This window comes from Myxine glutinosa, chromosome 13 (genome assembly GCF_964187855.1).
Source record: "Myxine glutinosa chromosome 13, kmMyxGlut1.1, whole genome shotgun sequence".
Lineage (NCBI taxonomy): Eukaryota > Metazoa > Chordata > Myxini > Myxiniformes > Myxinidae > Myxine > Myxine glutinosa.
Window position 1 is genome coordinate 86,691,321 of NC_136273.1, and position 72,089 is coordinate 86,763,409.

Genomic DNA, 72,089 nt, shown 5'->3' on the forward strand with positions numbered 1-72,089 from the left:
ACCTGAACCACCTCGGCAATCGTCAACCCTTTCCCCCTCCCCCCGCGTCCTTGGCGGGAACAGCCTCAGGCCTCCGTGCACAGTTCGCTCGCGGGAAACGCAGGCCTCGGTCCGTAGTCCGTGCGCGGGAAACCACAGTTCGCTCCTCCTTACGATCATCAAAACTTCCAATGTCCCTTGTGCGAGAGCGCTATGAACTGAGAGATTATCGATTTCGTTTATCGTTTTTTCGATATCGTTTCGAAATCGTTTCGTTATCGATATCGTTTTTTCGATTTCGATATCGTTTATGTATGAGAGCTTATCGGCGACCATTCACTTCCTGATCCACAAGCCAAGAGAGAAAATGTCAGCCTCCAACTCCTTTGTATTCAAGGCTCTGACGTCACCTGACGCCGCCCATGCCTGCACCTATCAGCCAGTCCCTCTCTTCGTTGCTCGACAAATCTCACCAATCACTGCTCTCTGGGGCGTGGCCCCCCGGACCTGCCTGCTTAATGTTCTCACACGTCGGTCGTCGGTGGTATCATCGTTGGTATCATCAAAAACAAGGGAAAAAGAAAAATCACTGAAAATCACGCGGTCTTCCTTTTCCGGTTTTGCCGGTGAGGTTGTGTGTTATTTTACAGTGTGAGTGTCTACGGTGTGTTTCTAGTTCGATCCCGGTGTAAATCGTGCATACCTGCGTATAATCGTCGGTTGGTTCCTGCCGCGTTTTTCAGGCCTGGTATCCAGGCCTCGAGGCTTTGTCTCCTCTCGGCGGTCATTTGTGGTCCATTTGCTTTCGTTTTCTCAGTTTTTTTCAATCTTTTTTTCACCCCATACTTTCCCGAATATCTTACCCTTTGTTTGAAGTCTTAATCCAAAAACGAAACAAAAAAAAACAAACGAATTTCCTTCTCTCCCCATGTTCGTTCGTTCTTTGACCACATGTTTTGCCCCACCTGTTTTGTTTTTTTCTCTCCTTCCTTCATAACTCAATCCTCTCCAGCTGACACCTTTCCAATTCCAGTTCTCACCATACTTCTTCAACTTTATCCTTCTTCCTCTGATCCACTTTCACCGAACCTTCAAAAAAACATATTAACGAAGAATTTTAAAAGTGGGCCTTTCCTCCCGTACTAACACATTTGCTTATACACCTCCCTGTTCCTTCGTTCTCTGCTCTCCTGGCTGTCAATCTCCTATTCTTCTATTCCTGCTTCTAAACCTGTGCTGGAATCAGTAACCCCCCTTAGGAATCCTCCATGCCCTTATTTAGGGAATTTCCCCAGATAGTTTTCATGGTTTAGTTGAAAAATGTTTAAACTTTCCACTGAAGTGTTGTATTTTGTTGTATATTATAATTTATAACACACTTTTCTTCTTCTTAATAAAAAAGGTTGTTTTCGATTTACTCAGCAAATCTCTTCATTTCAAATAAAAATTCCATCTCTTACAACTCTTCCTTCCTACATTCCCTAAACTCACCTGCATTCCACCCCTCCCCCAATGTTTTCAAACGGATCTCTGACTTAAAAATCACAAGAAACTCATTTCGCAATAAATGCTTGTTTTCCATTAATCGTCCAACACTTTCTAAAATCCAAACTCATCCATCCCCTCCTAATCTCCCCCATCCCTTTCAAATCTCCCCCCTTGCCCCTCTCTCCTAAACTCCCCCCTCATCCCTCCCCTCCTCAACTCCCCCTTGCCGATCCCATCCTAAACTCCCCCCTGCCCTCCCAAACTCCCTCCTCACCCCTCCATTTCAAAACTCCCCCTCCCCTTCAAATCGCCCCACCCTCTTTTTTTTCCAATTCTCCCCTCTCACCCCACCTCCTCAAAGCGTCCTCCCCGCTTCCTCTACCTTCCAACTCTTACCTCCATCTCCTCCAACTTTCTTCCTAACTCTGCCCACCCCCTCAAACAACACCTCACCGTCCCTCATTCAATCACCATCAAACCTTTTGTCCTCCTCCCCCTTCCCCTTCTCCTAGGTCTTCTGAAATCTCTGACACAATATCAACAGCTCTCCCCACCTCTCCCTCCTCTTCCTCATCTTACCCTCCCCTCCCCTGTCCTATATCCGATGCTCCCCCTTCCTTAACGGTATGGACCTCAAACATCCGGGGCCCTCGCTCAAACGTGATTGATCTCTCCGTACAGGTTGCTCCTGACAAACCAGACCTAATTTGCTTAACAGAAACGTTCCTCCTTCATGATGTCTCTGATTCCTTAGTATCTCTCCCAGGTTACTCCCTCATCCGGTATGATAGACCTGAGCCTCGTCATGGAGGTGGCGTTGCTATCTTTATCAAAAACTCTCTTCTTCACTCTCCCTGCACTGCCCTCTATCCACCTCACCCCCAGGAGTACCTCTGGCTATGGCTTCCCCTTCGCTCCCACCTTTTGTTCATATGTCTGTTGTACCGTCCACCAAACAGTGATGACTCCATCTACATCTTGCTTTCTGATAACATGGACCAACTTCTATCTACTCATCCCAACTCTCTCTTCCTCATATGTGGTGATTTCAATTGTCACCATGCCAGCTGGCTGCGTGTGGGTACCCCTCTCACCAGCCATGGCACCTTAGCAAAGGACTTTTGTGACTCATTGGGACGAACACAATCTGTCAATTTCGGATCTCAGGCAACGGAGCATCTTCTCTTCTAGACTTGGTTATGACCAACTTCCCTGCAAATGTCACCTGCTCTTCTTCTGCTCCAATTGGTTCATCTGACCATATGCTTGTTAAAGTGGACATCTCTCTGGCCATTCTCAGAGAGCCTCCTCAGCCTCGACGAGTCTGGCATTTCACTCAGGCCAACTGGCACGGTCTTCAAGCAGCCATCAATCATCTGGACTGGTCTCCCATCTCTACTGCCTCTGACATCAACTCATCCTGGGAATTCTTCCAAACTAAACTGCTCTCTCTCATGCACAGATTTATCCCATCCCGTCTTCAGTTGTCATACCCTTCCTCCCGTCCATGGTACACGGAATCTTGTGGTGAGGCTGTTGCTCAGAAACAACTTGCTTTCGTCTCCTGGAAAGCAAATCCAACGGAAGGAAATCTCATTTCCTTTCACAAAGCCCGAAACAAGTGTGTGTCCACCCTCAGGAGAGCCGGGAAACAATATCTCTCCATTCTCAAGACCGAACTCTCTTATCTGTCTCCCTCTTCCAAATCCTGGTGGCATCTGGTCAAATCCGTTTTTGGTATTTGTTCCCCCTCCATCCCCTCCCTCACCTCAAGCGGCTACACGACTGACTCCGCACGTGAAAAAGCTGATTGCCTCAACTCTGTGTTTGCCTCTAAATCTTGTGTCCCAAACCCATCCCTCTCTGTACCCACCGTACCCAGTCGTACCCAGCTGCTCCTGGACTCTGGGTCCTTTCCTCCTGACAAGGTGGAAAAGTTTCTGTCAACCCTCGACTCTGATTCTGCAACAGGACCTGACGGCATCAGCCCACGGGTCCTAAAATCCTGTTCTTCCGCTCTTTCACTCCCTCTCTCTGTTCTCTTCACCCTCTCTTTTGCTCAAGGTCATCTGCCATCTGCTTGGAAATCAGCCAACATCACCACTTTGCACAAAAAAGGTGCAAAAACAGATCCTAGCAACGACAGACCAATCAGTCTTCTCCCAATTATCAGCAAAGTCATGGAATCCATCATTGTTTCAGATATGAAATCTTTCCTCTTCTCCAATGGCTTGATCTCTGATCATCAATTTGGTTTCAGACCGGGTCACTCTACTCTGGACATGCTGCTTCTGCTTTCTCAACAATGGATGGAGGTCCTCAATGCCAAACAGGAAATTAGAGCCGTCTCCCTTGACATATCACGTGCCTTCGATACGGTCTGGCATCCCGCTCTGCTCACCAAACTCTCCTCCTTTGGTATCCATGGAAATCTCCATGCATGGCTGGCGGACTTCTTCTCTAGTCGGTCAACATGTGGCCCTGAATGGGTTTCTCTCATCTCCTCTTCCTGTTCAGGCTGGAGTTCCCCAAGGCAGTGTTCTGGGCCCTGTGCTTTTTCTGGTCTTCATCAATGATCTCTCTGACTCTCTTGAAAATCCTCTCTATCTCTTTGCTGATGACTCTACTCTCTGTCGCTCCATTCCTCATCCCTCAGATCGGTAGTCTGCAGCCTCCTCACTCTCTGCAGACCTGGACAAAATCACAGACTGGGCAAACAAGTGGAACATGTCTTTCAATCCTGACAAATCTCACACTCTTACGATGTCTCTCCGAAAAGACCGACTGGACAACCCTCCCATCCACTTTCTGAATAATCCTCTCCAAGAAGTTCTGTCACTCAAGCTTTTGGGTCTCACTATCTGCCATGATCTTTCCTGGGAAAACCACATTTCAAATCTGGCCTCCAAAGCCAGTCGCCGACTGGGCATCCTCCGTCGTGCGAAGTCCTTCCTTGGCACACCTGAGCTCCTCACCACATACAAGGCTTTCATCCGCAGCTCAATGGAATACTGCTCTCTGGGCTGGTGCTCCTGCCTCACACCTAGCTCGTCTTCACGCTGTTGAAACCAAAGCGTTCAGAATCATTGGAATCTCCCACGATGAAGCGAACTCCAAGGGCCTTTCACTCACTCCCCGCAGGCAGGTTAGTGGTCTTTCCGTCTTCTACCGACTCCTCTCTGGCCTTGCCCCCCCAGCTCTCTCTGGACTCTGTCCCCCAAATATTCCTACAGGTCGCACAAGATCTGCCTGCAACCCTCTTATGGTTAAACTGCCAAAATCACGACTCTCTGCTCACCTTCACTCCTTCATTCCTCTTTTCTCCCGCCTCTGGAACAAACTCCCTCACTCCCTTCAATCCCACTCCACCCTCCAGGTCTTCAAAACAGCTGTTCACCACCATCTCCTATCTTCTCCCATCCAAAACCTTGATCTTCTCTACCCACGCTAATTCCACCCCAAATCCACTTTTTTGAAATACCAACTTCTGTCCTGGAAGTCCTTGGTGTCCTTGTGTTTTATACTTCTCCCACCCCCACCCCTTCCCACGCCTCCTCCCCCCGAGCCCGCTCCCTCCCACACATCTCCCTGCTCTCAAATGTTGTGTTTGTGTGCTTCCCCTGCTCTCCCCATCTTGTCTTCCGCTCCCTCTTTTTATATATTTTTGTTTGTCTGGTTGATTTGTTTGTGAAATAAATGTTAGCTCTTTCACGAGCCTCGATTCAGTGTACAAAAAACAAAAAACAACAAAAAAAAATTGTCGTTATCTTTTTCCAGGTCCCTTATGCAGTCGGCAGTAGGAGAGTCAATTGGGAGCTTTGTATCGTCTGCCAAACAACAACAAGCGAGGCACTAAAGTGTCCTGGCGGGCTCGCTGCATCTCCCGAGTCGGTGGCCGAAACATATACCAGCTTTCTGAAGAATGTTGACGAGTTCAGGCAGATCGGATATATGCCAGTTTCATTGACATTCGCTGAAAGTGACACACAACTTCTCATGGAAAAATGTGCTAGTTGGCACAAGACTTGCAAACTAAAGTTCAATAACACAAAGTTGGATCGGGCAAAGAAAAAACGTCGTGCTGATGCTCCATCAACGAGTACAACACCATCTATGAGACCGAGGCGCATGTGCTTTGATGCGAATCGTTGTTTATTCTGCCAGGATGGCACGAATAGTGATCTGATCCGTTTCTGTACTATGGAGGCAGATGACAAAATTCGACTGATGGCAACAGAACTTGAAGATGAAACTCTGCTCACTCGCCTTGCTGGTGGAGACCTCATTGCCATTGAGGCCAAGTATCATAAAGCTTGCCTCACCAAGCTGTACACACGCTTCAGGGCTTGCCAACGAAAGAAATCATCTGATGATAAAGTGGAGGAAAATCCAGTGACATCCCGAGTGTTCGTTGAACTCATAGAATATATTGACAATGAAACCCATGGTGGGAAGACTTCAATTGCATTGACAGAGCTCCACGAACTCGCAGATGTTCGCAGATTACAGCAATTTGGCTTCGGTGCTTCCGTTCACAAAACGCGCCTCAAGGAAAGGATCTTGGAGCACTTTCCTGAATGCAAGCCCGAGTTTGATGGTAGGAACATAGTTCTTCTGTTTGACAACTGTTATGTGCTCCTCCCCGACCCCCTGGTCACGGGGTACCTCCGAGCCCCGAAAGGAGCCACGGCAGAAAAATGTGTTATCCTGTGTCAAAAATCAATGGTGAAACCACACCAATTGCAAATAATACAAACACCAATAATACAAACAAATGTTGTATTAAAAATCACACAAGAATAACAGTACAACAATAATAGCAATCAAACATACAATCAATATATCTCCTATGATGGTACCATCAGCTAGTTACAAGGTAACTCACTGTGCTCCAAGTGAGTGGAAAAAGAACATTCCCCAATGTCTCTATATTCCGTCTTCAAGCTCCAAGTTGATCCACTCCAGCGATCGCCAGAGCAATGTCGAATCGAAACCAGAATCTCGTTCCGCTGACAGGCACAGTCGCGCCGCCCAAAACGGCACAAAGGCGCACGCGGCCAAAGCGGAGAAAAGGGTCACGCGGCGAGAGCGCCACAAAGGCGCACTCAAGGTATGAACTTTCACGGTTCGCAGTCGGCGAGCCGCAAAGTAATCGTCAAAAGCCTCGGTGCACACACACACCACAGATACGTCTGAAAGCGGTGGAAACGGCTGACGAAGCAAGGAAAGTTTGCTCGACGCGCGAGTCAAAATGGCCGACGCCTCGTTCTCGAGTTGCAATGACCCGGCGATGATTCCTCGGAATCCAACGCCAAAACCGACACGCAGGATGATCAGTCACAGCGATAACAACTTTATCGCAGGAATCCTTTTTCCCAGGAAACCCAAAGTACGTGACTCTTGCTCGACAACGTTCGTTGCAGACCGCAAAGCAACCAGCTTCTTGTCCAACTTTTTCGCTCCGCCCCTTTTCTCTCCTTCCGCTTCGTCGTCGTCCGGTTCCGGTTTCATCTAAAACATTAACCTTTTTACCTTTTGACAACAATAACCGTCATTTCCCTCAAACCACAGTAATAATAATACATGGAACCAGAAATGTTTCAAGTGGATGAAAACCACAACAACGGAAGTGATGAATCCGTAACACTTCCCCCCCTCAAGAAAGAAAGTTTGAACATAGTGAAAACTTTCTTTGTCGGCAAAACTCTCCCAACAAACAAAAGTAAACTCACCCCCAAATCATCAATTCCCATAAGCAACAATAATCAATATTTCCCAAAAGTAAAGCAGCAAAACTTCAAACAACCTACAGATTTTTCCAAAGTTAGCTCACTCTGGACAAAGCATCAGCAACGACATTGTCCCTGCCCTTTACATTCTCAATTTCCAAGTTGAACTCCTGCAAAGCCAAACTCCATCTCATCAACCTCTAATTTTCTTTTTCTTTTCTTTTTTGAATGAAGGTTGAGGGGGTGTGATCAAAAATCCAAAGTCAAGCAAATCTATAGCACTTTTTTAGGGAGGCTGAGCTGAGATCCAGGTTTCATGGTGGTTGGGTGGTGAGGCCTGGAAGCAGGGGCGCCGTAAGGGGGGGAAAAGTTAGGATGATTCCAAGGGCCCTGCACTGACAGGGGCCCTAAAAATTAAGAGAACATTCGGTAAAAATGTGTGCACGTGCTTCATAGGGGCCCATTGTCATATCTTTTCATGGGGCCCAAAATCCCTGGCGGCGCCCCTGCCTGGAAGTATTCACTACATGGACGCCTTTAGGAACGTGGAGTTCACGGTTAATCCGTGAAGGAAAGTTCACTACATGGACGCCTTTAGGAACGTGGAGTTCACGGTTAATCCATGTAGGAATCTTGGCTCGGCTGCTCCGCAGCATTCAGTGCTTCAACTCTTCCTAACTTTCATAATAATCACGGTTGGAACGCTTGTCGCTGTAGTCACGCGAATAGCGGTCTCCTTCTCGGCCACTACCCTGATAATCATCCCTTTGGGAGCTGCCGTAACTCTGGGAGCCTACATAGTAATATCGACTGCGGCCACCACCAAAATTACTACTCCCACCCGGGGAGCCATAGCCACCCCTGAAACTACCTCCACGTTTTCCTCCTCTGTAGCCCCCTCGACGCCTATGGCCTGCCTTCTCTACTGTTATGGTCCGACCATCCAAATCCTTGCCATTCAAATCCTTTTCTGCATCTTTGGCGTCCTTTGTGTTTTCAAACGTGACAAAGCCAAACCCTCTTGACTTTTGTGTCTCCCTGTCCTTTATCAGCCGCACTTCCAAGAGCGGTCCATATTTGCCAAAGACAGAGTCCAGAACATCTTCCCTTGTTTTGAAGTTCAGTCCACCTACAAAGAGCTTGCCAACATTGCCTCCATTCATGACTCGTGTGTGCTGACACTCAGTTTTTGGGTACCTGACAAGACATGCCTGTGCAAAGCGTGACGTCAGTACCTTCCTCTTCTCTTCAGAGCACTTCCTACCCATAGCACGAGTCGCGCTACAGGATGGAAAGATACCCGGAATCTCCTGCTCTAACTGTGCGGTGTTATTTTCCATACTAGGCTTTTTAACAAACATCGGGTTACCAGAAACTTGACCACCGGCCAAATCATTCCCGATAACAAAAAATACTCCCTCTACAGGAAGAGTGGCTTGTAAACCTACGATGACCGGTCCTGACACCAAATCAGACTGCAAATGGATGACATGAAGTGGAGCTTTAACATAGCCACCAACCCCCTGTAAACGAACACTAACACCAGTTGCCGTCTTCTCTGACAATGGCAAAATGCCTTCAAGCATCAAAGATTGATGTGCTCCTGTGTCCCTCAATACCCTAACCGGTCTCTGGTTAGTCAAGTCTCCATCCAGTGACACAAACCTCTCTGAAATAAAAGGTTTGTAACCCTCTTGAACAAGGTCGTTCTGAGATGCCGGAATTTTGGCATGGGAACCTTCACAAGACTCTGTCCCCCAAGGACGTTTTCTCACATTTGCCAATGCATTCGGAGTTGTACTATGTACTAGTCTGACTCCGCTCCTGATTTTTCCTTTCCAGGGCATAGCATTGGGACACCAAATGTCCAGGTTTCTTGCAAAAAGCGCAAGTAGGCCCGGAGGAAAAACTCGTGGTCTGCCTCGAGCCCCCCGGAAGATAAGTCTGTCTTGGAACTGTGGACTTCTGATCCCTAAGAGTCGCGGTATCAGATCTGTCCTCATAGTCATCTCTCGGCCGCCCCCATGAATCTTCGTTCTCCGCACCGGATGTACCATAACTCCTCTGGCGAACTCTACGCGGGAAGTTAGGTTTGTGGAACCCCATCCTGTGTGTCAAGGCATAGTCATCTGCCAAGGTGGCTCCCTCATACAACTCTGGTACCTTCTTTTCCTCCAGATGTACTTTAATGTCCTCGTGGACACACTGTTTGAATTCCTCCACCAAGATCAATTGTCGCAACAGTTTGAAGTCTTTCCCAACCCCTTTCGAATCACACCACCGATCAAACATGGTTTCCTTCATTCTGGCAAACTCCACATGGGTCTCACTCTCCCTCTTCCTGGCATTCCGGAATTTTTGCCGGTAAGCTTCAGGGACCAATTCATAGGCTTTGAGAATGGTTTTCTTCACTATCTCATAATCTGCACATTGGTCAATCGGTAAAGCCGAAAATATATCTTGAGCTTTACCCACCAGAACACTTTGCACTAACATAGTCCAGGACTCCCCAGGCCATTTTAGCATTTCAGCCACTTTCTCAAAGTGTAAAAAAAACTTGGCTACCTCCTTTTCATTGAAGGGTGGAACCAGCCTCACATGCTGACCAACATCCCAAGTGTTCTGACTAGTTGTCGAACTAGCCGGCATGGATGCTACCTCTCCCCGTTCTTCCATTATTTGCAGCTCCTTGAGTTTAAGTTCCCTCTGACACTCCATGTCACATTCCTTTAACTCCCTTTTGGCTCTTCTTTCCTCTGCTCTTTCCTTTTCTCTTCTTTCTTCGAGTTCCCTTTCAACTCTCCTTTCCTCTGCTCTTCTTTCCTCGAGTTCTCGTTCCTGTTCTGCTCTTCTCTCCTCGAGTTCTCTTGCAGCTCTCCTTTCCTCTGCTTTTTCCTCTGCTCTTCTCTCCTCGAGTTCTCTTGCAGCTCTCCTTTCCTCTGCTTTTTCCTCTGCTCTTCTCTCCTCGAGTTCTCGTTCCTGTCCTGCTCTTTCCTTTTCTGCCTCCCTTTCCTCTGCTTTTAACCTTTCCTGGCTCTGCAGTTGCATTTCCAGTTTCCGGAGCTCCACATTTTCTTTTTCTTCGGGTAACCAATCCAAGGCTACCTCTGTCCATGTGCCCTGTCCCACCAGAGATTCTATCACCAATGTCTGCATCTCTGCTTTCTTCATATTAACTCGGACCTCCAAGTTAAAATGTCTGGCCAATATCAAGAGTTCCGATTTTTTTAACGCTTGGAACTGTGCCTCATTAGGGGACGCCACAAACTTTTCTGCGTCAAACACCATGGTGACTATCCGTTAACACCTGTTAACCTTCACACAAAAATTTTTCAAAATTTTTTTTGAAAAATTTGGGAATGCTAGAAAAATTCCAAATTTGGGAATTTTGGGAATGCTATGGAATTCTATCCCAGACGAATGTTATTAGGGAATTTAATCCCGGACGAAGACCCAATTTCGAGCCCCCGAGTCAATTGGACGAGCCCCCAATTTCTGTTACGTGCTCCTCCCCGACCCCCTGGTCACGGTGTACCTCCGAGCCCCGAAAGGAGCCACGGCAGAAAAATGTGTTATCCTGTGTCAAAAATCAATGGTGAAACCACACCAATTGCAAATAATACAAACACCAATAATACAAACAAATGTTGTATTAAAAATCACACAAGAATAACTACAACAATAATAGCAATCAAACGTACAATCAATATATCTCCTATGATGGTACCATCAGCTAGTACAAGGTAACTCACTGTGCTCCAAGTGAGTGGAAAAAGAACATTCCCCAATGTCTCTATATTCCATCTTCAAGCTCCAAGTTGATCCCCTCCAGCGATCGTCAGAGCAATGTCAAATCGAAACCAGAATCTCGTTCCGCTGACAGGCACTGTTACGCCGCCCAAAACGGCACAAAGCGGAGAAAAGGGTCATGCGGCTAGAGCGGCACAAAGGCGCATTCAAGGTATGAACTTTCACGGTTCGCAGTCGGCGAGCTGCAAAGTAATCGTCAAAAGCCTCGGTGCACACACACACCACAGATACGTCTGAAAGCGGTGGAAACGGCTGACGAAGCAAGGAAAGTTTGCTCGATGCGGGAAGCGCGCGAGTCAAAATAGCCGACGCCTCGTTCTCGAGTCGCAACGACCCGGCGATGATTCCTCGGAATCCAACGCGAAACCTGACACGCAGGATGATCAGTCACAGCGATAACAACTTTATCGCAGGAATCCTTTTTCCCAGGAAACCCAAAGTACGTGACTCCTGCTCGACAACGTTCGTTGCAGACCGCAAAGCAACCAGCTTCTTGTCCGACTTTTTCGCTCCGCCCCTTTTCTCTCCTTCCGTTTCGCCGTCGTCCAGTTCCGGTTTCATCTAAAACATTAACCTTTTTACCTTTTGACAACAATAACCGTCATTTCCCTCAAACCACAGTAATAATAATACATGGAACCAGAAATGTTTCAAGTGGATGAAAACCACAACAACGGAAGTGATGAATCCGTAACACAACACACAGAGGATTATGGTCAGAGAGACGTTGAAGCAGTCGGCCGACTTAGATGCAATGACGTGCACTTACTTATGTAAGTGTGAATGTGCTAAGTAGATTATTGACTGGTGAGTAAGGACGTTCTTTTATCGAGTAATGTTACCTCTCACTGAAAATAGTGCGACTTTGCTACTTGTTCGGTGTTTGGGCATACTGCCTACTGTTGAGGAATATTCTTCGTTCTGGAAGATTCAGAACAGTGAAACTTGGGAATTGATTTGAGAATATGTGTTCACGGGCTTTAAGCATTAAGTGACCATTATTTTTGTGATCGGTGTACATTTGTCTGTGTCTGAACAGAGCATAGCTCAGTGGTTTCTTATCTGATATTCATTCATATCAAGGTCTAGTTGTGTCTTTTCACGAATAGGTGTGCATATGGTGCGGTAATACTCACACTCCCCACCTCAGCCTGTTATGGGCTGAGGCGCGCCCGAAAAACTTGCTTTTTTTAAGGTTTTTCGGCTTTTAGGTACATCTTCTCAGAGATCATCAGTCGAATCGTATGGATGTTTGGTATTTCGATTGACCAATAACCCGTGTATAGCCCTACGGAGCTCAATTGTTTAATTTTGCTTCTGTTAAAAACGCAAAAAAATGCTAAAATTAGACATTTCTATGAAAGTTGAATGGTCTGAACATGTTTTGCAATAATGGTTTTAATGGTGAGATGTCACACTGGCGTGAAAAGAATCGATTCTACGCCTCAAAATTAGTATAAATCCTTGTTTGGTCCTTTTGGTTTGTCAGCAGGTAAATTAGCCTCACGATGGACGCCATATTGTATTTTAAGTCCAAGATGACCTCCACCATGCACTGAAGGGTCATAAAGTTGAATTTCTTCACCCAGAATTCATATTATTTCATGTTTCATTTGTGCAGTTTTTGTTTATTACTTCCAAAGTTATGAAACAGTTCAAGTTGTCGTTGAGGGACCTAATTAGCATAAATTATGCAAATTAAGTCCTCCAAGGTTATTTTCTAGCGTGGCTCCGAGTTCAATTTTTTTTGTTAACACCTTGGCTACCTCCATGCCAAATCTGGTGCTTTCTGCCAGAAGTGCACGGTACACTTGAATATCCTGAGTAACTGACCACACTATATCAATATGCTCTCAAATGTTGTACTCATGTGCTTCCCCTTCTCTCCCCATCTCGTCTCCCGCTCCCTTTATTTTGTCTTATGTGTCTGTTTGTTTGTTTTTGTCATTAATGTTAGCTCTTACACGAGCCTCGATCTTGTATACAAATATATATATATATATATATATATATATATATATATATACATACATATATATATAAAAAAGAAAAAAGGAAGTAATGCTTACGTATGACATATGATCCCATCAAGTGTGAACATGGAAAACAAAGCATTGCGACCGGATATAGTACTGAGGTACAAAAAGGAAAAGACAGCATTGATTAATTATTGAGATATCAGTACCCAGCGATTTTGGCCTAAAAAACGCAGAAATCAAGAAAATGACCAAATACCAGGAGCTCAAGAATGAGATCAAGAGATCCTGGAAGCCGAAGAGCATCGAAATTGTACCAGTGGTGATTGGAGCAACAGGGATGAAAAAAGAACCTTAACAGAGATCTTAAAAACCATCCCCGGGAATAATACGACAAATGAACTGCAGTTGGAAGCAATCCGAGGCTTGGTGAACAGGAGGAGAACCAAATTGTCCACATCATGGAGAGACTATAAAAAAGGTTTTGACAGCGTCCCACATTCATGGATGATAAAGTTCATGCAAACCACATCATCCAATTCACGAGCACACTCACACTCTCGCTCCCTCACAACTCGAGCATACACACTCCCTCTTCCCACCCCCACACCTCGAGCACACACACTCACTCTCCCCACCCCCACACCTCGAGCACACACACTCACTCTTCCCACCCCCACACCTCGAGCACACACACACACACACACTCACTCTTCCCACCCCAACACCTCGAGCACACACACTCAATCTCCCCACCCCCACACCTCGACCACACTCACACTCGTTCTCCCCACCCCAACACCTCTGGCACACTCACACTCCCCACCTCGAGCATACTCACACTCACTCTCCCCACCCCAACATCTCGAGCACACACACTCAATCTCCCCACTCCCACACCTCGACCACACTCACACTCGTTCTCCCCACCCCAACACCTCTGGCACCCTCACACTCCCCACCTCGAGCATACTCACACTCACTCTCCCCACCCCAACATCTCGAGCACACACACTCAATCTCCCCACTCCCACACCTCGACCACACTCACACTCGTTCTCCCCACCCCAACACCTCTGGCACACACACTCCCCACCTCGAGCATACTCACACTCACTCTCCCCACCCCAACATCTCGAGCACACACACTCAATCTCCCCACTCCCACACCTAGAGCACACTCACACTCGTTCTCCCCACCCCAACATCTCGAGCACACTCACACTCTCCACCACCACACGATATATTCAGATTGACGTTTCACAACACCGACATCTTACGTTACAATGAACGTCATAACATAAGATGATGGATGATACCTCGACGGGATACAACGTGCACACAACAACAACGCCCACGGACTGTCCGCCTCACCCTCACTATCCAATGACATTCCCATCGACCTGACTCTCTCATCTCTCCCTATACATCTCTATCCCAAGAAAAACTTGCTGTTTACGGGATTTTCATCCCCACCCCTCGCTAAACCTTTCCCGCTTCTCCCCCAAATCCTCACGAATTTCGCGAAGAAGATTCCCGAGCGTGTTTTATAATGGTCACGGTGGGAAGTTGTGCGCATGCGTAAAGCGACCGCGCGGCGTCGTTCGCTGCGGACCTTGAAGGAAGGAAGGCATGTCTGACGGATAATCCTTGAAGGGCCCGGAGTAAACAGAGCGACGAGGCCCAGGGCCCGGCCCGGCGGCAATGGGCAGCTTTTGGCTGCTACTACCTCTGTTACTGCTGCTGGAGGTGCCAGGTGAGCGAATCACGCCGTCCCTACCTTGAAGCCTTAAACGTTAAAGCGCGAAACATATGTTTGAGGTTTATTTATTCTTCCGAGTTCAGGTTGATGTTTATTTATCCTTCCGAGTTCAGGTTGCTGTGGTGTATTTCAAACAATTATTCGTGCAGTTATAACTTTTATTATCATTATTTAAATGATGTAGGCCAGTGAAACAAGGGATTTAACTGTATTGTGTAATCTATATATATATAAAACACAGTGTGTGTGTGTGTGTGTGTGTGTGTGTGTGTGTGTGTGTGTGTGTGTGTGTGTGTGTGTGTGTGTGTGTGTGTGTGTGTGTGTCTGTGTAATGTTACCGATAGACTCCTAAACGGAGAGGCTTACGTGCTTGATATTTGACATAGACATGGCCATTGAGCGTGGGACGAACATGGCCGAACTCAAAATATTTGACGATCCATATTTTTTTTCATATTTACCTCAGCGCATTTCAGCGAAGTACCCGCTAATCTCAGCCGGTTCCAGAGCAGCTCCCTGATTCGCTCAGAGCGATCACGTGATGTTCCATTCCCGCCGCCAGACTGATTCGCTCAGAGCGATCACGTGATGTTCCATTCCCGCCGCCAGACTGATTCGCTCAGAGCGATCACGTGATGTTCCATCCCGTCACACGTCACTTCACCTTTTATGCGATCGTGTTTTGTATAGATTTTGTGCGATATGAATCAAAGACGTCTTTGAAACAGCTGTGAAACGTCTTTCCACAACACTTCCGTAACCGATTGGAGCAGTTTCTTGCCGCACAAAACGAGATCCACGAAGCGAGTTGGTCGAATCGTGCTGACCAAGATGGCGACACGGCGGCTTCACTTTTCACGGAGTATGAGCGTTCTATATATTTTCAATTCAGTGCGCCCGTGATTTGTGGCATAGACATGACCGTTGGGCCTTCACGGTGTAATTTGTGCGAGGCTTTTGTCCGAGTGAGTTTGAGTCGAGAGGGCGAATGTACGGGTTGGGAATGTACGGGTCTCCCTTCCCCCGCCCGGCAACGCCGGTACTGGAGGACGTCACAGGATCGGTGAGTCTCCAAAACCCGCTTCGTGCTGTTGCGAATATGCAGGACTATGTCCGATTGTTGTGCTGCTCTCCGACCATGAGAACTGCAACGTCGTTGTTGACTGGCCATCCCCTTCCCTCCCCCTTCCCCCTCCCCCCTCCATCCCCCCTTCCCTTCCCCCTCCACCCTACCCCCTCCACCCTACCCCTCCCCTTCTCCCCTCCCCCTCCCCCTCCCCTTCTAGCCTCCCCCTCCATTTTCCCCCTCCCCCTCCATTTTCCCCCTCCCCCTCCCTTTCCCCCTCCCCCTCCCTTTTCCCCTCCCCCTCCCTTTCCCCCTCCCCCTCCCTTTTCCCCTCCCCCTCCCCCTCCCTTTTCCCCTCCCCCTCCCCTCCCTTTTCCCCTCCCCCTCCCCTCCCTTTTCCCCCTCCCCCTCCCTTTCCCCCCTCCCCCTCCCCCTCCTTTTCCCCCTCCCCCTCCCCCTCCATTTTCCCCTCCCCCGTCCCCTCCCCCTCCCCCGTCCCCTCCCCCTCCCCCCTCCCTTCCCCCTCCACCCTACCCCCTCCACCCTACCCCCTCCCCTTCTCCCCTCCCCCTCCCTTTTCCCCCTCCCCCTCCCTTTTCCCCCTCCCCCTCCCTTTTCCCCCTCCCTTTTCCCCCTCCCTTTTCCCCCTCCCCCTCCCTTTTCCCCCTCCCTTTTCCCCCTCCCCTCCCCCACCCTTCTCCCCCTCCCCTCCCCCACCCTTCTCCCCCTCCCCTCCCCCACCCTTCTCCCCTCCCCCCTCTTCTCCCCTCCCCCCCCGTTCCCCTCCCCTCCCCCACCCAGCAATGCCGGGTACTTCTGCCGGGTCCCCCCTTCCCCCCTCCCCCTCCCCCTCCCCCTCCCCCTCCCCCTTCCCCTCCCCCTTCCCCTCCCCCCTCCCACCCCTCCCCCTTCCCCTCCCCCTTCCCCTCCCCCTTCCCCCCTCCCACCCCTCCCCTCCCCCTTCCCCTCACCCTCCCCCTCCCACCTCTCCCCCTCCCCCCTCCCACCCCTCCCCCTCCCCCCTCCCACCCCTCCCACTCCTCCCCCTCCCCCCTCCCACCCCTCTCCTCCCCCTCCCCCTCCCCCTCCCCCTCCCCCTCCCCCTCCCACCCCTCCCCTCCCCCTCCCATCCCTCCCCTCCCCCTCCCATCCCTCACCCTCCCCCTCCCATCCCTCACCCTCCATCCCTCACCCTCCCCATCCCCCCTCTTCCCTCTCCCCTCCCCCTCCCTCTCCCCCCTCTCCCCTCCCCCTCCCTCTCCCCTCCCCCTCCCTCTCCCCCCTCTCCCCTCCCCCTCCCTCTCCCCCCTCCTCCCCCTCCCCCTCCCCCCTCCTCCCCCTCCTCCCCCTCCTCCCCTCCCCCTTCCCCCTCCCCCCTTCCCCCCTTCCCCCCTCCCCCTTCCCCCCTTCCCCCCTCCCCCTTCCCCCCTTCCCCCCTCCCCCCTTCCCCCTCCCCTCCCCCTTCCCCCCTTCAGCCCCCCTCCCCTCCCCTCTCCCCTCCCCTCACCCCTCCCCTCCCCCCTCCCCTCCCCCCTCCCCAACCACCCCTCCCCCCTCCCCAACCCCCCCTCCCCCCTCCCCAACCCCCCCTCCCCTCCCCCCTCCCCAACCCCCCCTCCCACCCCTTCCCCCTCTCCCACCCCTCCGCCTCTCCCACCCCCTCCCCCTCCCCCTCTCCCACCCCCTCCCCCTCCCCCTCTCCCACCCCTCCCATCCCTCACCCTCCCCATCCCCCCCTCTTCTCCCCTCTCCCCCTCCCCCTCTTCTCCCCTCCCCCTCCCCCTCTTCTCCCCTCCCCCTCCCCCTCTTCTCCCCTCCCCCCGTTCCCCTCCCCTCCCCTCCCCCCCATTCCCCTCCCCTCCCCTCCCCCCCATTCCCCTCCCCTCCCCTCCCCCCGTTCCCCTCCCCTCCCCTCCCCCCCGTTCCCCTCCCCTCCCCTCCCCCCCATTCCCCTCCCCTCCCCCCCGTTCCCCTCCCCTCCCCTCCCCCCCGTTCCCCTCCCCTCCCCTCCCCCCCGTTCCCCTCCCCTCCCCTCCCCCCCGTTCCCCTCCCCTCCCCTCCCCCCCGTTCCCCTCCCCTCCCCTCCCCCCGTTCCCCTCCCCTCCCCTCCCCCCCCGTTCCCCTCCCCTCCCCCCCGTTCCCCTCCCCTCCCCTCCCCCCCGTTCCCCTCCCCTCCCCTCCCCCCCGTTCCCCTCCCCTCCCCTGTCCTCCCCTCCCCTCCCCTCTCCTCCCCTCCCCTCCCCTCCCCTCCCCTCTCCTCCCCTCCCCTCCCCTCCCTCCCCTCCCCTCCCCTCCCCTCCCCTCCCCTCCCCTCCCCTCCCCTCCCCTCCCCTCCCCTCCCCTCTCCTCCCCTCTCCTCCCCTCCCCTCCCCTCTCCTCCCCTCTCCTCCCCTCCCCTCCCCTCCCCTCCCCTCCCCTCCCCTCCCCTCCCCCGCCCGGCAATGCCGGTACTTCTGCTAGTCATTAATATACTAATACTATCGCTATTGTGTTAGTATTACTATTAGTATTATGATGGTTTACGGTTGTGTTAATACATTACACCATTTTGGCATTTACCCGCGTCTATTGTGGTGACTGGTGGGGTGAATATTGTGGTGGTGCGGTGTATATAGACCGTCGGTGGTGGTGCGGTGCATATCTACCCTCGGTGGTGGTGCGGTGGATATCTACCCTTGGTGGTGGTGCGGTGTATATAGACCCTCGGTGGTGGTGCGGTGTATAATGTATATAGACCCTCGGTGGTGGTGCAGTGTATATAGACCCTCGGTGGTTGTGCAGTGTATATAGACCCTCGGTGGTGGTGCAGTGTATATAGGCCCTCGGTGGTGGTGCGGTGTATATGGACCGTCGGTGGTGGTGCAGTGTATATAGACCCTCGGTGGTGGTGCAGTGTATATAGACCCTCGGTGGTGGTGCGGTGCATATCTACCCTCGGTGGTGGTGCGGTGCATATCTACCCTTGGTGGTGGTGCGGTGTATATAGACCCTCGGTGGTTGTGCGGTGTATAATGTATATAGACCCTCGGTGGTGGTGCAGTGTATATAGACCCTCGGTGGTTGTGCAGTGTATATAGACCCTCGGTGGTGGTGCGGTGTATAATGTATATAGACCCTCGGTGGTGGTGCAGTGTATATAGATGCTCGGTGGTTGTGCAGTGTATATAGACCCTCGGTGGTGGTGCAGTGTATATAGGCCCTCGGTGGTGGTGCGGTGTATATGGACCGTCGGTGGTGGTGCAGTGTATATAGACCCTCGGTGGTGGTGCGGTGTATATAGATGCTCGGTGGTTGTGCAGTGTATATAGACCCTCGGTGGTGGTGCGTTGTATATAGACCGTCGGTGGTGGTGCAGTGTATATAGACCGTCGGTGGTGGTGCAGTGTATATAGACCCTCGGTGGTTGTGCAGTGTATATAGACCCTCGGTGGTGGTGCGGTGTATAATGTATATAGACCCTCGGTGGTGGTGCAGTGTATATAGATGCTCGGTGGTTGTGCAGTGTATATAGACCCTCGGTGGTGGTGCAGTGTATATAGGCCCTCGGTGGTGGTGCGGTGTATATGGACCGTCGGTGGTGGTGCAGTGTATATAGACCCTCGGTGGTGGTGCAGTGTATATAGATGCTCGGTGGTTGTGCAGTGTATATAGACCCTCGGTGGTGGTGCGTTGTATATAGACCGTCGGTGGTGGTGCAGTGTATATAGACCGTCGGTGGTGGTGCAGTGTATATAGACCGTCGGTGGTGGTGCGGTGTATATAGACCCTCGGTGGTGGTGCGGTGTATATAGACCGTCGGTGGTGGTGCAGTGTATATAGACCGTCGGTGGTGGTGCGGTGTATATAGACCGTCGGTGGTGGTGCAGTGTATATAGACCGTCGGTGGTGGTGCGGTGTATATAGACCCTCGGTGGTGGTGCGGTGTATATGGACCGTCGGTGGTGGTCCGGTGTATATGGACCGTCGGTGGTGGTGCAGTGTATATGGACCGTCTGTGGTGGTGCAGTGTATATGGACCGTCTGTGGTGGTGCGGTGTATATGGACTGTTGGTGGTGGTGCGGTGTATATAGACCGTCGGTGGTGGTACGGTGTATATAGTCGGTGGTGGTGCAGTGCATAGCTACCCTCGGTGGTGGTGCGGTGTATATAGACCGTCGGTGGTGGTGCAGTGTATATAGACCGTCGGTGGTGGTGCAGTGTATATAGACCATCAGTGGTGGTGCGGTGTATATAGTCAGTGGTGCTGCAGTGTATATAGACCGTCGGTGGTGGTGCAGTGTATAGCTACCCTCGGTGGTGGTGTGGTGTATATAGACCGTCGGTGGTGGTGCGGTGTATATAGACCGTCGGTGGTGGTGCGATGTGTATAGACCGTCAGTGGCTCATTGCATAAATGGTCCTTGCTGATGTGATGCATACATCGTTGGTGGTGGTGGTGGTGGTGGTGGTGGTGGTGGAGTTGCAGTGCTTGGAACGTCCGTGGTGGTGCCGTGCATTTGCTGGTGGTTATGGCGGTGGTGGTGTGGTGCAAAGACTTTTTCTGGTGGTTGGCCATGTGTGTGCGGTATGTAGTTTATAGAAAACCAGGGTCAGTAGGAGCTGAACACCAATGAGTATTTCCTCGAAACACTGTTTCATGGTTTCAAGTTTGTGTTGGTTATTATATTCACCACAACTACTTTTCTACTACCATTTGTGAAACAAAGCCAATTAATCCCCCGTGGGATCTGACAGGAACGTTTTGGGCCAAATTGTTCACGAACCGGCTGTCTCTGTTCGGCTGAAGGGGATTTGGGCAGGAATTTGTAATTTGTTCATGGTGCTGGCAAAGAGGAGAAGGTGAAAGGATTTTGGAGTTTGCTGATGGAGCTGATTTGTTGATTTGTAATACTCAGTTCCAGAAAGAGGATAATAAGCTTGTTACATACACGTCAGGTGGGTCGACGACAACCGTTAACTACCTGATGGTGCGTAGGCGAGACAGGTTAGGGGGCACCTCCGGGACACAAAGGTGATCCCGGGGGAGGAGGCTGTTTCACAGCACCACTTGGTTGTCTGCGACATAAGGGTGAAAGGTGCGAGGAGAGTTCGGCGGTGAAGTACCAACCGAGAATGAAGGTGTGGAGGTTGAAAGAGGTGACAGTAAGGGAGGCATTAAAAGAGAGGCTGAGTAGGGTAAAGGATAATGTGGTTGAGCTTGAAAGTGGTTGGATGTCAATGAAAGATAGTCTGTTGGGAGCCGTTGGTGAGGTATGTGGATGGACAAAAGGACCACCGAGGCACTCGGAAACATGGTGGTGGGATGATGAAGTTGGAAAGAGGATTGACGAGAAGAGGAAGAAGTTCAAGGAGTGGCAGAAGGCGAAGGGTACGGGAGCAGAAACAGCAGAGCATGAAAGTTATATGGCAGCCAGGAAGGCTGAAAAGAAAGAGGTAGCAAAGGCGCAGGAGGCATGGAGGAAAATGTTCGGAGAACGCTTGGATTCGGAAGAGGGTCAGAGAGCGGTATTCAGGATTGCAAAGCAGATAGCGAAAGAGAGGTGTGATGTGATGGCGGTGAGTTGCTTGAAGGATGAAGTGGGACAAATCGTTGTGGACCCAGATGGAATTAAAGGAAGATGGAAAAGATATATGGAAATGCTGTTGAATACAGAGAATGAATGGGATGGCAACATAGAGAGTAACCCAGTTTTAGGACCGGCAGAGAAGATAACTGAGAAGGAAGTTGAGGAAGCGATAAAAGCAATGAAGAGTAGAAAAGCGGGAGGGCTGACGGGAGTTGTGGGAGATATGTTGAAGGCAGCAGGAAGTTGGGGTGTGAAGAGAATGACAGAGAGCTGTAATCTGGTGGTGAAAGAAGGCCGCATTCCAGTGGATTGGGAACTGAGTACCCTCGTCCCTCTATACAAGGGGAAAGGTGACCCTCTGGAGTGTGGCTCGTACCGAGCGATAAAGTTATTGGAGCATGGAATGAAGGTATTGGAAAGGGTGTTGGAGAGGAGGATAAGGAAGAAGGTGAAGATCGACGAAATGCAGTTTGGATTTATGACAGGAAGAGGAACGGCAGACGCGCTCTTTATTGTGAGGCAGTTGCAGGAGAATTACATGGAGAAGAGGAAGAAGTTGTTTCTTGGGCTTGTTGATCTGGAGAAAGCATTCGATAGGGTTCTACGCGAAGTATTGACATGGGCATTGAGGAAGTTAGGAGTGGAGGAATGGTTGATCAGAGTAGTGATGGCAATGTACAAAAGAGCGCGCACAGCTGCAAGGACTAAGGACGGGAACAGTGGTGAGTTTGAGGTGAAGGTGGGAGTGCATCAGGGGTCGCTACTAAGTCCACTACTATTTGTAGCTGTGATGGAGGTGCTGGCTCAGAACGTAAAGTAGAGTTTACCGTGGGAGTTGTTGTATGCAGATGATCTGGTGTTGATTACAGAAAGTATGGATGGACTGAAGGAAAAGATGAACAAGTGGAAGGAATGTATGGAGACAAAAGGTCTGAAGGTGAATATCGGAAAGACGAAGGTGATGGCAAGTGGTAAAGCATGTGGTGAGGTGGAAAGAACTGGGAAGTGGCCCTGTGCTGTGTGCAGGAAGGGTGTCGGAGTGAACTCCATTCAATGTACAATGTGTGTTGAGTGGGTTCATCAAAAATGTAGTGGTCTGAGAGGGTCATTAACCAGTGTGGCAGCTACATTCAAATGTAAGGTGTGCACAGAGGGAGCTGCAGATGGAGGAAATGTTGAGTTGGATCTTGGAGATGGCGTGAAGCTGGAAGGTGTGAAAACATTTTGCTACCTCGGAGACATGCTGAATGGAGAAGGTGGATCAGACTCGGTAACGGTTGCTCGAGTGAGATGTGCATGGAAGAAGTTTCGGGAACTGAGTGGCATGCTGATGAGGAGGGGAGTGTCGTTGAAGCTGAAGGGAAAGGTGTATGCTGCATGTGTGAGAAGTGTTATGATTTATGGGAGCGAGACATGGGTAATGAACGTAGAGCAGCAACGAAGGCTGGAAAGGGTGGAAATGCGAATGGTTCGGTGGATGTGCAGAGTATCGTTGAGAGAGAGGAAGACAAATGATGAATTGCGAAAGATGATGGGAACCTGTGATAGAGCCTGTGATATATGTTGTGAAGAGGAACAGGTTGAGATGGTTTGGTCGTGTTGAGGAAGGATGAAAGTGACTGGTTGAGAAGAGTGATGGAAATGAATGTAGAAGGAAGTAGAGGATGGGGAAGACCGATAAAGCCTTGGCTAAAGATGGTGGAAGAAGAAATGCGGGCAAGGGGGTTAACCAGGTGAGATGCAGAAAATAGGGCAAAATGGAGAAGATGGTCATGGGGACCGCAAGGCTAACCCCCGCTCTAGCAGGGAAAATGGCCTTAAAATGCATGTTGTGTTTGTTGTTCATGGTGCTGGCAATAACTCGCCCACTTTTCGTGAAGGGCACCTTGGGGTCTTTTTTTATCCACCAACTAATGCTGGCAGATGTGGAGGAACATCCATCTAAAAAACCGCACACACGTTGATGAATCACCCGACCTGTGAAACACCGGGATGACAGTTTATATTTGGGCCAGATTCGAAACCAGGCTCGGGAATCCTTTCATTTGGGAAGCGTAAAGGTGAACTCAGCAGCGTTGGCATGAACAAAAAACATGGATCAACGGCAGTGAGTCAGAGGCTTTGGGTGTGCCGGTGAGTCGGATTGGGAGAGAGAGAGGGCTGCTGATGGCAACACCCACGACTTTTACTCCACTTGCAATCTCATTGTACTTTACTTCAAATGTATTCTCATTGTTCTCAACTGTCATGCCCTATTAGTGCCGCTTCACGATGGACGATGAACAGGATTAATAATTGCTCCGAAGGATGTTTGTGGTCGTACGAGGTGCAGCACAGAGCAGCAAATGTTAATGCAACGAGGTTCTTATAAATGTGGAATTGAGCTTTTTCTGATTGCAGACTAACTTGCTGAAACGGTGCATTTCCAGGTGAGGGTTTGAGGTGCCCGGGTGCCTTGTCGTGCGCTGCGATGGGGCGTGAGCCCTGCCGGTCTGACTCCCACCACTGTGGCTCCTGCCTGCCACACCACTACTGGCGGCTGGATGGAAGTTGCATTGTATGGAATGATCGTGACCATTATCCTGATCGTGGTAAAGACGGACAAAGCAATGGCTACGATCACCATAGTACTAAGAGTGGTGGTCGAAGTAAATCTCTTGAAAGAAACAACAACTGGGAATCGAGTGACAAGGGCCGCCGGTACGATTACCATGCAAATTCCGCAAGCAGAAGCCATAGTTTTCATGGTGACGAAGCGAGAACTTATGATTCTGGCGATGTAAGAGGGGACAAAAAGCAATATGACTCTAATGCCAATAGAGAACATGATGGATATGGTTACCATGGGGGCAGTCAACAAAGACACAGAGGTCGTGCAGGCCAAGATTACTATGATGGGAGTAAAAGTCAAGGAGGAATTCGTGAAAATTACCGTAAGGAGGAAATGACTGACGGTCGAAGATATGGTAATTATGGTACTCGTACTGGTTCATATGGTCTTAGAATAGGGACTGGTTCTGAACGTGGAACAGAAAAATCACATGGTGAGAGGGAAAGAGGGTATAGAGGAAATGCTAGAAGCGGGATATTTGAGGACAGGGTGGGATTGCAGAGGAGTGATAGTTCCACCAGAAGAATGAGCTCTTGGAGGGATGAAGCTGCAGAGCGTGAAAGGGATTCGTCTACTCGAAGCTCGATCTTCAAAGTTGAGCCAAGGACAGCGCAAAGAGACTACGGTGAGCAATGGATGTTTACTCAAACGTTGTGAATAGTCTTTACCTGATTATTGGCCCCGCCCGTTCCCAAAGGGACCGGAGAGACCGATGTAATTGGTCTGCGTGTCAGTGAGTGCGACTCCGTCCGCATGTAGATCTACTTCATCATTTATTGCCAGATCTACCGTAACTTATATACCCCGGTGAGCCTTTGAATTGTTGAAGGTTTTGTTTCCCGCTCTTTTATTCCCCATCCTGTTGCTGCACTTTATTTTCTCTTTTTTTTTCTTTCTTTTTTTTTGACCCTTTGAGTATCGGATTTTTTTTTTTGATAAAAATACCCCCGGTACGGGATTAATTTGGCATTTTGGTATGGGAATGCAACCACGTACTGCCGATCTATTTATAGGTATAGTCGATGATGTGTAGTAACATCATCTGTACACAAAACGTTTTCGCAGGTTGCGGCACTGGACGTCATCCGTACTCAAAGGGTTAACCATAATCCCTTTATGCCTGGTGTTGGCTTAGCGGTTAGGGTGCTGGCTTGGGATCCCAGGATCCTGGGTTTGAATCCTGGTCGATCGCTGAATTGATGCCAGGGGGGGTTGACTCAGCCTGTCATCCTTCCAAGGTCTGCAAATCGAGTACCAGCTTGCTGGTAATTCCTTGTGTGTCGCAAGAGGCGACTAACAGGGTTGGCGGCAGGAAGGGCATCCGGCTGTAAAATATTGCTTCAAAAAGGGGACCACGGTGCCCAAAAAAGGCCAACCCCTGCTCTGCAGGGAAAAATGGCCTCTAAAGGTGGTTTATCCATAATCCCTTTTACCGTCCCCTTTTGTTTTGTTAACGGCGAAAACGTCAATCATCCTCCTTGCTTCCCACAGCGATTAGCATACCTCGATCAACGTCCTCTTCATTTCTTCCAGTGTTCTACCTGTTCATTGATGCAGATGGACACTAACCTTCACTGCCAAATCTAGTTATTCATTCTACATTTATCCTAAATTACCATTATGCCTTGCCCTCTAATCCCACCTATAGATGTCCAAGCCATGCTTTCAAACCTTCCTGATAACCTGCTGAAGTTTCTCCATGAGGCAATTGAGGAACAGAGAGGCCCTTCTGAAGAATTGCCGATTCGAGGTATGACCAGGCCTCATTTCCTGGTGTGACGACCTCTCCCCACACTTTTCATATCACGACACCAACCAAGATTCCATGATTAAATAATTCACGATTTCTTCAGCACGATCTTTTTACGTATCTTAAAAGGAAACTAACCTCAAATACCCAACTCATCCACCAGGTTGTGTCCGAATCCGTCCACAACTTTGAAATATCGTGGTATTTATTGTTTTTTGGCCCTATCTCTCATTGGTGAAGAATCATGTACTTGTCATACACCCGACCTGTCCACCAAGTTTCATCCGATTCAGTGCACAACTTTATGAGATATCCTGTTCACAGACAGGCGGGTGAAAACATAACATCCGCCGATCTTATTTGGCGGATGTAATCAATAATTAAAGAGCTATTTGAGTTTTGTGTTTTTTTTTCTTCTATTATTACCTCTGCCACCAAAGGTGGTTGGAGGTTATGTTTTCACCCCTGTCTGTCTGTCTGTTTGTTTGTTAGTCTGTGAACACGATATCTCAAAAGGTCGACGTATTCAGGCTAAATTTGACAGAGATGTACCGTATGTGACACGGACGAAATGATTCGATTTTGGTTCAGGTCCGAATCCAGATCCGGCCTATCAGTGGGATAGAAAACATTAACTGTTCAGCCTGGTGGAGGAAGGAATGCTCTCTACCAATGCTGTTCTAGTTTGATATGTACAACTGAAAAGGTCTAGTTCGTGAGTACTGCCCATGAAATAAACTCCATGAGCAGGGCGCTCTGGTTGTGACATCATCGAAAGAAACAATTTGGTAAACAACCCGACGTGTGCTATTCGATATAGATTTGAATATAGAATTCGACACGTGCTATTCGATATGACCAGGCCACTCATAAAAAATGGCAAATTTGACGTTGTATTCTTGGACAAAGATTTTCCAAATTTTGAGGATGATTTTTTGATTTTGATTGAGATTTGAGATTGATTGAGATTGAGATTTGAATTGAGATTGAGATTGAGATTTGAATTGAGATTTGAGATTTGAGATTGAGATTTGATTGAGATTTTGATTTTGAGATTTGATTTTTGAGGATGAAAATTTTGAGGAATTTTGAGGATGAGGATTCCAATGTTGATTGTAGGTATTGGGGCAATACTACAATACACCTATGAACCTGAAATATAAGTGGGGGGAAATGATGATCCTGCCTTGCACAACGAGTGGGAAGACCTGTAAGCAAGACTCGACAACAGTGACTGATAAATACATTTACATGACCATATTTACCTCCACCACCAACAGTGGGCGGACGTTATGTTTTCACCCATGTCTGTTGGTCTATCTTAGAACAGGATATCTCAGAAAGTTGTGAATGGATTATGACAAATGTAGGTGGATGAGTTGGTTAGATGACAAGAATAAGCCGTTACATTTTTAATTTTTATTATTCAGCTCTTATTTATATTTATTTTAGCTCTTATAAATGTAAATTTTAGCTCTTACACAAGCCTCGATCTTGTATCCAAAAAAGGGGGAAAAAAAAGAAAAAAAAAGCCGATTTAGATTTTGATTCAGGTCCGGATCCAGATCCGCCCTATCAGTCAGATACAAAACGTGAGCTGTTCAGCCTGGCGGAGGTTTGCGCTCTACCGAGTGCCGTTCTACTTTCCTTGTGTATCGTCTATCCTTGTGTAACCTTAACTATATTGTAATTTTATGTTGGTTTTCTCCCTTTCCTTTTGTAGTTCAAAAGGATCAACTTGACAAGGAAAAAATGTCAAATACCGAAGCACCTTCCATGGCATCTACTATTTTGAATAACCCCACAACAATATCACAGCCACGTAAGAAATGTCTTGTTATAAATTATTTATTTTGCAAAAGGACAGTTCTCTCTTTTCACATATTTACGCTTGGAAACTTGGCTTTGTATTTTCTTTTGTTTTGCTGTCTTGATTTTCATTCTCCACGTCGTCCACCCCCTGCGCCGTCCTCAGCTGACCCCGGCTCCTGCGCTGCCCTAAGCCCCCTCCCCCCCGTGCTAACTTTGACTGCCCTGTCCCCCACATTGCCCTGAAGCGCCCCCCTCCTGCACTGCCTTCAGCTCCCCCCCACCCCCCATGCTGCACCCAGCCACACCCTCCCCTGTGCTGACCTTGGCCACACCTCCCCTTCCCCTCCCCCTCACCCCGCATTGCCCACGCCTCCTCCCTGCACTGCCTTCAGCTGCTTCCTGCTTTGATCATCTTATCTAAGATTATGTGGTAATCTATGTTGTTTCTTTGCCGTTGAATGAAATAGACCAACCTTCGGGTTCCAGCAGAAAGGTTTTGGCTCCTGAACTTGTCCACCTGCACACGGATTCGGATGGAATGATCATTGGTATGTTTGCTTCGTAAATGCGCAGGTGTCACCTGTTTCTATTAACATAGTGTCTCTCAATTTTGCCTATTGTAAAAGCATTATTTTTGTTGCACTTGTATTTATTACCTCGGCCACCAACGGTGGACTGAGGTTATGTTTTCACCCCTGTCTGTTTTTTGTCTGTTTGTGAGCAGGATATTTCAAAAAGTTATGGATTCAGAAAAATTTTTGTGGACAGGTTGGATGTGCGACGAGGACTAATTGAGTAGATTTTGCTGCAGATCCAAATCCAGATACTATAATTTTTAAGTGATTCTTCACCATTGAGCGATAGGGCAAAAACGATACGTAGCCCGATATCTCCAAAAGTTGTGGATGGATTCGGACGAAATTTTGTGGAGATGTTGGTTATGTGACAAGGACGAATTGATTAGATTTTGGTGAAGAACTGGATCCGTCCGGATCATGTGATTAAAAAAAAAAGAAGAAGTGATTCTTCACCAATGAAGGGGTGGGGCCAAAAACGATATATAGCACGATATATTCAAAAAGTTGTGGACGAATTTTGACAAACCTTCGTGGATGAGTTGGGTAGGTGACGGGATCAAGCGGATTCGATTTTGGTTCAGGTTCGGATGCAGATCCGGCTTATCGGTGGGTTAAAAAACGTAAATTGTTCAGCCTGGCAGAGATGTGCGCTCTACTTAAATGCCATTGTAATTTACTACTGGCTTTGCAGTCTATTCCACGTTATACATTTGTGTCATTCCATGTACATGTTGTTTGTTTAAGTGTTTTTTTTTTTTAATGTGTATTTTTCTTTTGGGTTCTTGTAATTAATCCCTTTTATACGGATATTAAAAGGTGAAATGAGACCCTCCTATGGCGAAAAGTATCCATCTTAAGGTGATATTGTAAAGTGATAACATGTTCCTAATTTTGAATAAATTATTATTGTTTTTCAGTTTCAATTATTTAGGACAATAAAACGTCATCCTCACGATTCTTTAACTTTATGTTTCCTTGTGAAAGTAACTTGTCTCTGTTCTCTCCTTTTCTGCTTGTCCTTTCCAAGTTGTCGTGACTTTCCTCATTGTGGCCGCAACAGTTGGATCACTGTTGGCAACGTTCATCTGGTGCCAGTAAGTCGTGCGAGCCTGTACAACCTGCAATGATTGACTGGATGATCATGAGCTATTGGTGGAGCATAGATAGAATGTTTGGGGATGCAAGGGATTGTGTGTGGATCTGAGGAAAAGAAGTTATATTGTAACAAAAGATATAGCACTCTTTTGTTTGAAAGCATATTTTGTGCCAAATCTCATCTCAATAGACTCTAATACAAGGGAATGACAAGGCAACGTGTGATGTTTAGTTTCATCTTTGACACATGGAAGAAAATAAGAATGGGGCCCTGAATTTTAAAAAAATGAAGGTGTCTGGGTGTATTGGATTGAGGTACCTCCATGTCAAATCTGAAGAGGATTTATCAGTAATGAATTGATGGTGTGCGATTATTATTACAGTGCCTTCAGAAAGTATTCACACCCCTTGACTTTTTTCACTTTTTATTGTGTTACAGCCTGAATTTAAAATGGTTTACATTGAGATTTTTTTGTCACTGATCTACACATAATATCCCACAATGTCAAAGTGGATTTTTTTTTTTTTTAGAAATTTTTACAGAATAATTAAAAATGAAATACAGAAATATCTAATTAGATTTTTTGCACTTTGAAGTAGGTTCTCCTCAAGGATTTGCATGTATTTGGCTCCAATCATTGTTCCCTCTATACTTACAAGTCTCCCAGTCCCTGCCGCTGAAAAGCATCCGCATAGCATGATGCTGCCACCACCATGCTTTACAGTAGGGATGGTGTTAGATGGGTGATGAGCTGTGCTTGGTTTCTGCCAGACATAGTGCTTTCCATTCAGGCCAAAGAGTTAAATTTTCAAATCTCATCACAAAATCGTTTGCCTCATGCTCTGAGTCTTTCACGTGCCTTTTTACAAACTTCAGGCGTGCTGTCATGTGCCTTTTTCTCAGGAGTGACTTCCGTCTGGCTACTTTACCATAAAGTCGAGATGGGAGAAGTTCTGCAGAGACTGTTGTCCTTCAGGCAGATTCTCCTATCTCAGCCAAGGAACTCTGTAGTTCTGTCATAGTAGTCATTGGGTTATTGGTCACCTCCCTGACCAAGGTTCTTGTCTTGCCCAGTTGCTCAGTTTGGTCGGACGACCAGCTCTAGAAAGAGTCTGGGTAGTTCCATAATCTTTGTATTTTTTTTTTTGTATAGTCAGTCGAGGCTCGTATAAGAGGTAACACATAGAACATATAATATAGGGAGCGGGAAACAAGAGGGGGAGGGAGAGGAAAGTGCAACAACAGTAGGGAACAGAGACATTAGACAATCTGTTGAAGGGAGAGGGCTGGGGTGGGTTACACGGGATAAACAAGATGGACACTACAGGGGATTTCAGGAAAGAAAACAGGGAATTTGAAGGAGGTGGGTTTGGGGTGGATTAACGGTGGTAGAAAAGATTAAGGTTTTGAATCGGGGAAGATATGATATTTCCTAATCATAGAGCTCTTGGGAACCCTCAACACTAGAAATTGTTTTATACCCTACTCCAGATCTATGTCACAATTCTATCTTGGAGTTCTATGGACAGGTCCTTAGACCTCATGATAAAGTTTCTGCACTGACATGCACTGTCAACTGTGGGACCTTATATGGAAAGGTGTGTTCTTTCTAAATCATGTCCAATCAATTGAATTGGCCGCAGGTGGATTCAAATCAAGTTGTAGAGACATCTCAAGGATGATCAAAGGAAATTGGATGCACCTGAGCTCAACTTAGAGTGTCATAGCAAAGGGGTTGTATTGGCCCAAGACATTTCAGCTTTTCATTTTTAATTATTTTGGAAAATTTTCTAAAAAAAATAAATTCCACTTTGACATCATTGGGTATTTTGTGTAGATCATTGACAAGAAATCTCGATTTAATCAATTGTGAATTCAGGCTGTAACAAAACAAAATGTGAAAAAGCAAGGGATGTGAATACTTTCTGAAGGCACTGTACATAATTAGTTGAAATAAAATAATGATTTTAAAAGTCATCCAAAAAAATAATTCCCGAAGTTTACCACTGTTGACAGTGTCTATTACACCACCTTACTTGACACATTACCTTTGTTATTTTAGTCAGGTTTCTTGTGTCCATAATCTGACGCTCGCTGGAATATTTTGGAGAGTTGCCAACCCTCACATTTTTGGAAAGTTTAAACAATGCCAAAACAGAAAATCCATGTTTCAGATTTTTTTAAATGTACATAACATGGTCAAATAGGTCGTTTTGGGGCAAAAAACCAATTTTTCGAATTTTAGCTCTGAAAATTCAAAATTACTCGCAAGGAAGTAACTGATGATGCATAACTGTTAACTAGAGGACTGTTCTTGATACAGATTATATATATCTGCACTTTGAGTAATGGTTGCCATGGAAACTGCTTTAAATTTGTTCAAATTAACGTTTTTAATGCATTGCTTTCAGTACTTGAATCAAGTAACGCATGATAGAATATAGTGATCAGTGACGGTCCGAATATGAATTGAGTGCAACTTGGCTTTAAGGTTGTCATGCCAAAAGCTATGTTTGGGATAAAACTCTTATTATATGTATTGAAATAATAGTAGTAACATGATTATTGCATGATGCCGAGAACGTTCCGATAAGCCGATAGGCCGGAGCAGTTGCATTATTCGTAAAACAAACAACACTCAATCATTGAGCCAGACTGTTGTCCAATGCTGGTTTAGAGTTTCAACTATCTACTCGATGCTACGTATTCTACTTCAGAAGAACGACTCTATTGTCATCGTTAAAACAGCTGACAAGTAATTATGCTAATTTGCCAAAAGCAGGTATGGCATCACTGACTCCAATGTCACTCATCATTGCCATCGTCAGCATCGCTATTGTGGTCCTGCCTTTCAATGTTTGAGTCCTCGTCATTCTCACACAAAGTGCTGCACATGCAAAGATCAGTGCATGTTAGGTTCTTGGCCCGGCAGGAACATCTCTGTGATGAACATTCAGTCTTGCACTGGCACCTTACCATCTCGATAATTGCCTTTGGTGCAGGGAGAATGTCTGTGGTAGTCGGTTTGAGTTGATCACACGTGTCCTTGTGGTATCCATTCTTCAATGGATCAAGAAATGTTTGCTGAGAAATGGCTGATTGACCCCACACATATGCCTGGATATGTACCCGCATGATATGCTGTCTCAGAGCACCAACAGTTGGTGGTAGCCTGTCGTTCTCAGCCATGTTCTTACAGAAGAGATGCCACCGAAGTTCAGGGATGCTGGAAATATTGACACCTTTTGGACAATAAGCTGAGCAGACAAATCTAGCTAAAGTTGTGTACAGGTCCTCTGACATTTCAGCATCCGTACAGAGCGTAGCAAAGGCAGCTACTATGTCGTCATCGGCCTTCAGATAGCACTGGAACCACTTTGCCTTTCCAAGTCTAGCGAACCGCCCAGTATTATCGGCACCTGTGAAAGCGTGGAAGGCTGGCAATGCCTGGGCTCTCTCCTCACCAAGGGCCTTCCAGATTATCTCAATTTGGATAACAATAGATGCCATTGAGATAGATGTGTGTCTTGGCAGCAGATGATAGTTTGCTATTGCAAGAACTAGCACATCTGTATCAGGTGAGAATATCGTCAGCTCAACATCTCCCTTATGTTGCTGTGATGCGGCTATTGCTTGCTTGATCATCAGCATGTCGGCCTCCTCATGGTTATCTGCCTCAAATTGGAGACTCCTGTTGCTTGACGTCCGACCAGATGCTGAGACAACTACCACCTTGGTTGAATCACGGTTGTATTCTAGAGTTTTCTCTGCCAAGTAGTCCGTCAAATCAGCCTTGGTTTGATCATGAGACAGAAATCGGCTCATCGTGATGTGTTTGATACTGGTATCATCCTTGACCTGATACTGGACAGGTGCCTTTCCATGACGTCGTTTGGCTCTGGTTGTGCTCTTGAGGGAATCTTGCTTGTATGTATCAAAAACAAGTATTATGTGTTCGAAGCCCCTGGTCAGACTCAACACCCTATCATTGAAACATTCACTGAGATCCTTCACAGTCACCACCGTTGCTGGTTTCTTGGTCATTTTCTGGACAACAACCATTCCATCTATGACTGCGAGCTTCTTGCTAGTGCATGTACTGCCATCGGTTGCAAGATCAGTGGACACTGGTGCCATGTGTGTGGCATCAAGCTCCTCATCTTCTGGAGAAGACTGTGCCTCGTTGGCAAACTTCTCCAAGATGTGGATAAGCTTTGACTTGTCTGTGCAAGAAAGTAAGCTACCGTCTGGTGCAAACAGGTCACAGTGAACTCAAAGTTGCCAATTGCGTCCTTTTGGTTCACATCCCTGCTGGATCTGGAGAGCACCATCAGTCTACCATACAAATCTTTGGTTTCTTTTAGATCCACTGTCTTGTCCCTAATCTTGATTGCTAGTGTTGCATTGCCAGACTTGTACATTCTGTTCTTCTCCTTCTTCACTGGTGCCCATAGGCTGACATCACCATTGATCCGTTCAGCAACAAACTCTTCATAGAGCTTCTGTCCTGTTTCATCAATATTCAGTATCTGTGGTACAAATTCTTCTGGCACATAAGCATGGGTGACTACATTGAAGAGCTGGTTACCCTCAACTTCAAATGGATTCCCATGACTAAGTATGGCAGTCTTGATTCGGTCAATTGCATTGTGTTCACGCTTGATGACACTTGGAGAAAGGCCATGGTGCTCTCTAATCTCACTTTCCTTGAGTCCAAACTGTCCCTTAAACTCGCAAGACAGACGTGACAGTTCCGGTGCAGCCAAAAAGAATCGTTGTCTGGCATTTGCATTATTTGATATGCCAATCAGACCTGAGTGAACCTTCAGCAATCTGTTCAGATACTCAACAGCGTGGTCTGCTCCGATCGATACAAATGGGATAGTATTCTTGGTGACTGAGATATTGCCTGCTTCGAGCTCCCTCCATGTCGCTGGATGGCTGGACTTCAGCGCATACATGTCAGATATGTACCTTGGCCAGAGCCGCTTGTACTTGATTCTGTCCATGGCGAAAAATATCTTGCTGAGTTCTTCACCGGCTTGAAGATGAAGGTTTAAGTCAGCATTCCATGAAGCTGCAACGAAATGCAGAATCACCTCTACTCTGTGAAGGTAGTTCATCATGGCCTTAAACATGGCATTCTTTGAGCGGCTGGTCTCCCATTCATGAAGTCTCTCTACCAAGTTCGCATCGATGATGACTTGGAGCAGGCAGTTGCTGGCTTTCTTCACTCATTCAGCTTTCAGGGCTTTGTCATGTTCTCCACAAGCAGTTTGAACCTTATCTGTTGCAACAACGCACACTTCCTTGAGATGCGGATTGTTCTTGAAGAATTCTTCGATTGCCATTTCAGAGAGTGCCACATACGAGTATATGTGAGCTTGTAGCGAGCGTTTGTAATGGGTGCATTTCAGTATCTGTCTTGTAGTTGCAGATCCATAAACATCGGCTTCTGTCCAAGCATCATCTATGCCAGAGTTCTCTATGGATGCACCCAGACCTCTCAATGCAGCCATGACAACGTGCAGCTCTCCCAATCTGGGAACAATTATGCCTTTTAAGTCAGGCCGAGCATCCAGTAGCTGAACTACTTTCTCATAGAGGGCCAAGTCACAAGAAATGACAGTTGGGTGATCTTTCCCAACAGCAAGCTCCTTCAATCTGCGACATTGCTCCAGCACAGTCATTAGTGTTGACCACTCATGTGCTACCTCTGGAAGTAGAGGCAGAGCTCCGACCTGCGTCACTGAGAACGAGCGTGTTGGAAGGAGAGAGTTGTAGCCAGCCCAACATGGGAGTTTTGTAAGATTCCCTTCTGTGTTTGTTCTGGAGAGAACCGATGCTAAGACCCAGCCCAGGTGTGTCAGCTGGTAGTGTTTGTCAACACCTGTCTTATTGACTGTGAACTCCTCCAGTCCATCTCTAGAACCTCTAACCGGGTTTGGCTTGTTACATGGTATAATGTCCGTATGGTACGGAGTAACAGTCAAGTTCTTTGCTTCTGTGATCTGTAGAGGGGGTGCTATTGTCTCTCCGGCACCATCTGACTTCTGAAACACTACTACAATGGTTCCATGGGTTGTGTCCTTGCCATTAGGAGTATCCTCTTCAAAGTCGGTATTGTCAAAACCAAAGACCGGTAGTCGTCCTCGCTTGAGAATTGGTGGAACATACAATCCTTGAAACAGTGCAGTGTTTTGAACCACAGCATTTGCAATCGATGTCTCAAGAAGCAAGATATGTCTGTATGAAACACAGTACCCCAGTGCATTGAGAAGGTCCACCATCTTTTTGTTCCTGGTGTCATGGTGGACAGCTAGAGCCATACCAATCACATTGGGATTTTCCCTTTGACGTTGCGGACGAAATGCAGCGGATTCATTCTGTGGTTTGTACTTCACCTGCCTCCTAGACTTGAGGCCGTACATGATGGTTTGGCTTACAGTTAATACTGATCTGTCCACAACTGATGTCCGTGCTTCTGATTGCATCGCTTCCACTGGACCAAGCATTATCCAACGTACCATTGCCCTAAGCTCGCTGGGAACGTCCTGTTCACTGCTAGAAACTTGTATATATTCATCCTGCTGATCTTTGCTTGAGAAATTCTCGATACTCTTGTGAACCAGCAAAGCTGCTTTGTATATGGCATCCATATGGTCCATGGTATCGTCATTTGTAATGCTAGCATTGACCATATCCTCCTCGCATGTCTCCAGTGAATAGAGAATAGCAGACTTCCGTCTGTTCTTTGGGAGCACTGACCTCAAATTTGGTAATGCCTGTAAGATTCTATCCTTCAGCCATTTCCGGCTGAATGTGGGCACGTGATGTACTAAGGCATCTATACCACCTAGAAGGTTAACATAAGTTGTCTCGATTTCCTCCATACATAGTTGAGTTTGCTGCTTGGTTAGGATGTCTACCAAGTTGATCAGTTCAATTAAACTCACAACTTGTGTCATTGATGCTCTTTCCTTCCCTCCTTTGGCATCGTGATCTCGTAGGACATGGAAGACATTTTTCGTCCAGCAAGATCTGTGGTACATAACGTCTATTGCATGTGCATCACTTGGTGCTATAGCAGTGTTCAATCGAGTCATAAACACAGGGTTCTGAGCAACCTCAACAGCGTCTCTCAGAGATTTGCCCGCACTGTCACTCCGAACAACGTAAATAGGTTTACCATCGTTCCTCTGGCAAAAGAAACACAAAGCCTTGTCATAGGGTTCTGTGGAAGACCGAGTGAATGGTGTGGAGGAGCCTGATGACTCCACACATACATCGGACCTTTTCCTCTTGCGACCTGGCCCTTTGTCGATATGCGATCCTGATGAAAGTGCCTGATCATAACGAACCCTGGCCCAATGAATTTGATCCTTGTTAGTTAAGTTAGAATGGCATTTTCGGTGCCAGACAGCATTCTTCATTTGCAACAGTTCAGCTGACGTCCCGTCTAGTCGTTTATGAATCTGTACATAATCAGCGTCCTGAAAAGTGGATCGCTCCTGTATTGTCTCTATCAAACGGCGGAATGACTCGACTTTTGGTTGCAACACCAAGGCTCCTTTCTGGGAAGAATCATCTTGGCACAGAACGCATTTTGACCAGTTCGTTGATTCTTTCACCTGGCAGGGATCCGCGCCACTCAGTGGTACCTCATCCATCCTGTCGTTGGTCCTGCAAATATAATAAAAATTCATTAGCTCAAAACAGAAAATCCATGTTTCAGATTTTTACCCCAAAAGCGTTTTTACCCCAAAACTACTGTTACCATGGCAACCAACATTTAAAATGCAACATTTCATTCTCTTATAAAATCCATTGTTAGCTATTTAAGTGTAATCCATCATCAGTTGGTTATCTTGTATTGTTTAAGAATTCTTTAAATTTAAATTTAGAAAAAAGTGATTTTCATCCCAAATCTGCTGTTTCCATGGCAACCAACAGATTGAAAAAATCCGAAACATCATTTAAAAAAAAAAATAGATCCTAAACTTCTCAAAAATCTATAGGTTTGCTACTCTCCAAGAAATTCCGGCGAAATTACACAAGGAACCTGACTATTTGTGTCTTTTGTTTGTGTCCTTTATGATGTCTTTAAAAATAGTTTCCTGTTTGGAATGATTTTTAATTGTGTTTGACTATCAGACAGGCAGACAGAATAATAATAAAAAATCTCACTCCTCCCTGCATATGCACGATCGGGTCGAATTAAGAGCTGAAGTACTGCTAAACTACAGGTTCGTTTTCCAATTTTAGTTCAAAATAGAACATTCAATTGAAATTAAATTGTTCTTCGATCATAAACTGACATTTGTGGATGAACGGACAGGGGTGAGTTCCAATAATTGCTTAACCCCGCTTTTCGCTTTGCGTGCGTTTGGTAATAATACATATTTCCCCAACTTGCAATTCCTTGGCTGTGTAGGGAGACATAATATTTATTTATATAATATTCTAAATTTAATTTTTCTTTGTACATTTTGTATGAATCTACGCATACAGGTACATTATGTATTGATACTGATAAGAATCTTTTATATGAGATACAACATGCATTTTAACAACATGCATTTTAAAGGCCATTTTCCCTGCTAGAGCGGGGGTTAGCCTTGCGGTCCCCATGACAATCTTCTCCATTTTGCCCTATTTTCTGCATCTCTCCTTGTTAACCCCCTTGCCCGCATTTCTTCTTCCACCATCTTTAGCCAAGTCTTTCTTGGTCTTCCCCGTCTTCTACTTCCTTCTACATTCATTTCCATCACTCTTCTCAACCAGTCACTTTCATCCTTCCTCAACACATGACCAAACCATCTCAACCTGTTCCTCTTCACAGCATCAATCACAGGCTCTATTCCCATCATCTTTCGCAATTCATCATTTGTCTTCCTCTCTCTCAACGATACTCCGCACATCCGTCGAACCATTCGCATTTCCACCCTTTCCAACCTTCGTTGCTGCTCTACGTTCATTACCCATGTCTCGCTCCCATAAATCATAACACTTCTCACACATGCAGCATACACCTTTCCCTTCAGCTTCAACGACACTCCCCTCATCATCAGCACGCCACTCAATTCCCGAAACTTCTTCCATGCACATCTCACTCGAGCAACCGTTGCCGAGTCTGGTCCACCTTCTCCATTCAGCATGTCTCCGAGGTAGCAAAATGTTTTCACACCTTCCAGCTTCACGCCATCTCCAAGATCCAACTCAACATTTCCTCCATCTGCAGCTCCCTCTGTGCACACCTTACATTTGAATGTAGCTGCCACACTGGTTAATGACCCTCTTAGACCACTACATTTTTGATGAACCCACTCAGCGCACATTGTACACTGAATGGAGTTCACTCCGACACCCTTCCTACACACAGCACAGGGCCACTTCCCAGTTCTTTCCACCTCACCACATGCTTTACCACTTGCCATCACCTTCGTCTTTCCGATATTCACCTTCAGACCTTTTGTCTCCATACATTCCTTCCACGTGTTCATCTTTTCCTTCAGTCCATCCATACTTTCCGCAATCAACACCAGATCATCTGCATACAACAACTCCCACGGTAAACCCTCCTTTGCGTTCTGAGCCAGCACCTCCATCACAGCTACAAATAGTAGTGGACTTTGTACCGACCCCTGATGCACTCCCACCTTCACCTCAAACTCACCACTGTTCCCGTCCTTTGTCCTTACAGCTGTGCGCGCTCTTTTGTACATTGCCATCACTACTCTGATCAACCATTCCTCCACTCCTAACTTCCTCAATGCCCATGTCAATACTTTGCGTGGAACCCGATCGAATGCTTTCTCCAGATTAACAAACCCAAGAAACAACTTCTTCCTCTTCTCCATGTACTTCTCCTGCAACTGCCTCACAATGAAAAGCGCGTCTGTCGTTCCTCTTCCTGGCATGAATCCAAACTGCATTTCGTCGATCTTCACTTTCTTCCTTATCCTCCTCTCCAACACCCTTTCCAATACCTTCATTCCATGCTCCAATAACTTTATCGCTCGGTACGAGCCACACTCCAGAGGGTCACCTTTCCCCTTGTATAGAGGGACGAGGGTACTCAGTTCCCAATCCACTGGAATGCGGCCTTCTTTCACTACCAGATTACAGATCTCTGTCATTCTCTTCACACCCCAACTTCCTGCTGCCTTCAACATATCTCCCACAACTCCCGTCGGCCCTCCCGCTTTTCTACCCTTCATTGCTTTTATCGCTTCCTCAACTTCCTTCTCAATTATCTTCTCTGCCGGTCCTAAAACTGGGTTACTCTCTATGTTGCCATCCCATTCATTCTCTGTATTCAACAGCATTTCCATATACCTTTTCCATCTTCCTTTAATTCCATCTGGGTCGACAACGATTTGTCCCACTTCATCCTTCAAGCAACTCACCCCAATCACATCACACCTCTCTTTCGCTATCTGCTTTGCAATCCTGAATACTGCTTTCTGACCCTCTTCCGAATCCAAGCGTTCTCCGAACATTTTCCTACATGCCTCCTGCGCCTTTGCTACCTCTTTCTTTGCAGCCTTCCTGGCTGCCTTATAACTTTCATGCTCTGCTGTTTCTGCTCCCGTACCCTTCGCCTTCTGCCACTCCTTGAACTTCTTCCTCTTCTCGTCAATCCTCTTTCCAACTTCATCATCCCACCACCATGTTTCCGAGTGCCTCGGTGGTCCTTTTGTCCATCCACATACCTCACCAACGATCTTTTATATGAGATACACAACTAAAACCCGATACAATGTTAAAAACATGTTAAACTGTATATTTGTTCTCCATTCTGCCTGCTTTCCTCATTTCTAGGCTTCGTCGAAAATCAAAGTCCTCCGACAAACTTGACTGTGGAACTTTTGCTTCCCAAGCATCAGCTTATGCCCTGCCAAGCCAGGTACGGGTCTATGTTTTGCTCTATGTTTATGGTTACCTTTGCTCCAGTGTTCCATTTTTGTCAGCTTCTCCAAAAATCTCCCTCCCTTCGGTCTCCCCCTCTTCCATTGGGTCACCCTTTGTAGCCAGAAGACAGAAAGCTGGCACAGAGTGCTCAGATGTTTCATTACCAGCACCAGAAACAGCAAATCCTGTCCATGGAAAGGTAGCCGTGCCACTTGCAATGCACCTTTTTAAGCCGTTGATACTATGGTTGGAGTTTGATAGGCACAGGATTTTTTTCAGATTTTTTTTTTTACTTCCAATATAACCCGCATGACTTTTTTTTTTTTTTTGAAATAAAATCAGGAACAAGGATAATGGTGCAGATTCAAAGTCTGGGACGGACAGTGAAGATGACAACGATGGAGAATACACCGTGTATGAGTGTCCAGGGCTTGCTCCGGTGGGTTATTTTGATGGAAAGTTAAATTATGTAATTTATGGTTATCGGGCACCCGTGTTTGCAGCTAATATATTGTTACGTTTATTGGGGTAGGTAAGAGAATACAGTAGGAAAGGTAGAATTGCATAGGAAATAGTATGGACCATGTGACGTGTAGGAGCATTTCGATGTACTAAGTAGCTTAAGGTTGTGTTTAAATGTTCATCATATGAGGGATGATGACGTGTTAATTAGTAGTGGCGTTTAAGGTTAATTCCCCTGTTCGTGATACCCTCTGTGGTGATCCCTAACATTTATGGCAGCCGCCGGCCAAGCAAAACGGCAGCCAGCCAAGCTAATCACGCTCCATGGACACGATACAGTAAAGACCCACCCAGGAGAGGTGGAGCTACCATGGTTCGGTGGGAGAGGGAACAGGACCGGCAGGCCACGCCTCCTGAATGACATGGGCGGAGTGCAGACGGCAGCAAGAAGCTTCACAATTGGTTCTCGCCGAAGTAAAAGAAGAAGCTTCACGATTGGTGCTTGGTGAGCGAGTGCGCGAAGAAGAAGCTTCGCGATTGGTGCTTGGAGAGTGCGAGCGGCAGCAAGAAGCTTTGCGATTGGTTGGGTAAGGAGAGCACATTTTGGGTTATTGCAAGGAAGGAGGCCATTTTGTGCGTCTTGAGAGCAATCAGTTTTGTGCAGGGATCGTGAGGGAGCTTGAACTGTTGGGCTCTTCGGGGGAGCTGGAGACTGCGTTGGTCCATTTACTAATGAGGGCTTGTTTGGTGATCGTACAATAAATTGTAGTGTGGATTTGTGAAACAATATCAACATGTATTAACATGAGGGATTATACATATTTTATTGTGATTGTTCCATTTGTATACATTGTTCCATTGTTCCATTTGTATACATGACAAATGTATTGTTTCATTTGTATACATTAAACGTTTTTATTTAATTTGCTTTCTCTACTAACCCCACCCCTAATTTTGTAATAGTCCTGTCGAATTAAACATTTTAAATGACGTGTTTTAATCATGTTAAAATCTCTACTAACCCCACTATAATCTCTACTAACTAAATCTGGAATGATTCCCATGTTTTAAACGCACACCACGTTAAGGTGTTCGGGTTAGATCAGCTTAATAGGTCCTACCACAGCATGGCATTCTAATTGCAAAATAAACTAGAACGGCACTTGGTAGAAAGCATACTTCCGCCAGGCTGAACAGTTTACGTTTTGTATACCATGGATCTGGATCCGGACCTGACCCAAAATCGAATCCGCTTGTTCTCCTCACCTAACCAACTCATCCACCTTGTTTTGTTATTGGTAGTCCACAACGTTTTAAAATGACATGCTATATAATGTTTTTGGCCATAATCGCTCAATGGTGGAGAATCACTTGAAAGATTTTAAAACTCTCCTATCTGGAAAGGGATCCGAATCTTCACCAAAATCGAATCGATTTGTCCTTGTCATACACCCAACCAGTCTACCAAGTTTCATCTGATTCCGTCCATAACTTTTTGAGATATCCTGTTTTATATTGTTTTTAGCCCCATCACTCAATGGTGAAGAATCACTTAATATTATCTGATCCGGATCCGAATTTGGATCTTCACCAAAATTGAATCAAGTCTTCCTTTGTTACACACCCAACTTGTCTACCAAGTTTCCTCCGAATCCATCCACGACTTTTTGAGATATCCTGTTCGCAAACGGACAAACAGACAGTATGGGGTGACAACATAACCTCCATCCACGTCCTGTGGTGGAGGTAATGACAGAATAATGATAACATTGTAACAAAGCGTATATTAATGAATACTATTAATATTAACAACAATAATAATAATAGTAGTATCATTTGGCAATAATAATAACGAACATATAATCCCTACCCCCTGCCCTGTCCAAGCACATCTGGGCTTGGTCTAAGTCTAAGACAAGCTCATGCTCAAGCAGTACAGAAGGCAAGTATGCTACAAGGCTGGAAAGACCTATGAAAATTTGGTCAAACGGACCAACGGGCCCACTTGTGAATAAAACTGAAAGGCGTGTTTGGCTTTTTAAATGAATTTATTGTTTAGTGTCTGCACCGATAATTACCCTGGGATAATTTAATGAGCCATATTGGGGGTATTGATGCATTATACTGTATTTATATATGAGTGTTTATATATATATATATATATATATATATATATATATATATATATATATATATATATATATATATATATATATATATATATATATATTGTTACATATTTATGTGAATGTATGTGAAGTACCATGCAGGTCTTTGCTTCCGTGTGTAGTATATTAAGTTGTTGTGTAGTTGTTGTGGTTGGAGGGTCAGGAGCCCTTCTGAAAGAGTGGCAGGAAACGGAAGTGGCCGGAAGCGGAAGTGACGGGAAAGGGAGGAAAAAGACACGAGGGAAAGGAAGGTTCCTTCTTCCTCGCCCCGCTCCGACAAAAGGTGGAAGCGACCTTGCGCTGCGTGGAAAACGCGCCGTTTCGAAACGTCTGGCGAGAGGAGTTACCTGGGCGGTAAATACCTTTTGACACGTCCGGTCACCGTGAGTTCGTGCACGAAACCAAGCGTCCGGGACAGTTTGCCCCGTCTACAAAGACGCGTACGGGTCCGCACGTTGGGCCTCGCTCGCGTCGGAAGCCGCGCTGGGTTTTGCCCCGTCTACAAAGACGCGTACGGGTCCGCACGTTGGGCCTCGCTCGCGTCGGAAGCCGCGCTGGGTTTTTGCCCATCTACAAGGACGCGTAAGGGTCGCACTTGGGGCCTCGCGCACGTTGGACGCCGCGCTGGGTTTGCCCCGTGGCTTGGCAAGGAGGTGCGCTGCAGCCGCGGCCCCAGTACGAGACTGCACGTTGGGAGCACGTCCGCCCGGGGTTCGTCCAACCGCCCGTGTGCGGAGAGGAGAGACATTGACCACGGAGGGAGTCAGGAGTGGGGCTCACGTGAGGAATGTATAAGATTAAGATGGCCATCTTAGAGTTTGTGTAGATGAGTTCACCTGGTTGTAATATTGATTGTGCCTGGTTGTGTATTGTTGATTGCTCGGGGAAAATCTCCGTGGTTGTGTCTTTGAAAGTGTTTGGTATCATTACCATTGGAAATATATACTTGCACATCAGTTGTCTCCTGGGTGAAATTCCTATGGATTGCGTGGCGAATGCGCCTATATAATACTATTTGCTGGCGAGGGTCCTCTCACGGTCCGGGGGTCACCGAGACCTGGTATGCACTGAGGGGACCACGTAACAGAATTGGGGGCTCGTCCAAATTACGATTTGCGGTTTCGCAATTGGGTCTACGTCCGGGATCTAAAAGGGTATAAAATAATAAAATAATAATATTTTTGGTAATTAAAATTTATTAATTAATTATTAATTGGTAATATTTTTTTTTGAGAAATTGGGTAAAATCTTGGGTGAAGGTTAACAGGTGTTAACGATAGACACCATGGCGTTTGTGGCACAGAACTTTGGGGTAACACCGAGTGAGGCACAGTTCCGAGCGTTGCTAAAGTCGGACCTCTTGAAATTGGCCAAACATTTTAACTTGGAGGTCCGAACTAATTTGAGGAAGGCAGAGTTGCAGGCCACGGTGATACAATCTATGGTGGGATTAGGAAAATGGGACGAGTTAGCCTGGGAGTGGCTACCCGAAGAACCAGAAGACGTTGAGCTCCGGAAACTGGAGTTGCAGTTACGGAGCCAGGAACGGATTAAAGAAGAAGAAAGGAAAGCAGAAAAGGAAAGAGCAGAAGAAGAAAGGAAAGCAGAAAAGGAAAGAGCAGAAGAAGAAAGGAAAGCAGAAGAGAGGAGGGAAGAGAAACAAGCAGAGGAAAGGAGAGTGGAAAGAGAACTCCAGGAAAGAAGAGAAAAGGAACAGCAGGTGCGGAGAACGACCATACATGGCGGCGGCCTCGAGATGATTATGGGGACAACTATGATACCCCACCGGTTCGAAATCAGAGGGATGCGGGCCCAAGACAAACTTATAGTTCGGGGGGCCCGAGGCAGACCCCGAGTTTTTCCTCCGGGCCTACTTGCGCGTTTTGCTAAAAACCTGGACACTTGATGTCCAGTTGTTACCTCATGAAAAGGGACAACCCAGAGCGGAGTCCGACTATTACAACTCCGAATGCGATGGCTAGCGTAAGAAATCGCCATCAAGAGGGTTACCAACCATTTATTTCCGAGGGGTTTGTGTCACTGGATGGAGCCTCGACTAACCGGAGACCGGTTAGGATATTGAGAGACACAGGGGCCCATCAATCTTTAATGCTTGAAGGCATTTTGCCATGGTCCGAGGAGACGGCAACGGGGGATAGTGTTCGTTTACAGGGGATCGGGGGCGGTGTTAGTGCTCCCCTTCAGGTCATCCAGTTGGAGTCCGATTTGGTGTCAGGACCGGTCACCGTCGGTTTACAAGCCACGTTTCCTGTAGAGGGTGTATCTGTGGTTCTCGGGAATGATTTGGCCGGGGGTCAAGTTTATGGTAACCTGAGGGTTGATAAAGAGCCCAGCAGGGAAAATAACACCACACCAGCTCGGGATGGTGACAAAAGTGCCAAGTAATTTGTAGGGGGACTGAACTTCAAAACAGAGGAAGAAGTTCTGACCTCTGTCTTCAACAGATATGGGCCGCTGGTGGAAGTGCGGTTGGTAAGAGACTGGGAAACGCAACAGTCAAGAGGGTTCGGCTTTGTCACGTTTGCCAGCACAAAAGACGCCAGAGAGGCAGAGAAGAATTGGAATGGCAAGGATTTGGAGGGTCGGACCATAACAGTAGGGAAGGCATTTCGTAGGCGTCGAGAGGTCTACAGGAGAGGACAACTGGGCGGTAGTTTTGGTGGTGGCCGCAGTCAATATTATTATGGAGGCTCCCTGAGTTACGGCCGCTCCCGAAGGAAGAATGGGCAAAGTAGTGGCCGAGAAGAAGACCGGTATTCAGGGGACTACAGGGACCAGTGGTCCCACCCTAATTATTAGGGACGTTCTGAGAAGTTGAAGCACTGAAGGCGGCGGAGCCGCCGAGCCAAGATTCCTACACGAATTAACCGTGAACGCCGTTCCTAAAGGCGTCCATGTAGTGAACTTTCCTGCACGGACTAACCGTGAACTCCACGTTCCTCAAGGCGCCCATGTAGAGAACTTTCCTGCACGGACTAACCGTGAACTCCACGTTCCTCAAGGCGCCCATGTAGAGAACTTTCCTGCACGGACTAACCGTGAACTCCGCGTTCCTAAAGGCATCCATGTAGTGAATACTCGGCTTGGCCTCCCGGAAAAGTGCTATCGAGTGGCTTAACTGGCTTTATTTTTAAGTGATAACTGTGCCCGGGGGGAACTGATAATGTGGGGGGGTTGATTTATCTGGTTTGTTTCTCCAAATTGGCCGGCAAAGAAAGTTTTCGCTGGGTTCAAACTTTCTTTCTTGAAGGGGGGGAGTGTTACATATTTATGTGAATGTATGTGAAGTACCATGCAGGTCTTTGCTTCCGTGTGTAGTATATTAAGTTGTTGTGTAGTTGTTGTGGTTGGAGGGTCAGGAGCCCTTCTGAAAGAGTGGCAGGAAACGGAAGTGGCCGGAAGCGGAAGTGACGGGAAAGGGAGGAAAAAGACACGAGGGAAAGGAAGGTTCCTTCTTCCTCGCCCCGCTCCGACAAAAGGTGGAAGCGACCTTGCGCTGCGTGGAAAACGCGCCGTTTCGAAACGTCTGGCGAGAGGAGTTACCTGGGCGGTAAATACCTTTTGACACGTCCGGTCACCGTGAGTTCGTGCACGAAACCAAGCGTCCGGGACAGTTTGCCCCGTCTACAAAGACGCGTACGGGTCCGCACGTTGGGCCTCGCTCGCGTCGGAAGCCGCGCTGGGTTTTGCCCCGTCTACAAAGACGCGTACGGGTCCGCACGTTGGGCCTCGCTCGCGTCGGAAGCCGCGCTGGGTTTTTGCCCATCTACAAGGACGCGTAAGGGTCGCACTTGGGGCCTCGCGCACGTTGGACGCCGCGCTGGGTTTGCCCCGTGGCTTGGCAAGGAGGTGCGCTGCAGCCGCGGCCCCAGTACGAGACTGCACGTTGGGAGCACGTCCGCCCGGGGTTCGTCCAACCGCCCGTGTGCGGAGAGGAGAGACATTGACCACGGAGGGAGTCAGGAGTGGGGCTCACGTGAGGAATGTATAAGATTAAGATGGCCATCTTAGAGTTTGTGTAGATGAGTTCACCTGGTTGTAATATTGATTGTGCCTGGTTGTGTATTGTTGATTGCTCGGGGAAAATCTCCGTGGTTGTGTCTTTGAAAGTGTTTGGTATCATTACCATTGGAAATATATACTTGCACATCAGTTGTCTCCTGGGTGAAATTCCTATGGATTGCGTGGCGAATGCGCCTATATAATACTATTTGCTGGCGAGGGTCCTCTCACGGTCCGGGGGTCACCGAGACCTGGTATGCACTGAGGGGACCACGTAACAATATATATACAGTGGAACCTTGACTTACGAGTTTAATTCGTTCTGTGACCGAGCTCGTAACTCAATTTGCTCGTTTCTCAAATCAAATTTCCCCATTAAAATGCATTGAAATGCTATTAATCCGTTCCAGCCCGCCAAAAACCACACCAATTTTTTTTAAAATATACAGTACATATAAAAAATATCTCGCGCTTTATATTTCACCTGTATGCAGCATACAAGTTGTCAGGATGGCCTGGACTGGAGGTACGCACACTTGACTCTAAACTGTCCAGCCTGGGTTTGAATCCCGACCCAGCTATAACCTGTCATGTCGGTGTTTCACAGGCAGGGTGATTCATCAATGTGTGTACCGCTAAACTGGGCGCCCCGTTTGCGTCCCATTAGTTGTTGGATGTTGAGGATCTCACCGTGTCTTCCACAAAGAGAAGGCGAGCTATCGCCGGCACTCTGAACAAGTTGTGGCCTGGCATGCTCTTCTCCTCTGCCGTTATATACGTCCTCCTCGGCATCTTTTTCCAGAAGAGCCCTGTCTCGTCACAGTTGAAGATTTGCTGGGGGATGTATCTTTCGGCTTCTATCAGTTCGGCAAAAGTTATAATAAAATCTTCAGCTGCCTTCACATCCGCCTCACCAAGTCGACAACACGCACACCTCGCTCATGTTTTTCGACGATTGCGTGTTTTATATCCAAGCACATCATCCTCTTCTTCTTCTCAGTTATAATAAAATCTTCAGCTGCCTTCACATCCGCCTCACCAAGTCGACAACACGCACACCTCGCTCATGTTTTTCGACGATTGCGTGTTTTATATCCAAGCACATCATCCTCTCTTCCCTTGGCACTCAATTTCTTAGGACCCATGGTTAAAACTAAGAAATTTTCCAAAATAACCAAAATGCGAAAACAAAGCAGCAGCGATATACGGCAGAGATACTTGCACGGCAAGATAACCACGTGACCGGAACCCACCTGGTGGCGGGTGGCGAAAGCTCGTAACTCAAATCTCGGCTCGCATCTCAAAGCAATAAACCGCCCGAGCGACGGCTCGTATCTCGGAAAACTCGTAAGTTGGTGCACTCGTAAGTCAAGGTTCCACTGTATATATATATATGTATGTATATATATATATATATATATATATATATATATATATATATATATATATATATATATATATATATATATATATATATATATATATATATATATATATATATATATATATATATATATATATACATATATATATAATACAGTCACGTGAAAAAGTAAGTACACCCCATGTAAAGTTTTGACTTTTTCAACATATTTCAACATACAGCTATTTGATCTTCATTTCAACAATATTGATAGATAAAGGTGATATAATACAACAAATATCATGAAACATTTACATTTTGTAGACCATTGTATAATTTAAATAAACATAAATGCAAATTTCGCATGTGGAAAAAGTAAGTACACCCTTGGCTCTAATAGGTGGTATTGCCCCCTTTGGCAGAAACAACCCCAAGTAGGCGTTTCTTATAACTGTCTACCAGTATCTGACATCGACTGGGAGAAATTTTTGCCCACTCCTCCATGCAGAATTATTTCAGCTGTGCGATGTTTGAGGGGTTTCTTGCATGCACAGCTCGTTTCAAATCCCCCCACAACATCTCGATGGAATTTAGATCCGGGCTTTGACTTGGCCATTCCAGAACTCTCCATTTCTTTCTTTTCAGCCATTCCTTGGTGGATTTACTGGTATGTTTAGGGTCATTGTCATGATGCAAGGTCCACCTTCGGTTGAGCTTCAACTTTCCGACAGATGGCCTCACATTATCCTCAAGCTCCCTCTGGTACAATGAAGAATTCATAGTGGATTCTATGATGGTGAGCTGCCCAGGCCCTGATGCAGCAAAGCTGCCCCAAACCATAATATTTCCACCCCCATGCTTTGCAGTTAGTATCAGGTTCTTGTGGTCCAATGCTGTCTTTGGTTTTCGCCAAACATGTCTTCTGGTTCTGTGGCCAAATAGCTCTACCTTTGACTCATCTGTCCAGAGCACATTGTTCCAGAAGTGCTGGTCTTTGCCTAGGTGTTCATTGGCAAACTTTAGTCTTGCCCTGATGTTCTTTCTGGACAGCAAAGGTTTCCTCCTGGCACACCTCCCATGTAGATCAAATTTGTGCAGCCTCTTTCTAATGGTAGACTCGTGCACTTTGACATCAACAGTGGCAAGAGCTACCTGTAGGTCCCGTGATGACATTCTGGGGTTCTTCGAGACTTCTTTCAGCATCTTGCGGTCTGCTCTCGGGCTAAACTTGCTGGGGCGGCCTGGCCTGAACAAGTTGGCAGTTGTTTTGAATCTTCTCCACTTGTAGATGATCTTTGGGACAGTCGAATGATTGATTTCGAATTGCTTGGAGATCTTTTTAAATCCCTTCCCAGACCCGTAGGCATCTATAACCTTCTTTCTGAAGGCCTCAGAGAGCTCTTTTGATCTAGGCATGGTGATGCCACACACTTCAACAACAAAGAGCAAACCAAACTAAATGTCTGAGGTTTAAATAAGACAGGTTCCTCCAAGATCCTCTCTAACCATGTTCTAATCATTTGCACCTGAGCTGGTGCACCTGATTTTAATTTTAGGTATTTGAAGTAGTGATAAATGTAGGGGTGTACTTACTTTTTCCACATGCGAAATTTGCATTTATGTTTATTTAAATAATACAATGGACTACAAAATGTAAATGTTTCATGATATTTGTTATATTATATCACCTTTATCTATCAATATTGTTGAAATGAAGATCAAATAGCTGTATGTTGAAATATGTTGAAAAAGTCAAAACTTTTCATGGGGTGTACTTACTTTTTCACGTGACTGTATATACAGTGATCCCTCGTTTATCGCGGGGGTTACGTTCCAGAACCCCCCGCGATAGACGAAAATCCGCGAAGTAGCGACCATATTTTTATTTTATTATTTATATATATTTTAAAGCTTTATGACCCTCCCCACACTCTTATTAACCTTTCCCACACTCTTATTAACCTTTCCCATACTCTTATAAACACTTCCTATACTCTTAAACACTTTTTACACTCTTAAACATATGTAATTTTAACAACATATAAAATTCTAATGGGTACTCACCATTGAAGATACTGTAGCGACCCATGGGTCCCCCAAGCAAAACCAGCATCAGAATGTCCTTGCTCCAGCCGGTGACGTCACCGGCGGGGATCCGCGGCGCAAGAGTGGCTGGTCACGTGACCACCAAAGCGTGCCGCACGTGCGGGTATAATCAGCTACACCTGTTGATCACGTGACCACCAAAGCATGCTACGCATGAGAGGCGTGGCTTTCGGTTTCGGTTTCTGGTTGTGCTTTATAATGCAGCCCGATAAACGGGCTTTTCAGTGTTCCCGAGTTGGTTTTGAGAATAAATATCTTCTCGGACGAGTTTGTGTCTTGCCCGTCATTTCGTCCGTATCAAGCAAGAGCCCCGGCTCTTCAATACTACAACTTGCGTGATGAAGATGATGATGAATTAGCTGTGCAGTACTGATGACGATGAAGGTGATGACGATGATGAATGTACTGCACAGCCAGAAAGAGCATTACAGTTACCCATTACGTGGGTAACTAGCGCAAGTGGAAGCTGCCGCATCTGCGTTTTCCATACGCACAACTCTTTGTCTCTTTGTCTACCCTTCTACTGTACACTATGTACAGTATTTTATTTCTTGTAATATGTTTTAACTACTGTATTTTTCTTATTTGTTTACGTTTTAAAAAAAATTTTAGGCTAGAAAATGCTTATTTTACCACAAAAATATTTAAAATAATAGTATATAAAAATACATTTATACCGCAAAATCCCGCGATATAGCGAAAAATCCGCGATATAATTTTACATATACTAGCGAGAAAAACCCGCGATGTACCGAAGCCGCGAAAAGTGAACCGCGATATAGCGAGGGACGACTGTATATATATATATATATATATATATATATATATATTGTTATGTCTGGGGGTAAAGGAATATCTAGGGCCAGATAGATCTGTGTAGGTAGGTATTCGACTGTCGCGATAGGGAATCTACCTGTAATTTCTGTTTAGGCGATTTGTCGGGTTAAGATGTCTGCTTGTGAACATACCAGGATGTTTGAGTGTTAAGTAGTTCGGGATTAAAGATAACGCCCCTGTGTGTTCAACCTGGTCATCAAACCTTTGTCCCTTATGGCAATGCACACCTGTAGACATTTAGACAGGCCCTTAGCGCAACATTAAATAATTCCCTTCCCTGACAAGGACTTCGGAAGAGAACCGGCAAAAGGAAACCAGGCCAGGACACCGCCGATGATGGCCGCTGCCTGTTACACCTCCGACAGGCCTAGCCACATCGAGTGCCACTTCCTAGCCACTTCACGGCCAGTACGTCTTGGGCGTACAGGTTCATGGGTCGTCATGGCCTTTCTATTCACCGGCGAACCCACATCGCACAGAGTCTCCCTGATGACATAGCAGAGAAGACTGCTAATTTTCAGAAGTTCGTGATCAAGTTCCGCAAGCAGCACGACTATCCCCTAAGCCGCATCGGCAACGCTGATCAGATGTCGCTGACCTTCGATGTGCCTCGAGGGACCACCATCTCGGCCAAAGGTGACAAGTCGGTGTCCATCACTACAACGGGTCATGAGAAAGATCGTTTTACGGTTATGCTAGCGTGCACCACTGATGGGGGAAAGCTGCCGCCGTATATCATCTTCAAGAGGAAGACGCTACCAAAGGATAAATTTCCTCCGGGTGTAATCGTTCGTGCCCAGGCCAAGGGGTGGATGGACCAAGCGCTGGTAGATGACTGGCTCCGCGTCGTGTGGGGGAGACGAGTTGGTGGGCTTTCGCGGTGACGGAGCATGCTCGTCCTCGACGCCTTCTGTTGTCACAAGACAGAGGAGACCAAGTCAACGCTGAGGGGGCTCAACACTGATCTGGTGATGATCCCGGGTGGCATGACGTCGCTGCTGCAGCCGCTAGACGTTTCAGTCAACAAGCCGTTCAAAGACGGTCTGCGGCGCTGTTGGTCGGAGTGGATGCTGTCGGGGGACAAGACCTTCACCAAGACTGGGAGGATGAGGAAGGTGGACCTCCCGACGATCTGTAGCTGGATACTGAAGGTCTGGGAGGAGTTGCCGGCAGCCATCATCGAGCGGGCCTTCCTCAAGTGCTGCATATCTAATGCCCTTGATGGCACTCAAGATGACATCATCTGGGAGGATGAAGTGGCAGTGACCGACGATGGAGAAGAGGATAACGACGACGATGATCTCGCCTACCCAGACTCGGATGATGATCTTCATAATGTCTTCCCTGAAGAAACAGATGACGAGGACTTCTTCGGATTTTAGAGCCTAAACCCAACGGCCCTTTTCCGACGAAGGAAGAAGAGGATAACGACGACGAGGATCTCGTCTACCCCGACTCGGATTGGACTGAAGAAACGGATGACGAGGACTTCTTCGGATTTTAGAGACTAAACCCAACGGCCCTTTTCAGGGCCCCACATTGGCAAGAGCCAAAACCCAACGGCCCTTTTCAGGGCCCCACATTGGTAAGAAAGAATAATTATAATGTTTTTTAAAATTCTCTTTCAACTCATTTCATGTATTTTCACTCTTTCTCTGTCTGCAGTTTCTCTTTCCTTTCATCATATTTCGCTTTCCATTTTATTTATTTATTCTCTTCTTTTTTGAAATTTTCCTGATTTTTTTTTTTTGCCTCGAAAATGTGATTTTTTTTTTTTTTTTTTTTTTGAAGTCGAAAATCGGGGGTGCGGTTGATACACGGGTGCGGTTGATACACCGGAAAATACGGTACCCACCCAAAATGTTGCGTTCGGTTCAGCAGTTTTTACGGTACCTTCGAACGGACAGACAGACAAGACGGACGGACATTTGGTGAATTATAGTGAGATATGATGATGTCACTCTTCGACTTGTCTCTTTTCTCTCTCTCATGTGACCTTTAGTTTTTTGTTGGACCTTTAATGGAGATTAAATATAAGAGTGAGTTGACTTCTAAATCGGGCACGAGCATCTCAATCAATGCATTCATGTCAAATTGTATTTTTATCCTGCACATGCAAAGTGAAAAGTGGGGTTAAGCAATTGGTTCACTTCTGTCTGCCTGCCTGTCTGTCTGTCTGTCTGTCTGGCTGTGGATGATGGATGGACAGACAAATGTCACTTTATGATCGAGGAACAACTTCATTTCAATTCAATGTTATATTTCCACGGCATTAGGGCAGCCTTTTATACACTTTCAAAATCCTTCTGTTTAGCAATACTTGGGCATTTTAGGTGGTGTATAAGACATCATCAACAGTGCTAAACTTACAGAATTTTGAATTAATGTGACTTTTTAAATCATTATTGCATTTCAGTTGAATTATATTCTTAAAGACTGCGTGGGGTATGGTGTTCTATGCAGACTTTAGTCTATTTTATTTTTTAACTACATTTCGTGTACAGGCCTAAGTCCTGTACATTTAGGCTTGGATCTTCACGGTGGTTCTTCTTCACGGCAATTATGAAAGCTTTATTATTGATACTCTTATTGCTTTACTTTATTGATACAAAGATGACACCTTAATTTGCTTCTGCCATTTACCAGACTGGTGAAATGGAAGTTTTGAATCCTCTGTTTGATGAGGACGACGTCAATTCTCTGCAAACGTCTACAGAACGCCAGAAGCCATCATCCTAAAGGCCATCCCTTTCACCATCTCTCCTCCAATGAGGAACGAAAGAACGAGGACTGGCTGCTATTCGGGAGGAGTGTACAAATGGGATGGGGATGACAGTCTGTGAACTAAGCTGCTGATTATTAATTAACCCAAAGGTTTTTAGCCTCAAAATACTGTCCGGTTACCCACTGTCGTTGCAAAACTACTGATGCAATGCTAGGGAAGCTTTGCTTGTGGTGGCAGTGCGAGGACTGCATAAGGTTATCGTGGAGTAGAAGTGGGGTTCGGGGAAGGCAGCAGGGTGATGGGCTTTGAGGGGGGTTGAGGGGGATGGGGCTGCACAATTTTAAGAGAGAGAAAGAGAGAAATTTTTCTTCTACAGAGCACTCGCTACTTTTTCAGGTTGGTGCTTTGAAGTGTTTTTAGGTCTGCCATAATATTCATTTTGGAGCAATGCATTGCTGACTGACAACAGCACTTGACTTGGGGGGCATAAAAGTAGAGGCCCTGGGTTGAATCGAGCCCATTACTTCAAAAGTAGGGACGGAACGTGCAGGCAAAGTATATTTTTCAGAAATAACCCAAACATTATTATTCCATTTGTGTTTGCTCTTTAGTCGTTCTGAGTTCATATTGGCTTGTTTTATTTGTGCATAGTATGCACCGGCACTGCATTCATCACAAGATTATAGTGTAGGTGTGCAAGTGGAGTGGGGTGAGGTTGATGGGAGGGCGGGTGGAGTCGATGGAGCTCAGTGCTTTGAAGTTTTGAAATTGCCGGACTTTTTTGAAATTCTGAATTTCAAAATTTTGCCTTCTACCACTTGCAAGCGCTCGCCTGCAGCTCCTTCCGGGATTTCTGGCTCAATGTTATGCTTTTTGTGACTGCCTGCCTGCAGCTCGTCGTCATGTCGATTGCAGTTCAGCACTTTCTATCGAAGATTGCTTTGAATGACGTTCATTGTGACACTTCTTTGCAATTATATTGTGCGTGTGCAAATCGCATTCCTTCTTTGTCATATCGACACATGCGAGTTTCACCACCGATGCGGACGAATGGCTTTCCAACTTGCTGGGCACACCTGTTTCGTATAGCCTTATGGACATCGTTCTTCACATTTTCGCTTTTTCCGCAGTTTTACCCCTGAAAATGTAGTATCTGGGGTAGATGCTACCATAATAACTTCCTACTGCTCAACTGCCTTCATCTCCTTTGGGCACCGTGACGGTCTGCCCATCTCGTTTTATGTATTGAGCTGAAAATCCGAGTAAGAGTCGGAACTTGCCAGTTGGAATGGTGGGACGTCCGTTCAGTTATTGCGTCCTTCTTTCCAACGCGTTCCCAGTCTGAACACAAACTCCTAATCTACATGATGGGGAATGACTCATCCCCAGCCCACACACCCCAACCCTCCACTCCACAATACTTGCTCGCACTTTTGGCATGTTGTGTGCCCTTCGTAAAGCTCTACCTACCCGCCCGTAACATTTGTTTATAAACCCGATTTTAAATGGGGTATTTTTTAATGTAAAAAAAAAAAGAAATACTAAATTGATGTGAGATGAACAGGTATATCTTTCCAAAATGCTTGTGTGTGATTTAACTTGCATTTTCCTCTGAAACGTTTTCCTGAAAGCTGCCTTTTGTGCACCTGTCTTTGTGGTGCCCTTAATTATTATTTTTTGCAGTTTGCAAAGATTTTTTTTTTTCCTTGAGTGAGACCCACCCTCTGATGTAGCCGGGTGGTAAACTCCTCACGGTGGACATTTCTTGAGATACGCCTGTCATTTTGTCACTGTCAGGTATAAAATGCACTTTGACAGTTGGTCTAGCCAGACTAAAATCTACAATGAATGCATTTCCATATGTGCTGGCTTCTCGGTTCTAGTAAAGTTGTGTTTTTGGCCTTTGTGTTGACTTTTCAGTGTTCCTCCTGCATCTTGTCTTGGATATTTGTGGTTAAAATAATCTTTATGCTGTACATGAATGGATGTTTTTTTTTGTTTGTTAATCCACCTCTTAGCTCGAGAATAGATTGGATTATGGAATATATTGTGCTTTTAATTTTAATAGTTTGTCATAATTAAAGGGTGCTTGCAAGATGAACACTTCCTGTTTACTAGTAGTATACCGCTATACACTATTGCCTGTTTTTCTTGTTAACAGAAACGAGTCTTATGAAGAGCAAGGTATAGCTGAGTGGGACAAACGTCAAGGGAACGAACAAACAGGAGAAGGAGGAAGGGAGGTAACACTGAAACTTTCAAGGAAGATGTTGGCTTAGGAATAATTAATGGAGGTAATAAAGATAATGGGACAGAATTGGGGATGATGCGAGATGGTGGTGCATTGCTTACTTGAATTGCTGGAGGGCGAGTGAGACAGAACAGCCTCTGGAAGGTGCTTCTATAGACAGGAGGGAAGCGAGTAATAAAGGAGTTGAGGTGTGCCGTCAACCTGGATTTTGGAAGCCAAAGAAGGATGGGGTTACTGGAAGAACACATGCATCTTGGAGGTGATAGCGAGGGACGGAGGACCGCAAGACCATGAGGAGCAATGGAGGATAGCCGGTCTCTACAGACCACAGGCCTGTCTGCAATTTGAGGGCAACAAAGACCCTGTGCTTCGGCCTCGTCATGAAAGATTCCAATAATTTTGAAAGCTTACATTCCACAGAATGCAGGAGAGGCAGATATGTAATGCTGGGGTGATACACATAGGGGAAAGCAGTATTCCATTGAGCTACAGACAAAAGCCTCGTAGACTATGAGTAGCTCTAATTTTACTTTGATCAACAGAGGATGCCCAGTCTGTGGCTGGTATTGGAGCATGGCTGATGGTTAGGCCTCAGTATTCTTCCATTGGATGACCATGAAAATGTTAATTTTACTTTCTTTGTTTTACAGATGTTGGTATGCTTATAATTGAGAGTGCACCTTTTTATTGAAAGCTATGTCAGATGGAACACTTTCCCATGAACCCCGACCCTTCTCTCTTTGGCTGTACAACATGAACTGTACACACTGCATCTGATTTGGATAATTTGAAATCGACTGGTTCATAATTAAGCAAATCAGATCGCACCGCAAGCTATCTTCAGCCAGACCTGCCTAATGTGTCGACTTGGGTTACATAAATTGACTTAACCTCCTTCCACAGCCTCCCTCGCCCCCACACATTTTCTTTGTTACATTTCTTTATTGCCCAATCCTCAAGGTCAATGCCTTGAGAAAATGGGGCAAGCAAGGGGAGTTAAGCAGAAGAGGAAAAAGTAGGGGGCTTTTGTATGAATGCAGGCCTTGGGCTGCCCTACCTCTTAGTGGGGTTAAGTTTTGACAACAACATAAGTGGGATGAAGGGGCACCATCTTAAGTTAAAAGTAGCCTGTGCCGCTGTAGCAACATGTGGTGAGGCTCACATAGCAAACCGATCCATGCTTATATATATATATATATATATATATATATATATATATATATATATGTGCATATATATATGTGCATATATATATGTGCATATATATATATGTATATATATATGTATATATATATGTATATATATATGTATATATATATATATGTATATATATGTATATATATATATATATATATATCTATATATATATATATCTATATATATATATATATCTATATATATATATTGTTACGGACGCGGTTAAAGATGTTATTTTGACCGAGCGGTGGTGTAACCGCGACCGAACAGTTATTCCCCGACTAATACCCGATTTGCCCCAAACTTTGGCCGGATCGCGCCACCGCTATTCAATCGGGAAAACTCTAAAGCGACCGAATACAAAGAGGAAGAAGACGTACAGAAGAGGAATTAGATTTATTATTTACACATATAAGTAGGAAGAAAGCAGTCACGTTTATTTACAGACGAGATTAGATACACAGTGCAACGCTAGCTTACCTACAGTCTTAATTAACCCAGGGACAGAACAAACAAGGACAGACTCACTCGGGGAATGATGATAGGACTGGCGGGAGATGGATGGCTGGCGGGATAGGGAGGTCCACTGGTCCTTCAGCACGATTGACTCGTTGGGCAGCCGCCGCTCCTCCGCGGCCCTGCTCCAAACTGCCGTCCAGGCCTCACGCTGCTGTGGCTGCAGTTTCGGTGGCTCCAGCTGCAGCAAATGCAGTTGCGGTGGCTCGAGCTGCAGTTCAACTCTGGACTTCTTGGTTGGACTCAACTCCTTGGACTCCCTCTCGTCTCTCGGTAAAGGCTCATCTCTCTTCTGCCTTGGGAACGCCCTGCCTGCGGGTTATATAGGCCCCACCCCTCAACCTTCGCGAACCTCATCGATGTTTCTCTCCACACCCTCTCCAAGTCCAACCCCTTGTTCGTGGTTGGTTGAGTGGGGCTGACTCACTCCTCCCCTCTATGACGAGGTGGGGACACGCCTTTCTTCTCCGACCCTACCTCGTGGTCAATGGCGGCAATTGGAAGGGAGGTAATTGGCAATGGCACTCGAGGCCTGGCAAAGACGAAAGGGGAGAATGGAAGTTTTGGGAGTGGGAATGAAGGGAATCTATCTCTTTCACTGGTGCAATGGAGTATTTCAATTAATGGGAGACACAGCCTTACCCTAAAACACATAATAAGATATAACTATTGAACAGGGGTATTCTATGATTGGCTGTGGTGTGGATGCTTTATGGACTAATTATGGGACGCCCTTTGACCTTTACACAGCTCCGGAGGCAGGAGGCGCAGAATAATAATAACAATAATAATAATACACACAATCAAAAAAAATACAGTCCTCATATCCGCAACACTGCACCCTCCTCCTCTTAGGCACGGCCCGGGCCTACAACTTTTATTTAGTGTGACACGTAGGTGTAGTTCCCTCTACTTTTAACCTGACCCTGAGTGCGACAGTTTTTAAAACATAAATAAATGTGTCCCGCTGCTCCATTGCACCCTGCCTAACAGACTTACGCCCACAGTTAACCGAATTGCGGAATGGTCTTCAAACTACACACTGACGGTGGGGAGCATTATTTACACTGACTCTGCTTTTATTTACAAAACTAACCCAGGACCTGTAATTGTTCTTTCTGGGGGGGGAGACAGTCTGCTCTGCATCAATGCACCATTAAAGCACCCAAAAACGCACCAATACACCCCCAAGCACCAATCGGTGCAGTCATCACTGTTCATTAATGTTCAATGCATGTTCAATAATAAAAATAAATCAACAACCCCTAACCCTGCAGGTGGTCTCTTGCTCTTCGGCTCCCTCTGCTGGCTATTATTATTTGTTCTTCCAGATGTTGTCTTTTTCTTTTGCTTTTCTTACTGGCGGCCTATTTGAACTGAAAAATGCACCCAATGTGTCCTTTTTTTATTTTATTTATGGCCCACAGGGGCCGACTATGTGTGGTTCACCTGTGGGGCATCGGTGCCCTGTGGCCAAGGTCCGCCAGCAAGATTTCGGGCCCTCATGGCCGGTTCCAGCAGAGGGGCCATGCCCCAACCCATGGGGTCCATCGGTGGTGCTCGGCCACAGGCATGTGGTCCATAATGTGGTGCATCGATGCAGACAGCTGGTTCTGGCAATTCCGGGCGCACAATGGAGGACTCACGCACGCTCCCCTCGGCGCCCAATGGCGCACAGGTCATGTGGGAGACAAAAGAGATAAATGAGCGAGGGGTAAGGTCACAAGGGTACACATCAATAAGGCAATGCAAGGCGAAATGCGTACGGAGGGCGAAGTGAGAAAGCTCGTCCCTACCGTACGTCACCCCCCTGTCACCTACACTACCCTTGCCCTTACCCCATATGTACAAAATCTACACATTTACAAATTCGTCGCTAATGTCTCATCTCCCCATATTTCTTCTACACCAAATTCGTCTCCACAATCCCTCTAGCCAAAATTTGCCATCACCAAATTCATCATCAATCCTCATAAGGAGGAAGAGATGGAACAACAAAGCACAATGTCACACCCACGTCATGATGCATCTCACAATCCAAACATTTGCATCATAAAAAATAATCAAACAACCTGGCATGGTGTGGAGTACCTGTCACCTCAGGTGAGTGGATGCAGATGGTGCGAGGAGACTCCAATCCTAACTATCCTCTAAATGACATTAACACACTTTACACTACCCGGGGTCTTTCCCTGCCAATCCATTGGCCAACTTACACTATGGGTTCTAAAAACCAAATTCCCATTGCCCAAACTGTGGTGCTTCTCAATTTGGGGTCTCACTCCCCCGATTCATCTCCCGGTGCCCTTGCACAATTTCTGGGCTGTGACGTGTAGCTCTCCCAGCAGGTCTACCCACCTGCACACCTCCACCACTGTAGTTGCCACCCGAGCTTACCTGCTCCTTACCTAACCTATCTAACTGGGGAAGGCCCCTCCTGGCTCTGTCACCCCTTGGTGCCCTCTGGCACTGGGCTACCCGGGTCCGTCCTCCGGATCCTCGGGCCCCATCCACAACAACGACTACCGGCTCCCAGAGCCCACCTGCGGCCTCACCTGGCCGACATCCTCACAGTGGTGGAGTGCCCCAACCAACTACACACACTAACAGGCTACACGCCCAGCCATTTCCACAACACTAATGCACCCATCCAATCACCATTCTTCCACCCGCACCACAGATGCCAATATCCAACCACAATTTACCTGTACCCTCTACCTAACACTTACACTACCCGCCCCGGGTATTCGTGATGGGGGGGTCCACTCTTCCCCCATTCACACCTTCGCACCATCCACTCCACTCCATTGTTTCCACCATACTCACTCCACGACCATCCACTCCAATACTCCATATACTCCACACTCCATGTATTTCACACAACCATTCTCCATACCTGTAGTTGCACACCTGTGCAATCATACCTGGTGCCACCTGCACCCTCCTTCTCCCTGGACCATTTGGTCAACACAACACACATCACCATCACCATCACTCAAACACTGCTCCACACACCTGTCCAGTTGCACACCTGTGCAATCACACCTGGTCAATCACACCTGTTCACAATACACTTCTATACACCTCCAACACTCACACGGCATCATCTCATCTAACTACTCCCCTCTGAAACTTGCGCTTCCCAATCGCCCCTTTAAACTATTGCGCTCCCTCGTCATTATAATCCACACTAATCTACCTGCGTCCCCACTACAGGTATCCTTGTCACTAACTAATCTTAACGTTGCCTAATGTCATCTTCTAGGGCCCTACACACAATATCCTAACCCACCCGGGCTAGTTTTCACTGCCATACACCCCATAATCTAGTGCTCCTTTGCCCCCCACTGAGGGATGGTGGATTGGCCATCCCATCACATGGGGCATTTCCCACTACCATCCCCCCAGTCCTCTGACGCTACGAGCCCCCGTCGCAAGAGGTACTGGGTCCTGCCTCGGCATCTAGAGCCGAGGCGATCCATGAGGGCGCCTGCTCGCCGGCATAAGGTCTTATCCGGTCGGCATGGACGACCCGAGGGGGGGCCCGTGGCCCCATTTTGATTTTAATGACCACGTCACAGATTTGCGACAGGACGACTCCCGGGCCTTGCCAGGGGGAGGTGAGTTTTGGGCACCTCCCCTTACGCCTCCGGGGATTAAAGAACCAAATCTTCATCCCCGGAGCGTATTGACTCCCCTGGCTCCGGTCGTCGTACCTGCGCTTCATCTTGGCCCCCGCCAGATGGAGCTGGCGGCGGGCGAAGGCATGGACCCGCTCCATGCCTTCCTCCAGGTGACGTGCGTAACCCTCCCTCGGCGGTGTATCCGTGGTGTCTGGCACGGGACCGCATAGCAAGTCGGCGGGATCCCGTAACTCCCGCCCATACATAAGCAACGCTGGACTGCATGCGGTGGCCCCGTGCTGGCTAGTTCGGTAGGCCATCAACAGGTATGGGAGATGTTCGTCCCAGTCATCCTGATGGGTGGTGGTGAACAATGCCAGTTGTTGGATCAGTGTTCGATTGAACCTTTCCACCATCCCGTCAGATTGTGGCCGCAAGGGCGTGGTCCTGGTTTTTCGAATTGACAGGAGTCTGCACACATCTTTTAATAATTGACTCTCAAAATTTCCTCCCTGATCGGTGTGCAGCTCCTGTGGAATCCCGTGCCGACATACAAATCCTTCTACGAAGGCCTGCGCCACAACCCCGGCTTCTTGGTTGGGGAGGGCGTAGGCCTCCGGCCACTTGGTGAAATAGTCCATTACAACGAGGATATACTTATTAGTTATTACCTTGGCGGGTGCGGGGCAGCGGTCCTAGAATATCCATAGCCACCCGCTCAAGGGGGGCCCCCACCTGATGTAATTGAAGGGGGGCCCTCATCCTCCGTGCTGGTCCCTTTTTGGCAGAACAGGCGTCGCATCTCCGACACCAGTCCTGTATGTCGCGCCCCATATTCACCCAATAGAACCTCCGGCGGACCCGAGATATTGTCTTTGTCCTGCCCAAATGGCCGCCGGAGCGGGTTCCATGCACCTGTTGTAATATGACGTTCTTGAATTTGTCAGGGACTATCACCAGCCAGGAAGTTCTATCAGAGGGAACCTCCACCCACTTGCGATATAAGATGTTGCCTTTCAACTCCAGGGTCTGCCACTGAGCCCAATACGCCTTTGTTTGCGCCCCGAGGGGGGTGACCTCTTCCCCCTTTGGTCTTTGCCCCAATTTGACCCAATTGAACACCGGCCCCAGGACAGGATCCTCCTGCTGGGCCGTGCTCCAAGCCAAATTTCCAAATTCCTCGTCCGCGGTTAGTGGCAAAATTGGCCCTCTCACCCGGGTTGCCCGGACGACGAGAATCGGGGCAGAATCGCCCAATTGCTCCCTCTCCTCGTGTCTCGCACAAAATTTGCAGTTTTCCCCCAGACAAGGACGCCGAGAGAGTGCGTCCGCATTACCATGGGCCTTCCCGGCCCTATGGGCCACATCAAAATCGTACTGCTGCAACTTTTCCAACCACCTTGCAATTTGGCCCTCCGGTTCCTTGAACCGAAGGAGCCATTGCAAGGAGGAATGGTCAGTTCTAACCAAAAATTTCCGCCCGTACAAGTACGGGTGGAAATGGTTCATGGCAGCCAGCATAGCCAATAACTCTTTGCGAGTGACACAATAATTTCGCTCGGGCCTACTTAAGGCCCGACTATAGTAACCAATCACTCTCTCCACGCCCTCCTGTGTCTGAGACAAAACTGCGCCCAATCCTTCCTGGCTTGCATCCGTGTCCAGGGTAAATGCCCCGTTGCTAGTGGGGTAAGCTAGAAGGGGTGCGGATGTTAGACACCCCTTCAATTTTTGGAAGGCCTCGTGGCACTCCCGTGTCCAATTAAATCGCGTCCCCTTCTCCGTAAGCCGGTGGAGGGGATGGGCCAACTCCGCAAATTTTGCCACAAAGCGCCGGTAGTAGGAGCAGAGTCCTAAAAATCCCCGCACCTCTTTGATGGTACGTGGTGCGGGCCACTCCTCTACCGCTTTAATTTTGTCTGGGTCCGTTTTTACCCCCTCGCGGCCGATCACGTGACCTAGATAGGCCACCTCTCTTGCAAACAAAGTGCACTTACTCGGGTTCAGGTTTAACCCTGCCTGTCTGAGGCACCCGAACACCTGGTCCAAATTAGCTACTGCCTGGGGGAACGTTTTGGCATGTACTAGGACATCATCCAGGTACACCAGGCATGATTGCCATGGCATGCCGCCTAGTACATGTTCCATCAATCTTTCAAAGGTGGCGGGGGCGTTACACAAACCAAACGGCATCACAGTAAACTGATACAGTCCCTTACCTGTGGAAAATGCCGTTTTCTCCTTCCCTGCCCTATCCATCTCCACCTGCCAATACCCACTCTTGAGGTCCAAAGTTGAGAACCAATTTGAGCCCGCAACGGCATCGAGGGTGTCATCAATCCTTGGCAGGGGATATGAGCCCTTGAGTGTCACGTTGTTTAGCTGGCGATAGTCCACGCAGAACCGCGTGGTCCCATCCTTCTTTTTGACCAGCACAACAGGTGACATCCAAGGACTTCCCGAGGGCTCGATCACGCCTGCGTCGAGCATTTTTTCAACCTGCTCATCAGCTTCCGCCCTCTTGCTCCAAGGGAGCCGTCGGGCGGCCTGACAAATAGGCCGGGCCTCACCGGTGTGGATCTGATGTTTCACCAGGCCCGTACGTCCAATATCCTCGGTGGACAAGGAGAAGAGGTCCAAATGGGACCCAACCAGTTTGTGTAAGGCCTCCCACTGGGTACCTCCCAACTCTACACTACTACGATTTACCATCTCGCAAATGGGATCGGGCCAATTCCTAGAACTTATTGAAGGCTCCCCCTGGGGCCGGCTCGGCTGGATGTTCTCGCTCCTCACTGACGCGACTTCTCTAACTGGGGTGCAGCCAGCTATCTTCGTGCCCCTTACTATAGTGCGTGGTTCTGTGCTAATATTAATTACTCGGACGGCCACCACCGGCCCGTCCATTTTTACAAGGGTGCGGCCCACGATTAAACCAGGTATGGATCGCGCTGCCACCGGTTCGACCAGGCCGCAGGATTCCTGCCATGTCGGGCGGGCTAACCATCGGGCCGGCACTACGGCCTCGGCCCGGCACTACGGCCTCGGCCCCCGGAGGGATGGTCACGGCCTCAGGAGCCTCCAGCTCCACCCTCTCGGCCGTGCTCACCCCCTCCAATGGTAGCTCCTCCACCCCCCATTGCAGGATCCCCCGGCCCAAGTCGATTTTACAACCGCCGGCAGTCAACAAATCCAACCCTATTAAGCACGGGTCGCACACCTCCGCCACCCAAACCTCTATCTCTTGCTTTACCGATCCCAACTTGAGGGTCACAAAACCACGCCCTATGATCGGAGCAGTTGCCCCGGTAGCCAGCTGCAAGCTATGATTTTCCAGACGCTGGATTTTACCCCAGCCGTCTGCACTCGAATTAAGGACCACGGGGCTGATGATCGTGGCGCTGGCTCCCGTGTCCACCACGGAGTCTACCCCCACGCCGGCAATTTTGCACCGAATTGTCAAACTACCCGTTCCAATTTGGCCACAATGAATGACCTGTCGCGTCAACGAGGGCTTCTCCCCATCCCCTACTGCCGAGCACCGCCCTGCATGCCCGGCACGTTCTAGTTTCCCGGGCCCTGGCGGGGGGGTGTCTGAGGTCGGCTAGGCCGATCGATACGGGGCGGAGTTGAAGGCATCGGTTGGCGGGGAACGTCCCGGCGCGGAGCTCGACACTCCCACGCACGGTGACCCATCCGAGCACAATTATAGCACCTCACCTGGTAAGGTGCTTGCCTCCGGTATTCCAAATTCCCCCCCCCCTGTAGGTCCGAATTGGGGTACTCTGTCGGGGACTACCGGGGGCCACCACTGGAGCCGCCTGCCATGGTCCAGGTCCCGCTAGACGCCGATCCACCAGCCTCCGAACCATGCTCTCCAGGTCAGGGCCCCCGTCGGGGGCGGGCCCCACCTGACGCACCGCCACTGCATGGCGCTCGCCTCCCCGGGCCAGGGGCCTCGCTGCTTCCCAACGGGCTGCAGCGTCGGCCGCCTGACTCATGGTCTGCGGGCGCCACATGGCGAGCTGTTGTCGGAGCTCCAGATCCGGAAGGGCCTGAATAAAGTGATCCAGCGCCAGGCTTTCCTGGGAACTCGCTGCCATGTCCGCGTGTGCAATTCCTACTGCACGGCGAATATCGTGAGCAAGTTCCCCGATGGTCTCCTGGGGCTTGCGTTTACGCTGCGCAAGTTGAGCTTTAACAAGCTCGCTTTGCTGCTCAATACCGAAACGGTTAATTAAAGCCACACGGAGAGCTGGCAGGGTGAGAGCACCCGGTGGTAAAGCTGTCAGCACCTCCGCCGCCGCACCGCGCAGTGCCCCTACCAGGTGTACTCCACCTTCGTCCGGATTCCAACCGTTGCCTTCACACACGTACTCAAACTGTGCCACGTACGCCCTCAAATCACTCTTGCCGTCATACGGCGCGAGTGGGACTTTGTGGGTGCCCGAAGGTCGGACCCCGCGCGTCACTCCCTGCGGGATCAACGCGAGACCAAACCGCTCGGGCTCCCACAGTACGCTATTCCCGGCGGGCTCCCGCGCGTCCCCCGTTCCTCCAAACACTACCCCCCGTGGTGTCGATGCCTGGGTCGCCCTGCCGCAACCCGCTACCCACTCCATACCCGCACATTCTTGCTCACCAGCACCCCCCTCACTCTCCATAGCCAGACCTCCTTGTACACCTCCTCTTTCCACACACTCCGGACCAGTCACACACCTCACCATTGGTCCCTCACGAACACCCGGGTCTAAATCAACCCCCAAGCCGACTGAAGCTCCCCTCACATCATATACATTTCCGAATATATCGCCACTCACCTTGACACCTCGTCTCCACACCTCCTCTGCCACCTGCAAACTCTTTATTTGGTTAGTGAGCACCTCATCACGATTCGAGCACAGACCTTGTACCAATTCCATCACCTCCTCCTTTATTTCCTTTTTAGTTTCCCTTCGTCTCTTCTTAATTTCACTCACCCCTTCTTCCACCTCCTCTAATTTTTCCTTTACTTCCTTCATCTCCCGGTGCGCCCCCTCTATCTCTTCCTCTAACGCCACTTTAACCGTTTCTATGTGCGTCCTCACCTCTCGGTCCTTCGTCTCCATTACTTCTGTCACCTCTTCCAACTTCTTCGTCAACCCCTCATGTACCATCTGACATTCCTTCTGTGTCGCTATCAATTCGTTCTTAATGTCTTTTTGTGTCGCTTTTAACCCCCCGATTATTGCCGTGTTCTTTTCCACTTGGTCCACTAGTTCCTTTTGTCCCACTGTCAGCTGTTCTACTCCCTTCGTCAGACCCTCTATGCCCCCCTGTAACCTCGCCGTATTATTCCTCACCTCTTTCTCCATACGCTTTTCGCCTCGCTTTACCTCCTCGCGTACCCCCGAGACCTCCTCACTTACACCTCGTCGTATCTCCTCCTTCATCTCCTCCATCTGGTTCCCCATCTGTTCGATTTCCCGGGCGGATTGCTCCCCTATTTCCCGCAATTTGTCTTCCATCCTATTTTCTAACCCCATTAACCCATTTTTCACCCCCTCTAACTGATTCTCCTGGGCAGCCATTCTATTTTCCACCCCCGTTAACCCATTCTTTACCTCTTTTATCCCGTTGTCTAACCCCTCAAATTTAGCTTCTAGCCGTTTTTTTTTTTTTTTTTTGTATACAAGATCGAGGCTCGTGAAAGAGCGAACATTAATCACACAGAAAGACAAACAGACACACAAAACAAATAACATCGGGAGCGGTAGACAAGATGGGGAGAGAGGGGGAAGGACACAAACACAACATTTGAGAGCAGGGACCGAGAGACATGGAGACATCGAGAGAACTGTGGGAGGGAGAGGGCTTTGGGGGGAAGGCATGGGAAGGGGGGGGGGGGGGGTGGGAGAGGTATAAAACATATGGACACTGCCAAGACTTCCAGGAAAGAAGTTGGAATTTCAAACAAGGTGGATCTGGGGTGAATTAGTGGGGGTAGAAAAGATCAAGGTTTTGGATGGGGGAAGATAAGAGATGGTGGTGAACAGCTGTTTTGAAGACCTGGAGGGAGGAGTGTGATTGAAGTGAGTGTGGGAGTTTGTTCCAGAGGCGGGAGAAAAGAGGAATGAAAGAGTGAAGGTGAGCAGAGAGCCGAGATTTCGGCAGTTTAACCATCAGAGGGTGGCTGGCAGATCTTGTGCGACCTGTAGGAATAATTGGGTGACAGAGCACAGAGAGAGCTGGGGGAGCAAGGCCGGAGAGGAGTCGGTAGAAGACAGAAAGACCACCTACCTGCCTGCGGTGAGTGAGTGAAAGGCCCTCAGAGATAGCTTCATCGCGGGAGATTCCAATGATTCTGAAAGCTTTGGATTCAACAGCGTGAAGCCGAGCCAGGTGTGAGGCAGGAGCACCAGCCCATAGGGGAGAACAGTATTCCATTGAGCTGCGGATGAAAGCCTTGTATGTGGTGAGGAGCTCAGGTGTGCCTAGGAAGGACTTCGCATGACGGAGGATGCCCAGTCGGTGACTGGCTTTGGAGGCCAGCTTGGAAATGTGGTTTTCCCAAGAAAGATCATGGCAGATGGTGAGACCCAAAAGCTTGAGCGACAGAACTTCTTGGAGAGGATTGTTGAGAAAGTAGATGGGAGGGTTGTCCAGTCGATCTTTTCGGAGAGACATAGTAAGAGTGTGAGATTTGTCAGGATTGAAAGACATGTTCCACATGTTTGACTAGTCTGTGATTTTGTCCAGGTCTTCAGAGAGTGAGGAGGCTGCAGACTGCCGATCTGAGGGAAGAGGAATGGAGCGGCAGAGAGTGGAGTCATCAGCAAAGAGATACAGAGGATTTTCCAGAGAGTCGGAGAGATCATTGATAAAGACCAGAAAAAGCACAGGGCCCAGCACACTGCCTTGGGGAACTCCAGCCTGAACGGGAAGGGGAGATGAGAGAAATCCATTCAGGGCCACACGTTGACTACGACCAGAGAGGAAGTCCGCAAGCCATGCATGGAGATTTCCATGGATACCATAGGAGGAGAGTTTGGTGAGCAGAGCTGGGTGCCAGACTGTATCGAAGGCACGTGATATGTCAAGGGAGACAGCTCTGATTTCCTGTTTGGCATTGAGGACCTCCATCCATTGTTGAGACAGCAGAAGCAGCATGTCCAGAGTAGAGTGACCTGGTCTGAAACCAAATTGATGATCAGAGATCAAGCCATTGGAGAAGAGGAAAGATTTCATATCCGAAGCAATGATGGATTCCATGACTTTGCTGATAATTGGGAGCAGGCTGATTGGTCTGTAGTTGCAAGGATCTGTTTTTGCACCTTTTTTGTGTAAAGCGGTAATGTTTGCTGATTTCCAGGATGCTAGCAGATGACCTTGAGCAAAAGATAGGGTGAAAAGAACAGAGAGAGGGTGAGATAGAGCGGCAGAGCAGGATTTTAGGACCCGTGGGCTGATGCCATCTGGTCCAGTTGCAGAATCAGAGTCGAGGTTTGACAAAAACTCCTCCACCTTGTCAGGAGAGAAGGTCACAGAGTCCAGGAGCAGTTTGGTTCGACTGGGAAAGGTGGGAACAGAGAGAGATGGGTTTGGGACTAAGGATTTTGAGGCAAACACAGAGTTGAGGCATTCGGCTTTGTCACGTGCGATGTCAACTGTGTGGCCATTTGAGGTAAGGGAGGGGATGGAGTGGGAACAAACACCAGAAACGGATTTGACCAGACGCCACCAGGATTTGGAGGAAGGAGACAGGTTTGAGAGTTCATTCTTGAGTGAGGAGAGATAGTGCTTCCTGGCACTCCTGAGGGTAGACACACACTTGTTCCGAGCTTGGTGGAAGGAACTGAGATTTCCTTCAGTTGGATTAGCCTTCCAAGAGGCAAAGGCAAGTTGTTTCAGGGCAACTGCCTCACCACAAGATTCAGTGTACCATGGACGGGAGGAAGGGTAATACAACTGAAGGCGAGATGGGATAAATCTGTGCATGAGAGAGATCAGTTTGCTTTGGAAGAATTCCCAGGAAGAATTGATGTCAGAGGCAGTGGAGATGGGAGACCAATCCAGACGATTGATGGCTGCTTGAAGACCGTCCCAGTCGGCCTGAGTGAAATGCCAGACTCGTCGACGCTGAGGAGGCTCTCTGAGAATGGCCAGAGAGATGTCCACTTTGACAAGCACATGATCAGAAGAACCGATTGGAGCAGAAGAAGAGCAGCAGACATTAGCAGGGAAGTTGGTCATAACCAAGTCTAGAAGAGAAGATACTCCATTGGCTGAGATCCGGGTCGGGAAATTGACAGATTGTGTCAATCCCAGTGAGTCACAGAAGGCCTTTGCTGAGGTGCCATGACTGGTGAGAGAGGAACCCACACCCAACCAGGTGGCATGATGACAATTGAAGTCACCACATATGAGGAAGAGAGAGTTGGGATGAGTGGATAGAAGTTGGTCCATGTTGTCAGACAGTGAAATGTAGATGGAGTCATCACTGTTTGGGGGACGGTACAGAACACATATGAACAAAAGGTGGGAGCGGAGAGGAATCCGTAGCCAGAGGTACTCCTGGGGGTGAGGAGGAGAGAGGGTAGTGCAAGGAGAGTGAGGAAGAGAGTTTTTGATAAAGATAGCCACCCCACCACCAGGCCGAGGCTCAGGTCTATCATACCGGAGGAGGGAGTAACCAGGAAGAGATATTAAGGAATCAGAGACATCTTGAAGGAGGAAAGTCTCTGTTAAGCAGATCAAGTCTGGATTGTGTTACGTGGTCCTCCCGGTAACTACCTGGTCTGGGTGATCCCCCGGACCGTGGGAGGGACCCCGCCAGAAAGATATATGGTTTATTCGCTTTCGTAACGCAATCAATATGAATTCCGGTCAAGAAGAAACCCCACACCAAGGATCCGGAATAATCAATAATATATTCTTTGAGCAATCAACAACCATCAACAATGCACAGTCAATATTACAAAGGTATACTCATCTACACAAACTCTAAGATGGCCATCTTATATATTCCTCACGTGAGCCCCACTCCTGACTCCCTCCGTGGTCAATGTCTCCCACAATGTCTCTCGTCTCCGCACACGGGCGGTTGAACGAACCCCGGGCGGACGTGCTACAACGTGCCGTCTCGTACCGGGGACAGCTGTTGCAGCGCACCTCCTTGCCAAGCAACGGGGCAAAACCAAACGCGGTTTGCAACGCGAGCGAGGCTCCACGTGCGACCCGTACGCGTCCTTGTAGACGGGGCCAAACCAAGAGCGGTTTGCAACGCGCGCGCGCGGCCCCACGTGCGACCGCTTGGTTCCGTGCACGAACTCACGGGGACTTGACGTGTCAAAAGGTAATTACGCGTCCAGGTAACTCCTCTCGCCAAACGGGTTTCGGAACGCCTCTTTGTTCCGCGCAGCGCAAGGTCGATTCCACCTTCTCGTCGTCGCGGGGCGAGGAAGAAGAATCCCCGTCCTTTTTCTCCTCGTGTCTTTTCTTCTTCCGTTTCCGGCCACTTCCGTTTCCGGCCACTGGTTCCGAAGGGCTCCTGACCCTCCCATCACAACAACCCTTAATATAATACACACGGATAAGCAACCTGAATGGTACTTCACATACATTCCCATAAATATGTAACACTCCCCCCCTTCAAGAAAGAAAGTTTGAACCCAGCGAAAACTTTCTTTGCCGGCCAATTTGGAGAAACAAACCAGATAACTCAACCCCCCCCCACATTATCCGTTCCCCCCGGGCACAGTTATCACTTAAAAATAAAGCAACCACAATTTCACCCCAACCCCTCCAGATTACTCCCTCTGGACTAAGTACCAACAACGACCTTGTCCCTGCCAAATCAAACTCCATCTCAGGACCCTCTGACTTTGCCCGTCCGTATCTTGGGAATGAAGGTTAAGGGGTTGATCACAGATCCAAAGTTACGCAACTCGATAGCACTTTTTCCGGGAGGCCAAGCCGAGTATTCACTACCTGGATGCCTTTAGGAACGCGGAGTTCACGGTTAGTCCGTGCAGGAAAGTTCTCTACATGGGCGCCTTGAGGAACGTGGAGTTCACGGTTAGTCCGTGCATGAAAGTTCCCTGCCTGGACGCCTTTAGGAACGGCGTTCACGGTTAATTCGTGTAGGAATCTTGGCTCGGCGGCTCCGCCGCCTTCAGTGCTTCAACTTTTCAGAACTTCCCTAATAATTATGGTGGGACCACTGGTCCCTGTAGTCCCATGAATAGCGGTCTCCTTCTCGGCCACCACCAAAACTACCGCCCAGTTGTCCTCTCCTGTAGACCTCTCGACGCCTACGAAATGCCTTCCCTACTGTTATGGTCCGACCCTCCAAATCCTTGCCATTCCAATTCTTCTCTGCCTCTCTGGCGTCTTTTGTGCTGGCAAACGTGACAAAGCCGAACCCTCTTGACTGTTGCGTTTCCCAGTCTCTTACCAACCGCACTTCCACCACCGGCCCATATCTGTTGAAGACAGAGGTCAGAACTTCTTCCTCTGTTTTGAAGTTCAGTCCCCCTACAAATAACTTGGCACTTTTGTCGCCATCCCGAGCTGGTGTGGCGTTATTTTCCCTGCTGGGCTCTTTACCAACCCTCAGGTTACCATAAACTTGCCCCCCGGCCAAATCATTCCCAATAACCACAGATACACCCTCTACAGGAAGCGTGGCTTGTAAACCG

General features: G+C 47.8%; 1 protein-coding gene across 3 annotated transcripts; it reads left to right on the forward strand.

Moving 5' to 3' along the window:
* Positions 1 to 14,534: 14,534 nt before the first annotated feature.
* Positions 14,535 to 55,924, forward strand: NPDC1 (neural proliferation, differentiation and control 1). Of its 3 annotated transcripts, none has more exons than XM_068134776.2 (10): positions 14,601 to 14,738; positions 23,808 to 24,614; positions 25,638 to 25,739; positions 27,463 to 27,561; positions 28,019 to 28,099; positions 29,157 to 29,223; positions 40,050 to 40,134; positions 40,259 to 40,338; positions 40,482 to 40,578; positions 53,745 to 55,924. In XM_068134776.2, the coding sequence occupies exons 1-10, from the start codon at positions 14,687 to 14,689 to the stop codon at positions 53,835 to 53,837; spliced, it is 1,563 nt and encodes a 520-aa protein (XP_067990877.2). In that variant the 5' UTR covers positions 14,601 to 14,686; the 3' UTR covers positions 53,838 to 55,924. The 3 variants fall into 3 exon arrangements, with proteins under 3 accessions (XP_067990879.2, XP_067990877.2, XP_067990878.2); XM_068134777.2 differs by lacking the exon at positions 14,601 to 14,738 and adding an exon at positions 23,589 to 23,704; XM_068134778.2 differs by lacking the exon at positions 25,638 to 25,739 and having other exon boundaries at positions 14,535 to 14,738.
* The last annotated feature ends 16,165 nt before the right edge of the window (positions 55,925 to 72,089 follow it).

Coding starts and splice junctions, on each gene's coding strand:
- NPDC1 (XM_068134776.2), top strand. CDS start 14,687: ATGGGCAGCTTTTGGCTGCTACTACCTCTGTTACTGCTGCTGGAGGTG. Junction 29,224..40,049: donor GCAACGTTCATCTGGTGCCA/GTAAGTCGTGCG, acceptor CCTCATTTCTAG/GCTTCGTCGAAAATCAAAGT. Junction 40,339..40,481: donor CAAATCCTGTCCATGGAAAG/GTAGCCGTGCCA, acceptor AAATAAAATCAG/GAACAAGGATAATGGTGCAG.